Raw genomic sequence first — 72,089 nt, 5'->3', positions numbered from 1 at the left:
CTGAGGAAATAGTACATAGGAGTATGCAGCAGTGGACTGACTGTGATGAGCAGGATCATGCCCAGGTTCCCCACTGCTGTCACCACATAGATGCCCAGGAACAGAATGAAGAGGGGCAGCAGGAGTTCAGGCTGCTGTGTTAATCCCACCAAGACAAACACAACTGTTACAGAATGATTCCCAGTGCCCATTCTTTGAAAGTTTCTGGAGAAATAGAAAATACATATTTTATGTATTAATATGTATTTAGTTTAATATCATACTAATATGATATTAGTTTATATATCATATTAGTTTAATATCATACTACAATGAAGATGCCTGATCTCACATAAAAACTAAATATTTCTTTTTAGAAGACCTGTACTTCTCTTCCAAATGAAACTAAAAGTTAAAACAGAAGTTACAAAATTACCAATTTATTATTTTCATTTCCTGTCAAAGGCCTACATATATCTCCTTTAAATTTCTAGCTTGTGAATTTTTATCATAAAATAAAGTGCTTTCTTACTGAATTTGAAAGATTCCTCTCCTGTATGTAGAAGCAAAATAAATTTTGTCCCAAGAAGAGAAAGAAGCATGTGAAGGCACATGAAGAGCAAAACTTCTGAGTGTGTTTTCTTCCCAATTTAAACCACAACTCAAGGAGCTGAGACAGGATTGATGTGGCTTTGACAGCAGTTATGGCCTTATACATTATATTATCACTCCTGGTTCCATTGTTAGACCCCCGTCTCAAAAACAACACAAGCTATATGAACATATCCAATAAAATTTCAATGAAATAAATCAAGAAAGTAAAAAGAGGAATAGACTATGGAAGATTCTAGAACTGTTTCTCCAGTTTCTTTACATAGAGTTATATTCAAAATACCTACAAACAAAGAAATGTTAAAGCATCAACTCCACTGCACTGAAAATACTTTTTTTCTTCAGTCTCCATCTGGAGTGAAGGTGGAGATGTACATACGGAAAAAGCATTTAGTCACTACAAGAAGGAAACTGCCTCTCACTTAACAACCTCTGGATCCCTACAATGTTTATGAATGTTTATAAATAGCTGTTTCTATAGTTCATTGTGATGAAACTTTGCCTCCTGTTCTACACTTGCTTATATGAAGTTTCACAAGTATTTTTTCCATCTCAACTATTCTCAAAAGTGTCACCTGTGTAGCACGCTAATCATAAGCTAAAAAGCCATCACTCATAAAACACCAAAATCCAAAGGATAATCATTACAAGAAAAGAGCATTTTCTTCAGAGCATGCTAAAAAAAATGTTGAAAATATACTTGACTCTTCTATTAACTAATGTCCACAGTGGTTTTGACCCTAGATCTAAACATATAAAGGCATGTGATACATTTCTTTCCTCAAGAAACAATCAAAGGGGTCAATCGTTTTCTCTGTGAAATACTCTTGTCATGGAGCCACTTTTTAATGACAGTGCATGTTGTTAGAGTACAGTTACATCTTTTATTTTGACGGAGATAATGGTTACCCTCCTCCCTTCCCCTGTTCTTCCTCTCCCTCCCTTCCTATCTGTCCTTTTACACACATTGTATGTTCATTTCATGTGCTTTACATACATACATTATGACACTGAATTCTTTAAAAACCCTTGAAGGTATTTCTAATTTAGACATGTAGGTTAGGACAATATGAGAGTAGATTTGGAACTAGAGTCAAGGCTATGTGATAATACATTCTCTGGTTTTATGTAAGAGGTGTTGATATTTCATTGACATTTGTCACCTAACTAACCACAAACTTAAGAGGAAGAGATATTGCCAATGAGAACTATTTTAGATTTCAAAGGATGATCCAGATTTCAAAGCTTCTAGATGATATACAAGAGGAGGGACTTGTGGTCTCATTGAAGTGAAAAACTGAAGCATGGAGCTCATTCACAACAGGATTAAACAAGAGAGTAATCTCAGCAAAGAGTACATTATTTCAGAATTTTATATAATTTCTAGAAAATTGGGTTTGAGAAAACCATAGAAAAGGGAAAATAGATATTTCTGGCTTCAAAAGATTTTATCAAAAGGAATATTATATATTTGGAAAAACATGAAAGAATGTTCTTCCAAAGCACTCTTTAAAGAAAAGAAGCCCATGTGTGTACCTATATTTCTTAAGACAAAGAACACAATCCACAAATAAATGGTACTAATGAATTCAAATGAGTGTTTTAAAAATAGTCTCATAGTCATTGAGAGTTTGCATGAGTGTATGGAAATCAACTAGTACTCCCGATGTAAATGAAGCTGTAAAACTTCCTTCCTAACCTCAGGATTTTATATGTATTTTGCAAGAAAAATAAATTAAAAGTTGAAATTTTTGATAGTCTCAGAAGCAATGAGGGTTTCATTTCAGAGGCTGTCTTTATTGTCGAAAAGTTTGACACTTTGGACAAGTCATTTAGTGAGTTTTAATGTGAATCAAGAATGAGAACACAACTTTGTAAGAATTACTTTGACTAACCAAATTATGACACTAATCAATAGGTAATAAACATTTAAAAACTTGAATATTGTCATATAATACAGAGATATGAAAATATACAAGCTTAGAATAAGAAGTATAGATTTGTGCATTTCCTTTTCATCCCAACCACTTCATCTTTGCAGATGAAAATATATTAACATTGAAGAATATATGCCTTTTATACATTTGCTAACTTCTGAATTTTGAAGTGAAGTTAAATGTACCAAGCATTATTCTGGAGTCTGAAAGAAATTGTGGCATTGACACTGTCTCGTAGAGTTAATTCTGTCTAGTGCTTCTAAGGCCAGGAGGAAACTGAGAAGATTAATGATCTACCTCTAAAATAATTCCTTCAAAATAAATAAGAAAGCAGGAATTTCAGTTTAACAAGGAATGATATTTTTAAGGTCATTGTTTTTCTGCTCTCTTTCTTTCTGTGTCTTTCAGCTAATGTGCAAGACACAGAGTCCTATTAAATACATCCTACAGAAAAGCTTTTGGAAATAAAATACTTCAGAGTCATCGATTCCTAGTGAGGTTTTCTGTACCGCAGCTGGTTAAATTTGGACTATAAACCATTCTTTCATATTGTACGACCCAGTCATAAATAAATAACATCAAATGATGGTAGAAAAATAGACATGGGCTGTTAGCTACTGGAGAGAATACTGAAACAAATAATACATGTAAAATGCCATGAGATGTTACGTGGGCATGAACATGATGGTTATCCCAACTGTTCCTCTATGAAATACCATATTGTTGTCATAAATGACACTGGGCACTTACCTAGGTACTGCACATAAAACGAAGTTCTTATAAATTGCTTGGTTTCTCTTTTATATAACAGACTATTATTATTATAGTCAAGAAAATATCTCCTGATTTCTTTCACACATGTGTCAAACACTGTATTAAAAATTTTTTGCTCAAGTTAATTACCAATATTCACCTAATAGAGCAAATACAATGTCCTAAAGCAGATCACGTCTAGGTTCTAAGGACCTATAACCATGAGTATATTGTGATATAGCTTTTTATGTGATGCTCTTGAGACTTGAGATTTACTATGAGTACAAAAGAGTAATAAATTTACAATTCCCTATAGTCCCCAGCATTTAATAGCAGCGAAAAGGAATGACTTTGGGGCCTCATGTTTCCATCTGTCCCAGGAGTAACGATGATGGTTGGAAAGAAAGTACTTATTTCGTATTTACAAATCATCTATCAGGACACAAATTAAGTTATATATCAGTTCCTTTTTTAAACTAAGTTTATTGATTTCCTTTTACAGAAAATAATTTATTTTGCTTGTCTTTAGGCAACTTAAAATTCAAAAAGAAAATAAAGAATTATTTATACTTTCTTTGGGGCCTTTGAGAGAGGTGCTAAGTTTAAGAAGAGAAACTAAACAAGGTAAAGTACTCAAGATATCATCACCATGTGGCTGAGACAAACATGTGCATGAACCAGACACGATGCTTTTGAAAAATTTCCTTCACTAATATATTCAGAGATTTGGACCCCACTATTAGATACAGAATTCCTCTCATGGTTTGTTGTTGTTGTTGTTGCCCTTCTGTTTTATATTGAGGTACAACCTTGCAAAGGAGTCCATAGACTCAAATATGCTATTTTCTTAACTCAGCATACAAGTGCTTAGATCACCCATGATCTAAATGCTTTGTTTTTTTTAATTATTCCTTTATTGAAAATATATTTTCACACATATTATATTCATACTATGCTTTCCTCTTCTACTGATCCTCCTCAACTTCCCTCCTACCTGAATTCAAAACCTTCCTATCTCCCATTAGAAAACAAACAAGCTTCTAAGGGATAATAACAAAAATAAAGTAAAATAAGATAAGATAAAAATAACATATCAGAATAGGGCAAAACAAATAGAAGAAAATAACCTAAGAGAAGGCACAAGAAACAGGCAGAGATAGATATTTGTTTGCAATTTCAAGGATCCCATAAAAACTCTAAACAGGAAGCCACAGTATATATGCAAAGAATATATACATATATATATATTCCATTTAGTATATTCCATTTAGGGACATTAAGAGAGGAAGATTTCTCTCAAAGATACCTCTGTGTTTGTTTCCATTGGCAATCTATACCTAGCCATGCAGTCTGCTCTTAATTGTAGTTTATTTACCCATAGAGACTTTCTTGGAGAAAACCAATTTTCATTTGCAACTTGTTACCAATAGCAGAGAGTTCTGGGTTAGAGACAGGCCATGTGTCTACTTTTCCTTTCACCTATACGACATCTGTTGCAGATTCCAGATGGCCTTATGAATGCTGCCTCAATTTCTGTTCACATGTAAGCCAATACCATTGATGTTGTCCCTTGAAGTTCTCTATCCCCTCTGGATTTTATACCCTTTATGATTCTTCTTCTACTTCCAGGATATTTCCCTAATAAAGTCTTATGCAATATAAATAGACATATTACAGATATGGTTTTCTAAGTTATGTACCTAAATATCACTCTTAAATATTTTTTAATTGTTAGAAAACTGATTAAATTTAGCCATATTTTACATATACTTTTAAAATTTATTTTCTTTTTTGTTATTAATTAATTAAAATCTCAAATGTTGCTTTCACTCCCAGTCCCTCTCTCATGGATTGCTTTTCACAGTATCACTATTTTTCACTGTGTTAATACTACCAATCCATGCATATAGAAGACTTTTTCATTTTCTGAATTCTTCCATTTCTTTCTTCAGGGACTTGAAGTGCTAATATGAGATTTCTCTAATATCATTATGAAAATATTTAGTGCTATGAACTTTCCTCTTAGCACTGATTTCATTTTGTCCCATAAGTTGGGGTATGTTGTCCCTTCACTTTCATTGAATTCTTGGAAGTCTTTAATTTCTTTCTTAATTCTTCTCTGAACAAATTATCATTGAGTAGAGAATTGTTCAGTTTCCATGAGTATGTGGTCTTTCTGTTGTTTCTGTTGAAGTCCAGCCTTAGTTTGTGGTAATCAGAAACAAAAAAAAAAAAAAACTATACAATGAATCAATAAAACCAGGAGCTGGTTCTTTGAGATATTCAACAAGATAGATAAACCCTTAGCCAACCTAACCAGAGGCCACAGAGGAAGTATCCAAATTTACAAAATCAGGAATAAAAAAGGAAATAAAACAACAGACATTGAGGAAATTTAAAAAATCATCAGATCCTACTACAAAAGACTATATTCAACACAACTGAAAAATGTGGAAGAAATGGACAATTTTCTAGGCAGATACAAAATACCAAAGTTAAATCAGTATCAAATAAACCATTTAAACATTTCCATAACCCCTAAAAACATAGAAGCTGTCATTATTAGTCTCCCAACCAAAAACAATCCAGGACCAGATGGGTTTAGTGCAGAATTCTATCAGACATTCAAATAAGTCCTAATATCAATAGTATTCAAACTATTCCATAAAATAAAAACAGAAGGAATACTACCCAATTAGTTCTATGGATCCACAGTTATGCTGATACTGAAACCTCACAAAGATTCAACAAAGAAAGAGAACTTCAGACCAATCTCCCATATGAATATTAATGGGAAAATACTCAATAAAATTCTCAACAATTCAATCCAAGAACACAACAAAATGATCATTCACCACAATCAAGTAGCCTTCATCCCAGGGATTCAGGGATGGTTCAATATATGGAAATCCATCAATGTAATCCACTATATAAACGAACTCAAAGGAAGAAAAAAAAACACATGTACTTTTCATTAAATGCTGACAAAATCCAACACTCCTTCATGTTAAAATTCTTGGAAAGATCAGGAATTCAAGGCCCATACCTAAATATAGTAAAAGCATTATACAGCAAACCAGTATCCAACCTCAAACTAAATGGAGAGAAAATTGAAGCAAACCCACTAAAATCAGGCACTCAACAAGGCTTCCTCTCTCTCCCTATCTATTCATGTAGTACTTGAAGTTCTAGCTAGAGCAATTAGACAACAAATGGAGGTCAAAGGGATACAAAGTGGAAAGGAAGAAGTCAAAATATCACTATTTGCAGATGATATGATAGTAGACTTAAGTGACCCCAAAAACTCCACCAGAGAACTCCTAAACCTGATAAATTTAGCCAAGTAGCTGGATATAAAATTAATTCAAACAAATCAGTTGCCTTCCTATACTCAAAGGATAAACAGGCTGAGAAAGAGATTAGGGATATGACACCCTTCACAATCATCACAATCAATATATTGGTATCTTGGTGTGACTCTAACCAAACAAGTGAAAGATCTGTATGACAAGATCTTCAAGTCTCCAAAGACAGAAATCGAAGACCTCCGAAGATGGAAAGATCTCCCATGCTTATGGATTGGCAGGACCTATGTAGTAAAAATGGCCATCTTGATGAAAGAAGTTGACAGTTGCAATGCAATTCCCATCAAAATTTCAACTCAGTTCTTTATAGAGCTAGAAAGAAATTCTCAAATTCATTTGGAATGACAAAAACCCAGGATATTGAAAACTCTTTTCAACAATAAAAGAATTTCTGGGGTGACCCGTCCAGCAGGTCCAGTTATTCATGGGTCTCGAGGGGACTCCTTGAAAACCAAATGGGGAGGGGGGGGTGAGAGAGAAACGGAGACCAAGCACAGAAACGACATGGAGCCAAATATGAATCTTGTCAAGGTCTCATTGTATTCAGCAAAACTTGTAGTTTTTATACAAAAAGATCAAAGGGGAAATAACCCTTACGCAGAAGGGCAGGGGAGGGGGCAATGGTAATTTTCTTTGGTGACTACAAGTGGAGGTGTGATATCTAAAAGTACATCTCGTGGTTCTGACATCTGCTGTTTGCGTCAGTCAGGTCTGGAGTCATCTTGTGGTAATTCTGAAACAGTCCGTTGATTACCTTCATCTGGACTTAGTCGACTTGGGGAGGAGGTCCAGCTGGGAACAGTCCATTGGTGACCTTCATCTAGACTTAGTCAGCTTGGGAAGGAGGTCCAACTTTATGTCTTAAGACATGGTAGTTCACTTGGATTATTATAAAGAATTTGGTTTTGGCTCCCAACATCTTCCCCATCTGTATTAATTTAGTAAGGCCAAGTTCACTCAGGGTGATAGAATAGTTTGTTCATCTTCTGATGAACGGGCTTTAACCATGGCTGGGGGAGCATTGACCTGATTCCTCCCGTGGGTGCAGTCATGACCCACACTTGTGGCTCTTGGTACCTTTTGGGGAGGCGGGGCAGAGCCATGGGAATTTAGAACTACCGTTGTGTCGGCACAGAGGACCAGATCACAACCAAGTTTACATACAAACCCCTTTTTAATCAGGTATGACTCTCAGGGAATTCAGAACTGGTCAAATTGGACCTTCCCTTGTGGTGCTTAGCCTCACACCCAGCTGGTGCCTATGCTGTATTCTTGTCATTATGAACCAGCATGCACAGTTCTGAGTTCTGTGCAACCCCTAAAGGGGGGTCCTCATCAACTCTAGAGTTTAGTTAGGCCTGGAGGTAAAAACGCTAAAAGCCAAATCAAGGGGAGAGGGGTCTTAAGGTCAGCTCGAATTATTTTAAGAGGTTATGGAATTTGAGCCTCTCTCCCCAAGGTGAGGGCTCACATGATATGGTCACAGCTGGAGGTTCTTTGTCTGTCTTGGTGTCTAGACAATGTTAACGAACTGAAACAGATTTACTGGAAAGAGCAGAATCTATCTGTGATTTAACAAGATGAGTTAATCATTAAAAGCCCAAGGACCAAAAGAAATTAATAGTAGGAATCCCACAAGGGGTCCCAAAATGGAAAGCAATAAGGTGGATAGCCAGGATGAGGTGGAGAACCAATTTTGATACCAAGACTTTTGTTGTTCTCGTTCTCGTTTTCTTCTTTTAAGGCTAGCCTTTACCTTGGTAAGGCTATCTTTCACTAATCCTGTCTTGTCCACATATACACAACACTCTTCTCTGAGAGCTGCGCACAATCCTCCCTGCTGTAAAAGGAGTAAATCTAGTCCCCTTCTATTTTGTAACACTACTTCAGAAAGGGATGCCAAAGAATCTGTTAACTGATCTATACCTTCTCTTAAATCTTCTAAATCTTGACTAATAGTTGCATTAAGCTCATGATAGTTCTGCACATTTTGCTGGGAAGTAACTAAGGAAGCAATGCCAGTGCCTGTCCCTGTAGACCCCAATCCCAAGAGGACCTCAAGGATCACCACAGTGACAGGCTCTCTTTTGCTCCTGCGGGACAATTCTGTGCCCTTTTCCAAAACCGTAACGAATCATCTGAATCATGAATTCGAAGATTGGGAAACAATTGGACCAAAATACAGTAATCTTTTCTCTTTATAAAATCTTCATTGACTAAATATCAGGTTAAGCCCGAGGAACATGCTAAAAAAGTATCATTAGGTGCCAATAGATATTTATAGGTATTATTTACCACAATGGTATCATTGCATATATTTTGAAGTTGGAGGGGCGGGATCATATGAGGCCCCACAACACAACTTCCAATTCCAGAAACTTCAGTTAGGATAATTTCATGGGCTCAAAGAGTAATTGTTCTGCATCATTAAGAAGGGTAAAATTATTGAACAGAGCTATTCTCTCATAGAAGGGAGGGGTGGCAGAGAAACACATCCAACACTCCTCAAAATCAGGGGAACCATCCTCCTGTTTTTTTATCTATTAGGGCAAAGGCTGAGGCATTTAAAATGGAAAGCAATAATTCAGTAGATGGCTTAGGGCCAGGAAGCATGGTAGGCTGATAAGGAATGCTCATCTGAACATGCGGGGTAATTGATTCCACTGTGGAGGGGGGGCAACTTAGCTGTTGGTTGCGGCTTGGCTGGGGAGTGATGTAGCTGGGGATTGGGACCTATGGAAGCCTTACGGGTATTTGGAATCTCTCTGAGGAGCTGAAGTTTAAAAATGACTCCTCTGTAACTCCTTCCATGGGTGTTTTGTTCCCATTTCTAAGAAGGGGCAAAGTATCCACACTTTGGTCTTCGTTCTTCTTGAATTTCATGTGTTTAGCAAATTGTATCTTATATCTTGGGAAAGGACCCAGATATAGCTGTCTCTTGTGAGACTATGCCGGGGCCTAGCAAACACAGAAGTGGATGATCACAGTCAGCTAGTGGATGGATCACACGGCCCCCAATGGAGGAGCTAGAGAAAGTACCCAAGGAGCTAAAGGGAACTGCAACCCTATAGGTGGAACAACAATATGAACTAACCAGTACCCCAGAGCTCTTGTCTCTAGCTGCATATGTATCAAAAGATGGCCTAGTCGGCCATCACTGGGAAGAGAGGCCCATTGGACTTGCAAACTTTATATGCCCCAGTACAAGGGAACCCCAGGGCCAAAAAAGGGGGAGTGGGTGGGTAGGGGATTGGGGGTGGGTATGGGGGACTTTTGGGATAGCATTGAAAATATAAACGAGGAAAATACCTAATTAAAAAAAAATGACTCCTGAGTCCCATCTCTCTTTATAAAGGTGCAGCCCCCAGCTGAGGGGACGCTTGGCGTCTTGCCAGGAAAACTGCTTTCCCTTTTCAGTAAACCTGATGATAATAGGGTTACACCAACTCTTTGAGGGGCCACTAGGGGAGAACAATTCATCATTTGTAGAATAAGTGCCATTATTTTTAACAGTAATCAGGTCCCAGGAGGAGGAGGGATGCCAAGAGGCATCTCCTGTGGTTTCACATGACCAACTGGCACAATAAAAGTCACACTCAAATCCGCACATGTGGTTTAGGGAACGGTCATGATGGGAGGGCCCTGGGTAAATATAAAGCCCCTGTGGCCGGCCATTTTGGGAGAACATCTGATCCTTGAGTGTGGCTCGCTAGGCCGAGTTTTCACATTTTCCTTCCACATTAAACGCCACCCCTGAACCCTGGGGGGCTTGATCTTGTGACCAGAATATGTTAGGAACCCCCCAATATGGGTCGGCTCCTAGCGCAAGTTTACAAACATCAGTCAATATGGAGTCCCAGTTAGGGGCACTCCCAATATGGGACCGGGAAAAAAACTATGTCTCCAGCCTGGATCTGGAGTATCCAGGTGTAATTAAAAACGTGATAGGCGTTGGTCCGGGACCCGCCGAACTTAGGAAATTAGTCTGAACAGGTGAGAGGGTGCGCCAGAGAACCTGACAGCTTCTGGAACAGGCAGAAGCACAGAGGCGCTGAGGCAGCACCCTGTGTGGGCCGGGGACAGCCGGCCACCTTCCGGACCAGAGGACAGGTGCCCGCCCAGCTGGGGAGGCGGCCTAAGCCACAGAAGCAGCGGTCGCCATCTTGGTCCAGGACCCGCCGAACTTAGGAAATTAATCTGAACAGGTGAGAGGGTGCGCCAGAGAACCTGACAGCCTCTGGAACAGGCAGAAGCACAGAGGGGCTGAGGCAGCACCCTGTGTGGGCCGGGGACAGCCGGCCACCTTCCGGACCGGAGGACAGGTGCCCGCCCGGCTGGGGAGGCGACCTAAGCCACAGCAGCAGCGGTCGCCATCTTGGTCCGGGACCCGCCGAACTTAGGAAATTAGTCTGAACAGGTGAGAGGGTGCGCCAGAGAACCTGACAGCTTCTGGAACAGGCGGAAGCACAGAGGCGCTGAGGCAGCACCCTTTGTGGGCCGGGGACAGCCGGCCACCTTCCGAACCGGAGGACAGGTGCCCGCCCGGCTGGGGAGGCGGCCTAAGCCACAGCAGCAGCGGTCACCATCTTGGTCCCGGGACTCCAAGGAACTTAGGAATTTAGTCTGCTTAGGTGAGAGTCTGTACCACCTGGGAACTGCCAAAGCAACACAGTGTCTGAGAAAGGTCCTGTTTTGGGCCTTCTTCTTCGGCCAGGAGGAGGTCCAAATACAAGATATCTGCGCACCTTCCCTGTAAGAGAGCTTGCCAGCAGAGAGTGCTCTGAGCACTGAAACTCAGAGGAGAGAATCTGTCTCCCAGGTCTGCTGATAGACGGTAACAGAATCACCAGAAGAACAATCTCTAAACAGAGTCAACTATAACTACTAACTCCAGAGATTACCAGATGGCGAAAGGTAAACGGAGGAATCTTACTAACAGGAACCAAGACCACTCACCATCACCAGAACCCAGCACACCCACTTCGCCCAGTCCAGGGAACCCCAACACACCTGAGAACCTAGACCTAGATTTAAAAGCATATCTCATGATGATGGTAGAGGACATCAAGAAGGACTTTAATAAATCACTTAAAGAAATACAGGAGAACACTGCTAAAGAGTTACAATTCCTTAAAGAAAAACAGGAAAACACAATCAAACAGGTAGAAGTCCTTACAGAAAAAGAGGAAAAAACATACAAACAGGTGATGGAAATGAACAAAACCATACTAGACCTAAAAAGGGAAGTAGACACAATAAAGAAAACTCAAAGCGAGGCAACACTAGAGATAGAAACCCTAGGAAAGAAATCTGGAACCATAGATTTGAGCATCAGCAACAGAATACAAGAGATGGAAGAGAGAATCTCAGGTGCAGAAGATTCCATAGAGAACATCGGCACAACAGTCAAAAAAAATGGAAAATGCAAAAAGATCCTAACTCAAAATATCCAGGAAATCCAGGACACAATAAGAAGACCAAACGTACGGATAATAGGAGTGGATGAGAATGAAGATTTTCAACTCAAAGGTCCAGTAAACATCTACAACAAAATTATTGAAGAAAACTTCCCAAATCTAAAGAATGAGATGCATATGAACATACAAGAAGCCTACAGAACTCCAAATAGACTGGACCAGAAAAGAAATTCCTCCCGACACATAATAATCAGAACATCAAATGCACTAAATAAAGATAGAATACTAAAAGCAGTAAGGGAAAAAGGTCAAGTAACATATAAAGGCAAGCCTATCAGAATTACACCAGATTTTTCACCAGAGACTATGAAAGCCAGAAGAGCCTGGACAGATGTTATACAGACACTAAGAGAACACAAACTGCAGCCCAGGCTACTATACCCAGCCAAACTCTCAATTATCATAGAGGGAGAAACCAAAGTATTCCACGACAAAACCAAATTCACGCATTATCTCTCCACGAATCCAGCCCTTCAAAGGATAATAACAGAAAAAAACCAATACAAGAACGGGAACAACGCCCTAGAAAAAACAAGAAGGTAATCCCTCAACAAACCTAAAAGAAGACAGCCACAAGAACAGAATGCCACCTTTAACAACTAAAATAACAGGAAGCAACAATTACTTTTCCTTAATATCTCTTAACATCAATGGTCTCAACTCGCCAATAAAAAGACATAGACTAACAAACTGGCTACACAAACAAGACCCAACATTTTGCTGCTTACAGGAAACTCATCTCAGAGAAAAAGATAGACACTACCTCAGAATGAAAGGCTGGAAAACAATTTTCCAAGCAAATGGTATGAAGAAACAAGCAGGAGTAGCCATCCTAATATCTGATAAGATTGACTTCCAACCCAAAGTCATCAAAAAAGACAAGGAGGGACACTTCATTCTCATCAAAGGTAAAATCCTCCAAGAGGAACTCTCAATTCTGAATATCTATGCTCCAAATACAAGAGCAGCCACATTCACTAAAGAAACTTTAGTAAAGCTCAAAGCACACATTGCGCCTCACACAATAATAGTGGGAGACTTCAACACACCACTTTCACCAATGGACAGATCATGGAAACAGAAACTAAACAGGGACACACTGAAACTAACAGAAGTGATGAAACAAATGGATCTGACAGATATCTACAGAACATTTTTCCCTAAAACAAAAGGATATACCTTCTTCTCAGCACCTCATGGTACCTTCTCCAAAATTGACCACATAATAGGTCACAAATCAGGCCTCAACAGATTCAAAAATATTGAAATTGTCCCATGTATCCTATCAGATCACCATGCACTAAGGCTGATCTTCAATAACAAAATAAATAACAGAAAGCCAACATTCACATGGAAACTGAACAACACTCTTCTCAATGATACCTTGGTCAAGGAAGGAATAAAGAAAGAAATTAAAGACTTTTTAGAGTTTAATGAAAATGAAGCCACAACGTACCCAAACCTTTGGGACACAATGAAAGCATTTCTAAGAGGGAAACTCATAGCTATGAGTGCCTTCAAGAAAAAACGGGAGAGAGCACATACTAGCAGCTTGACAACACATCTAAAAGCTCTAGAAAAAAAGGAAGCAAATTCACCAAAGAGGAGTAGACGGCAGGAAATAATCAAACTCAGGGGTGAAATCAACCAAGTGGAAACAAGAAGAACTATTCAAAGAATTAACCAAACGAGGAGTTGGTTCTTTGAGAAAATCAACAAGATAGATAAACCCTTAGCTAGACTCACTAAAGGGCACAGGGACAAAATCCTAATTAACAAAATCAGAAATGAAAAGGGAGACATAACAACAGATCCTGAAGAAATCCAAAACACTATCAGATCCTTCTACAAAAGGCTATACTCAACAAAACTGGAAAACCTGGACGAAATGGACAAATTTCTGGACAGATACCAGGTACCAAAGTTGAATCAGGATCAAGTTGACCTTCTAAACAGTCCCATATCCCCTAAAGAAATAGAAGCAGTTATTAATAGTCTCCCAGCCAAAAAAAGCCCAGGACCAGACGGGTTTAGTGCAGAGTTCTATCAGACCTTCAAAGAAGATCTAACTCCAGTTCTGCACAAACTTTTTCACAAGATAGAAGTAGAAGGTATTCTACCCAACTCATTTTATGAAGCCACTATTACTCTGATACCTAAACCACAGAAAGATCCAACAAAGATAGAGAACTTCAGACCAATTTCTCTTATGAACATCGATGCAAAAATTCTTAATAAAATTCTCGCTAACCCGAATCCAAGAACACATTAAAGCAATCATCCATCCTGACCAAGTAGGTTTTATTCCAGGGATGCAGGGATGGTTTAATATACGAAAATCCATCAATGTAATCCATTATATAAACAAACTCAAAGACAAAAACCACATGATCATCTCGTTAGATGCAGAAAAAGCATTTGACAAGATCCAACACCCATTCATGATAAAAGTTCTGGAAAGATCAGGAATTCAAGGCCAATACCTAAACATGATAAAAGCAATCTACAGCAAACCAGTAGCCAACATCAAAGTAAATGGAGAGAAGCTGGAAGCAATCCCACTAAAATCAGGGACTAGACAAGGCTGCCCACTTTCTCCCTACCTTTTCAACATAGTACTTGAAGTATTAGCCAGAGCAATTCGACAACAAAAGGAGATCAAGGGGATACAAATTGGAAAAGAGGAAGTCAAAATATCACTTTTTGCAGATGATATGATAGTATATATAAGTGACCCTAAAAATTCCAACAGAGAACTCCTAAACCTGATAAACAGCTTCGGTGAAGTAGCTGGATATAAAATTAACTCAAACAAGTCAATGGCCTTTCTCTACACACAGAATAAACAGGCTGAGAAAGAAATTAGGGAAACAACACCCTTCTCAATAGCCACAAATAATATAAAATATCTCGGCGTGACTCTAACGAAGGAAGTGAAAGATCTGTATGATAAAAACTTCAAGTCCCTGAAGAAAGAAATTAAAGAAGATCTCAGAAGATGGAAAGATCTCCCATGCTCATGGATTGGCAGGACCAACATTGTAAAAATGGCTATCTTGCCAAAAGCAATCTACAGATTCAATGCAATCCCCATTAAAATTCCAACTCAATTCTTCAACGAACTTGAAGGAGCAATTTGCAAATTCATCTGGAATAACAAAAAACCGAGGATAGCAAAAACTCTTCTCAAGGATAAAAGAACCTCTGGTGGAATCACCATGCCTGACCTAAAGCTTTACTACAGAGCAATTGTGATAAAAACTGCATGGTACTGGTATAGAGACAGACAAGTGGACCAATGGAATAGAATTGAAGACCCAGAAATGAACCCACACACCTATGGTCACTTGATCTTCGACAAGGGAGCCAAAACCATCCAGTGGAAGAAAGACAGCATTTTCAACAATTGGTGCTGGCACAACTGGTTGTTATCATGTAGAAGAATGCGAATCGATCCATACTTATCTCCTTGTACTAAGGTCAAATCTAAGTGGATCAAGGAACTTCACATAAAACCAGAGACACTGAAACTTATAGAGGAGAAAGTGGGGAAAAGCCTTGAAGATATGGGCACAGGGGAAAAATTCCTGAACAGAACAGCAATGGCTTGTGCTGTAAGATCGAGAATTGACAAATGGGACCTAATGAAACTCCAAAGTTTCTGCAAGGCAAAAGACACTGTCTATAAGACAAAAAGACCACCAACAGACTGGGAAAGGATCTTTACCTATCCTAAATCAGATAGGGGACTAATATCCAACATATATAAAGAACTCAAGAAGGTGGACCTCAGAAAATCAAATAACCCCCTTAAAAAATGGGGCTCAGAACTGAACAAAGAATTCTCACCTGAGGAATACCGAATGGCAGAGAAGCACCTGAAAAAATGTTCAACATCCTTAATCATCAGGGAAATGCAAATCAAAACAACCCTGAGATTCCACCTCACACCAGTGAGAATGGCTAAGATCAAAAATTCAGGTGACAGCAGATGCTGGCGAGGATGTGGAGAAAGAGGAACACTCCTCCATTGTTGGTGGGATTGCAGGCTTGTACAACCACTCTGGAAATCAGTCTGGCGGTTCCTCAGAAAATTGGACATAGTACTACCGGAGGATCCAGCAATACCTCTCCTGGGCATATATCCAGAAGAAGCCCCAACTGGTAAGAAGGACACATGCTCCACTATGTTCATAGCAGCCTTATTTATAATAGCCAGAAACTGGAAAGAACCCAGATGCCCCTCAACAGAGGAATGGATACAGAAAATGTGGTACATCTACACAATGGAGTACTACTCAGCTATTAAAAAGAATGAATTTATGAAATTCCTAGCCAAATGGATGGACCTGGAGAGCATCATCCTGAGTGAGGTAACACAATCACAAAGGAACTCACACAATATGTACTCACTGATAAGTGGATACTAGCCCAAAACCTAGGATACCCACGATATAAGATACAATTTCCTAAACACATGAAACTCAAGAAAAATGAAGACTGAAGTGTGGACACTATGCCCCTCCTTAGAAGTGGGAACAAAACACCCATGGAAGGAGTTACAGAAACAAAGTATGGAGCTGAGATGAAAGGATGGACCATGTAGAGACTGCCATATCCAGGGATCCACCCCATAATCAGCTTCCAAATGCTGACACCATTGCATACACTAGCAAGATTTTACTGAAAGGACCCAGATGTAGCTGTCTCTTGTGAGACTATGCCGGGGCCTAGCAAACACAGAAGTGGATGCTCACAGTCAGCTAATGGATGGATCACAGGGCTCCCAATGGAGGAGCTAGAGAAAGTACCCAAGGAGCTAAAGGGATCTTCAACCCTATAGGTGGAACAACATTATGAACTAACCAGTACCCCTGAGCTCTTGACTCTAGCTGCATATGTATCAAAAGATGGCCTAGTCGGCCATCACTGGAAAGAGAGGCCCATTGGACACGCAGACTTTGTGTGCCCCGGTACAGGGGAACGCCAGGGCCAAAGGGGGGGAGTGGGTGGGTAGGGGAGTGGGGGTGGGTGGGTAAGGGGGTCTTTTGGTATAGCATTGGAAATGTAAATGAGCTAAATACCTAATAAAAAATGGAAAAAAAAAAAAAAAAAAAAAAAACGTGATAGGCCTGATTATTGGTGGTCTTCACGATGGAGAATGGGAATAGTATCCAGGCCAGAATCATCAGGTTCATCATGGTCATGGTCTGATACTTCCTCCTGTAAGAGAAAATAATTCTTTCTCAGACATTACCCTGGAATTTATTATAAGGTTTTATTAATCTTTCAGGGAGCCATCTCGCTCCCCCTTCTTTTGTATTATAGATACAAGCTGAGCCCTTAGCCCAGATAATAACTGGATCCGGTCCATTCCACGGGAGTTAAGGGATCTTTCCACAAAACTTGAACATAGCTTGAACTTGTCTTAGGGTGCCACAAGCGATCAGCTGTGGAGTGCCCTGACATATCAAGGGTCAAGAAATTTAGCACAAAGAGTGCATGAGACAATAACAATTTTGAATTTCCTTTAAAGGAATAGATAGTTTCCTGAGTAGCCAGCTTGATTAAGGTATTTTTTTAAAGTCTTATGTGCTCTTTCGACAATTCCTTTTCCTTGAGGATTATAAGGAATGCCTGTAATATGGTTGATGTGCAATTGTGAGCAAAATTGTTTAAACTTTTGGCTGGTATATCCAGGACCATTGTCAGTTTTAATCATCTTTGGCTGTCTCATTCTGAAAATACATACAATAAATGATTGATGACATCTTTATTGGCCTCTCCCATATGTACAGCGGCACAAATAAAACCACTGAAGGTATCGACAGTAACGTGTACAAATCTTAACTTTCCAAAGGATGGGACATGTGTAACATCCATCTCCCACAATTCACCAGGTATAATTCCCCTGGGGTTGACACCCAGATGAGGTTCTGGAAGAAGTGTAAGGCAGTTCTTACATTGTTTTACAATTTGTCTGGCTTGCTCTCTAGTTATCTTATATCTGAGTCTTAACGTATGAGCATTAAGGTGATGGAGGGCATGGGCTGTCTGTGCTTCTGTGAGGGGATCAGAGAGGGAAGAAAGGCACGTCAGCCAAGTAGCTAGATCAGCTAAATCATTTCCTTCTGTTAATGGGCCAGGTAGACCAGAGTGTGCTTGAATATGACCTACAAAAAGGGGATGAGCCCTAATAAGCATCCGAATCTTAAAAAACATCTGAAAAGTAGCAGCTGAGGGTTGGATACTAGGGACCACCTCCAAAACTTGAAAGGCCTTAACCACATAGTGGCTATCTGAATAAAGATTAAATAGTAATGCAAGAAGCGCAAACACCTTTAACACTCCACAAAGTTCAACTAATTGTGCAGAGGTATGGATAGTATCAACGACTTGAATTTGCCCATGAATGACCACAGTGTCTTTTCCATTTTTTGACTCATCTATAAACACAGTTAATGCCTCTGAAATAGGGTCTGAATGAGTAACTTTGGGAAACACAAAAGGAGTCACCTGTAAAAATTGTAACAACCTGTTACCGGGGAGATGGGTATCAAAAGTCCATTGGTAGATGGACAGCAATATGGCCCAATCATTAAATCGGGACTATAACCAAGCAAGGTGCTTGGAGGAATAAAGAGAAATAATTACATCAGGATCTCGGCCAAAATGGCGGGTGGCCATTTTCAAACCTAAAAATATCACCTGGCACACCAAGAATGGAAAGGTAGGGAGGACCTTAGAGGGGGTGGCTGGTAAATGGATCCAGAAGAGGGGGCTGGTTTTTTTTTTTTTTTTTTTTTTTTTTTTGCCAGAGAAGGCCTGTGGGTGTAAAAGTGGTTGAAAAGATGATCAGGAATAAATAAAGGCTGTGTGGGGTCAAAATAACCCATAACCTGTTGACTAATGGCCTGTTCAACTCGGGCCAGTGATCTTTGTGCTTCTATGGTCAGACTTTGGGGGGAGGTGGGATCAGAATCACCCCGCAAGACATCAAACAAGGGCTTTAATTCTCCTGTTGTTAACTTTAAGTATGGACGTAGCAAATTATTATCTCCCAATAGTTTTTGAAAATCATTTAAGGTCTTCAGATGAGACATTCAAATGGCCAATTTTTGTGAGTGAACAGTTGCAGGTTCTAGTTGGAAGCCCAAGAACATGAAAGGGTATTGAACCTGTATTTCTTCTGGGGCTATTACAAAACCTCTCTTTTGTAGGGCAGCAACTTCTATTTGGGCAATCTCATGGGTTTGTTGTAAATCTTTGGTGGCTATTAGTAAATTGTCCATGTAATGCACAATATAGGCAGTGGGAAAGTGCCCTCTTATTGGATCAATGATCTAGGCCACATATTTTTGGCACAAGGTGGGGCTATTAGCCATTCCTTGTGGCAAAACCCACCACTGGAAGCGAGGATTTGGTCCCACATGATTTATAATTGGAATGGAAAAGGCAAAGCGGACACAATCTTGAAGATGAAGGGGAATAGAGAAAAAATAATCTTTAATATCTATAACAATTTTGAAATAGCCCTTCGGTATGGCAATGGGAGAGGGTAGACCAGGCTGTAGGGCACCCATTGGCACCATAGTCTTATTAACAGGTCTGAGTTCTTGTAATAACCTCCAAGTCCCATTTTTCTTTTTTATAACAAATATAGGTGTATTCCACGGGGAGGTGGACGGTTCAAGGTACAATAGCCTCAATTGTTCCTGCACTAACTGTAAGGCTGCCTGAACCTTCTCTGGAGGCATAGATCACTGGTCGACCCACACTGGATCATTAGTTTTCCAAGATATTTTATCTGCCTGGAGTGCAGGAGGAGCAGTGGTCTCTAGGAAAAAAGGTCTGCTCCCAGACCCTTTTTGTCTCTTTTGGGTAGAGTGACAAAGGGATGAGCAATCCCTTGTTCATTTTTCCCTTTGCCTTTTCCAGGGAGATGCCCTGTTTTTAGCATTAAATTTGTGACAGTCTCATTGGGACTGTACATTATAACTCCCATTTGAGAGAGTATGTCTCTTCCCCATAAATTAACAGGAAGGCCCTTGACTACAAAGGGCCGGACAGTTCCAGTATTGTTTTCCTTATCTGACCATGTTAACAATTTTGAACTTTTAAAGTATCCTGAGTTCGGCCTATCCCCTTTAAGAGGGTAGCAGTAGGTTCTAAAGGCCAAGCAGTGGGCCAGTGCGATGAAGAAATTACTGTTGCTTCTGCCCCAGTATCTAGAAGTCCCTGAAATTGTTTGCCATCTAAAAACAGGCTCAGCATGGGTCGGGAGTCAGTTAATTTTTGTACCTAATAAACATCTGAAGACCCTGGGGAGGACGGCCCCCGATTATTTCTAATAAGTGGAAATTGTCCAATTAACGGGAGTGGCAGCACTTGGGCAATGCACTCTCCTGCTCTCAATGTAAGGGTCCCTCATGTGGCTGTAACCAGAATTTTTATTTCTCCTTGGTAGTCAGCATCGACCACATTGGGGGTTACCACGAGTCCCTGTAGGGAACCTGATGCTCGGCCAATAATAAGAAAAAACATATTTTGGGGTGGGGGTCCGAATTCCCATGTCTCAATACCTAATGTCCCTTCCTTTGGAGTTATAATCCTGGTGGTGGAGGAACACAAGTCCAATCCTGTGCTCGCTGCTGTAGCCCTGCACAATCCCCGTTGGGGAGTCTGGAGGGAATCAGTGATGGATTGTTTGGGGGTGCTATTAGGGGGAACGGGCCCCGAGCAGGGGTCCCCTGGTAGTTTCCCTGGACCGCAGTAAGGAGGCAGCCATTTACATCAGTTTTGGATCTGCAATTTGGCCCAGTGGCGACTTCTCTTACATTTGGGACAGAGGCCAGGAGGCATGGCTCCCTGTGTAACTTGGCCTGTGCCTGGTGTGATGGCAGACTTGCCTCGTCTGGTGGACGGGCATTCACGGGCAAAACGTCCCAGGAGTCCACATCTGAAACATACTCTCTGTTGAGGCTGGCTTGTTCTACCAGCTTTTTGGAAGACTGCTCCAATGGCCAGGTTAATAGATTTTGAGACTTGATATGAAAATGCATCTACCTCACTGCAGAGCTTTATCATTCCTGTGAGGTCTAAGCCTCTAGTCTTAACCCTCAAGGCAGCCTGGCAAGCAGAATTAGCATTCTCCAAGGCATGTTGTCTGACTCAAAGCCCTTCATTTTCATGGGGGCCGAGAATTCTTTCAGCGGCTTCTTGTAGTCTAGCAACAAATTGGGCATAGGAGTCTTGGGAGCCCTGAATAATTTTTGTCAACGGGGTGGTAAGGGCTCCTGTGGCTGGTACGGCTCTCCAGGCTGCTTGGGCCGCCTGGGCGGTATACGCAAGAACCCCAGGAGAAAGCCCCAATTCTTTATCAGAGGCAAACGGACCTTTACCACATATTTTATCAGAGGTCCAAGAATAAGCTTCATTGAGGGGGTTTTTCCTGTTAATAGCAGCTTGGGTTTCAGCTCTATTCACAAATTCAGATTTCCAAGTTAAATACTGCCCTCTAGTGAGGACTGACTGTACCACTTTACTCCATTCATTGGGCATTAGGTAACTGTCTCCTGCTAGTCCCTCTAAGATTAACACAGTAAAAGGGGCATTAACCCCATAATTTTTAACAGCCAGATGCAATTCTTTAATATGTTTTATCTTTAATTTCTTATAAACAGGCTGTGAAGCCTTATAATCACTTTCATCTTTTATCGCCTCTTCTTCCTCAGAGTCAGAGGCTAATTGTGCAAGTTCGTCACCACTTTCATTTTCCTATTCTCCCTTTGCCTGCCCTGAGGTATCTGGCACTCTTTCATCATTAGCTGGCTCAGGGTCATAATTTATCTGTTTGGAGCGTGCCTGAGTCAGGACTGGGAAGGCCAATTTTTTATATGCCTTGTCCTTGGCTGAATATTTATGTTTAATCTTCTCCATGGAGACTGAAGGAAAAACCTCCTTTATGGCTTTAGGGTGCTGCGACTGTTTCTTTACAACTGGGGCTCCAGAGAGGGCCCCTGTAAGTTTTGGATTTCTAAAGTGAGGTCTCCTAATTATTTTTGTAAGTATAAAACCTCTTTTAGACCAGAAATGTGAGCCACCAGAACATCCTTTGTGTGAAGCAGATGGCGAACAGTCATCTCTGGTAAGGGAGCAGGAGGCGGCAGGCTGAGGGAGAGATAGAGATGCAGAGAGGGAAAGGGAGGGGGTGCACTCGGGAGCCAGGACCATATCTCTCCTCCTCATATTTGGCAGCCTCCTCCTCTAGTTCTGCCTTAGAGGATGGGTCAAGGGGAGCAATACAGTCTTTAAGACTCTATGCAAGACTGGATAAATATTCTTTGGTCTAACAATTTTCTCTGATTCATCCAGGGGCCCTTTCAGGCTTTGTGGGGAGAGGGGAGCTGGCAAACTACTTGTAGGATCTGGCATGTTTATGATGATTGAAGAGGAGCTTAAGTCCTTTTAGTTTCACCTTTTACCCGATGGTGAGCGAGAAGCCGCAAAAAAATCCTCAGTGAGTGCCAGCAGTCTGGCTCCTTCTCCTCCTTGTTCTGCATCTTTAAGGAGGTCTCTAATAATTCCATAATAAGTGAATAAAGGTTCAGGGATATTTTCACCCTTCTTTATTAAATCATTAATATTTTTACCAACCTTATTCCACATAAGTGGATGAATCTCAGGTCCACTCAAAACTAACCATGGACATTTAGTGTCCACAAAGCAAAAAAAAAAAAAAAAAAAAAAAAAAAATTATCAAATCTTTTTTTCTTGACTCTTATTCCTCTCTCCCTAAGTAAACCCTTTATCTCTTTTATAAACATTGTTTCCTTTGAAAGCGCTTTCCCCATGGCGAATGGGACAACCTTGTAGCATCTAGACTTACTTTAAGATTCCCAGTGTTGCATGAGCAATGAGGTCCTGGGAAGTCTCTACCCTGGCTGGCGGTACCTTAATCTTATCGTCGTCCAGAGGGTGGTTGTACCTCGAGCTCCACGTGTGGGCGCCACTATGACCTGTCCAGCAGGTCCATTTCTTCGTGGGTCTCGAGGGGACTCCTCCTGAAACCAAATGGGGAGTGAGAGAGAAACGGAGACCAAGCACAGAAACAACATGGAGCCAAATCTGAATCTTGTCAAGGTCTCATTGTATTCAGCAAAACTTGTAGTTTTTATACAAAAAGATCAAAGGGGAAATAACCCTTACGCAGAAGGGCACGGGAGGGGGCAGTGGTAATTTTCCTTGGTGACTACAAGGGAAGTTGTGATATCTAAAAATACATCTGTGGTTCTGACATCTGCTGTTTGCATCAGTCGGGTCTTGGAGTCATCTTGCAGTAATTCTGAAACAGTCCGTTGGTGACCTTCATCTGGACTTAGTCAGCTTGGGGAGGAGGTCCAACTTTATGTCTTAAGACTTGGTAGTTCACTTGGATTATTATAAAGAATTTAGTTTTGGCTCCCAACTCTGGGGAAATTAGCATCCTTGACTTCAAGCTGTACCACAGAGCAATAGTGATAAAAACCTACCTGGTATTGATACAATTACAGGCAGGTAGATCAATAGCATATATTGAAGATTCAGAAATGAAAACAGACGAAAATGGTCACTTGATGTTTGACAAAGGAGCTGAAACCATCCAGTGAAAAAAGGACAGCATTTTCAACAAAGGGTGCTGATTCAACTGGAGATCAGCATGTATAAGAGTTACGAATTGATCCATTCTTATCTCCATGTACAAAGCTCAAGTCCAAGTGGATCAAGGACTACATAAAACTAGATACAGTGAACCTTTTAGAAGAGAAAGTGGGAATTTTGGTCTTTTCATTGTGTCCTGAATTTCCTAGATGTTTTGGATTAGAAGTTTTTTATGCTTTAAACTTTCTTTGACAGTTGTGTCAACCTCTTCTATTAAATCTTCTACACCTAAGATTCTTTCTTCTATCTCTTATATTCTGTTGGTGATACTTAACATTTGTAATTCATGGCCTTTCCTAGGTTTTCCATTTCCAGGTTTGCCTCCATTTGTGTTTTCTTAATTTTCTCTACTTCCACATGTATATCTTGAACTGCTTTATTCAATTCTTTGCCTTTTTGATTTTGTTTTCCTGTATTTCTTTAAGGGATTTATCTGTTTCCATTTTAATGGTTTCTACCTGTTTACCTGTGTTTTCCTGTATTTCTTTCGGCGAGTTATTTATATTCTTCTGAAAGGACTCTATTGTCTTCATGAGATAGGATTTTAGGTCAGCTTCCTGATTTTCTGGTGTGTTGTTGTATTCAGGGTTTGCTGTGGTGGGAGAACTGGGTTGTGATGATGCCCTCGTATTTTGTCTTCTGTTGCTTATGGTTTTGTGCTTGCCTCTCACTATCTGGCTATCCCTAGTGTTTTCTAGTCTGGGTGACTCTGTCTGGAGTTTGACTCTTTTGTCCCTGGGTTGCTTCAAGTCTCCCAGTAGGCCTGCCTGCCACCCCTACCCCCCACCGCCCCCACTCCACCCACCACCACCACCCCGCCCACCCCCTCCCCAGCTGCAGCAGAACCCCTGTGGAGCCTTCCTACTGGGGGCATTTCAGAGGGAAAGAGAAGTTTCTTACATGTTGCCCTGGCTGCAGTAAATCTCCTGTGAGGCCTGTTGGACTCCTGTCAGACTGTTGGGTCTACAGAGGAGCAGTAAAGCTGTTGCGAAGACATTCTCCAGGGTGGCCTACAGACTGTGGTTTCTGTTCCCTGTGTACAGCAGAATTCCCAGAAGCCTTTCATTCTGTCATGTCAGTTGCTCTGCATGCCTCAGAGTCCCCAGGAGGTCTTCTGACTGTGGTGTCTGTTGCCTAGTTGCCCTGGGTACAGAGGAGCTCCTGGGATTCCTTTAAACTGTGGTGTCTTTGGGGGAGCAGACAAACTGATGATCAGTTGCCCTTTATGTAGCAGATCTCCTCAGATGCCTCAGTCTGTGTGTCAGTTGCCCTATTGCTCTGAGTGCAGAGGATCTTCTGTGTGACTGCTCTGGTGCAGCATATGGTGTCAACTGCTCTGAGTGCAGCAGATCCTCTACGATGCCTCAGAATATGTTGTCTTCATGCGAGCAGATCAACTAGGGGTCTGCTCCAGCAGAAAGGACCAGGCAAAAGGGCCAAAGGGGAGTGGTATTTGGGAGGTGGGGATTTTGGTGGGTGATTGGTCTCAAGTCCACTGGGCTCCAGAGCAGCTCTCTGACTTGGGGTGGGGGAGGCAGGGGGAGGGGGGAGGGGATCGTACCAACTGCTCTGAGTGCCACAGATCCTCTAGGCTTGCTCAGGATTTGATGTCTTTGGGAGCAAACCATCTAACAGTCTGCCCCAGCAGAAAGGACTAGGTGGAAGAGGCTCGATGGTACCTTCTGTGTCTGAAAATCTCTTCCATATCTTGTATTCTGTTGTTGATGCTTGTGTTTGTAGTTCCTGTTCTCTTTCCTAGGTTTTCCATCTTCAGAATTGTATCCACTTGTGATTTCTTTATTGCTTCTATTTACATTTTTTAGGTCTTGGACCAAAATTTTCTCTCACCTGCTTAATTATATTTTCCTCCATTACTTTAAGGGATTTGTTTCCTCTTTAAGTGCTTCTACCTGTTTGATTATATTTTCCTGTATTCCTTGACGATAGTTATTTATATTCTTCTTAAAGGTCTCTATCTTCTTTATGATATGGAATTGAAGGTCACCGCCTTGCTCTTCAGGTGTATCAGGGTATCTTGGGCATGCTGTCCTGGGTAAGCTGGCTTCTGATATTGCTGTATTGTACTGGTTTCTGTTGATTATGTTCTTATTCTTGTCTTTTGCCATCTGGCTTTCTCTTCTGTTGCTTTGCCTGCCCCACTCCTGGACACCAGGCTCCTGACAGGAGGCCTCGGCTCTCCATAATTCTTTGGCTACCAGTCACATAGGTCAATGTCCCAAGCCCCTCCACAGATAGAGGACCTGAATACAGATCACATAGGCTCAAGACAAAACTCCATTAGAATGAGTTACCTAAACACCTGAAAGGCTTAGCCAATTAAGCTGTTCTTCCCAGACACTCTTCCCTGCAAAATGTATTTAACCTGAAAAAGGGGGTACAGTTTCACTCATCACAATTCTCCACGACGTCAATAAATGCCTTAAACCCATGTACTGTTTCTTCTCTTTTCTCATCAGGAGCCGCTGCGGGAAACAATGAAGCAGGTCTTCCTCTAAAGAGCCAGACCTAATCTCCTGCATGAGGCCTTCCTGTGTTCTCAGCTACGGTTTGCACCAAGTCAAGCAGCCCATCTGAGCAAGCCAAGAACTCTCATACCAGTGAGAACCAGCTGGAGCTCTCTTCTCCAATTCTTGACCAGCACCTGGGACCCCAGACTGTGCTTCCCCATCCCTGGAGCGGGATCCTGTGGCTTTTCACAGCCTGGTGCCCACCCAGCTGCGTCATGGAGTGTGTGCAGTTAAACTTCCCGAATCCCTACTTGCCCAGCTGCCTGAGTCCTGGGCCAGACACGGGACACCACTATAACCCACAGTACAACATTGTCATATAGGTGATATGGACAGCCATCCCAAAGAAGCCCAGTGAGTATAACACAGCAATCATTATGGAACAGACCCTGTGGGACATGGTAATGTTATAAAGCAGTGGGCTACAGATGGCAACATACTGGTCATATGTTAGAGACAGCATACCATTACAAGGACTGCCCACAGCAGGCCTATAGAGATGTCTCAGAAGCCTGTGGCAACTCTTTGTAAAAGAAGTTGTTCCTCATTTCTGTTGTGGTAAATCTCTTCCCAAATATGCGTAGGCAATGAAAACACAACACAATTAATATGATTACATGCTGTGTGCCTAGATTGGGTTACACTACCATCTTCCACAGTTTATGAGACCCCTTAGAACTTGCAGTTTCCTTTTGGTATAGCATTGGAAATGTAAATGAGTTAAATACCTAATAAAAAATGGAAAAAAAAAAAGATTATAAACCTCAAAAAAATTAAAAAAGAACTTGCAGTTTCTCCAGTCCATGTGCTTCTGCTCTGCTTTTCTCCGTCTTCCTCCTCCTCTTCACCCTCTCCCTCTTCCATTTTCTTCTTCTCTCTCTCACCTTCTGTTCCACCTTCCATTTTATCTGCCCAATCATCAGCTCTCATTTATTTTACAAATTAAGGTGGGAAGCAGATTTACAGGAAATCACCTGGGTGTTGACTCATTCCTTGTTCACAACCCCTCACTGGAGAACAGATTTAGCATCAAATATAATTAGCCTCAGGGCTACCCACAACACATTTCTCCCTACCTTAGCCATGGACAATGGCTGAGTGGATTTCATTTGTGTGTGACTGTTTTTCAATTGGCTTTGGTGTACATAATTATTCTACTATATCTGACTTTCCTATTTCTTTCTCTTTCTGCTCTGGTGAATTCTGTGAAAGTAAATGTTCCTTGATGTAATAATTCTTAAACAATCCAAAACTGAGGCATAGGGGCACAGCAAAGTCCTAATGGCCCAGGTGCATGCTGTGCACTTTTATTTTGGAAACAATGTAATAACTGTACAATGGTAGTTTCAAATTAATGTATGGTTTGCAAAGAGAGTTTGAAGATAGTATGTTTAGAAATAAATCAAGAAAATGAAGCAGAGCCAATATTGGGACCCCGAGAAAGGATAGAGCCATCGAAGTTATGAAATGAGTTTTGCACAGTGTTTGAGAGAGGTTCTTGATCTCCTTTGGAAATGCAAGAATAAGCAAGTATAGACTACATAAAATCTTATACTAGTAAAATTAAGTCAAAACACTGAGACTCTTAAGAGAGTCATGGTGCGTAATGTGCAGAAGCAGAATTGCTGAATTAAGAGTTAACATGATTCTTTCTGTCCACTGCCTGGCAGTTTTGCCTATGTCATTTATCATTAAGGGTTCACAGGAAAATGTATGTAGCTGACCTTGGAGCTCTGAGTTCTGAAGTATAATAAGGCAAAAGTTAAAATAACAATGAATTATTATTATTATTATTAATTATTTTGGCTAAAGGCCTGGGAATAGGGGGAGCTTGAAAATTTGGAGAATAGTTATAATTCATAATTCTTTGTGATAATGTGGTTATTCTTTTGAATTTGATTTAGGAATGGTTATTCAAGGTCCTTTTGTCTGCCTGCTTTTGGAGTAACAATAAAAGACTGTGGCAAGTCAAAAAGGCAAGAGGAATATGGAGTGTGTGAGAAAGAGTACAAGAAGAGAGTGAGTGTGAGGGGTGTGTCTATGTGAGTGAAAGAACACATGAGAGGAATGTGTGTGAGGTGTGTGTAAATAGTATATGTGTGAGTGAAAGGTGAGTACACAGAGGTGTGTAGAAACATGGGAGTTTGAGAAAAGCAAAGTGCAGAAGAGAAAAGCAAAGTGTGCAGGAGAGTGAAGAGTATGTGCAGACAGAGACAGAGACAGAAGAGAGAGACAGAGATAGAGACAAAGAGACACAGAGAGATGAAGAGCAACCTCAAGCCTCGAAACTTGCCTGAGAGATTGTTCCTGAAAAAGGTGTCTATGTGTGTTTGTTATGCGTCTTCCAGGTATCCCTGCTTCCAGTTTAGAACTCTGATCCTGTGCAGAGGCTGGACCCTGGCAGTCATAGGTTGTGGCTGTCAGCAGGGAGCCTCCTGCAATGACAAAAATGATGAAGTACAGCTGAATCATACACTCCAAAAAGATCATGTCCTTCTCACATACAAGTTCACCAACATCTTAGGGATAATGACAGATGAATAGCAGAAGTTAATGAAGGATAAATGACTGAGAGAATACACTGGAGAGTGAAGCTGGGAACTGATGGTGATTATAAAACTTTTACTTATAATATTTTATTTTACTAGAATCAGCAGAACCACTTGTTATTAACAATAGTTAAACTGATTTTCTATTAGCTCAAAAAATTGATTTCATATCATTATTAGGTTTTCCAATCCACAAACATAGCCTTCCCTCCATTTTCATATAACCACTTTAATTCTTTTTGTTCAATATTTTCTTTAATATATGCTCATCCTGCACATATTTTCACTTATTTGTTAAACATAGATTCTTTTCTCATAAAATGTAACCTGAACACATGTATCCCTCTGTTTCTTCCAATTTCTCCATATAACCTCTCCCACGACAATCTACTTTCTTTCTGTCTCTCAGTCAGAGTAACTTTAGAGAAGCAAGGAGATTGCTCAGCAAAACGCCTAAGCTCTGGAATATTAAAAAGCCTCTGTGTCATTTTTATATATTGCTGGTGAGTCTAAGACATTTCGGCTATATTTTATTTTGAGATTGGAATAAAATTAGACTACAATGTTCTCTTTCTTTTTCCCCTAAATTCTTAAATATATTCTCTATCAGCTCTTTGGAAAACTCATTTTTAGTTATTATATAAATATATCCCTAAATATAAAACATTTGATCTGTATAAAGTCACTTCTTTGTTTTCATGTTTAGCTATTAGATAAACAGTTGTTCTGCTCTGCCTTATGGAAGACAGTTCCTCCCATTTATATCCTAGTTATGGAACAACCACCCACTAGCAAATTCTCAGACTTATACATTTATGTAATCTACAACAGGAAACAAGAGAACAAAGAGGAAGTAAGAAGCAGAATCTCTCTTGTGAATGGGATATTCCTTGGTAGTTTATGTATTTTTCCATGTCTTCGTCCATTTGCTTAACAAAATTTTCAATAAAATGAGATATTTTTCTGCTTAAAATCTTAATTATAAATTTTAGCAAATCATGGTTGATATAAATAAACTCCACATCAAGGTTGGACTTTGGGCCAAGTTGGCAAAAATTGAGGCTAAAGTCCTTAATTATACTAATATATTGTTGTTGTCTTTTTTTTTCTCAATATACAACTGCTCCTATAACACAGGTCATTCATTAAAAATAAAATAAACATATACACGAGAAAAATCCTTGATTTGACTTCAATGTCCATGACTTGGAATACGGTTTTCTGGTTTGAAGTCAGCTCTTTTGAAAGCTATGAGAAATCTCTCAGTGTGGACTCAGGTTATCCTGCTAAGCATCTTAAACATAGAGGATCTGAAGACCTTGCTCTTTGTTATGCTATTTTTCTTTCTATATCTTCCCTCTAGTGGGGATGTTGCTTATACTCCTCAGAGTTATCTCTCCTCCAGTAGGCTTCATACACTCATGTACTTCTTCTCTCTGGGGTGGCTTTCAGTGTTTGAAATATTTTTCAAGTCTGTGAGCTCTTCCAGGATGTTCTTCTACCTCTCTGGAAACAGGCAAACCATCTCCTATGAAGGCTCTATGTGCAAGCTCTTTTTCAACATTTCTTGGTAATACTATTTTAAACAGTGATGGCCAATGGTTGCTTTATTGCCATATGATTCCTTCTAATGTACTTAATAATCATGACCCACACAGTGTGCGGCATCTTGGCTATTGGACATAATTTTTGACTGTACTCAGAATACTTTTCTGACCATTCTTACATTCCAATTGCTTCTATGTTGTTTCCATATGGGTATACAAAATTTACAAATATTTCTGTCATATCCCTGCAATACAATGAATGAATATACAACAATAAATGAAAACTGAGGCCATGAAATAGATACAGAACAGGGAGAGTTATATGGGACTATTTGGGAAGAGGAAAAGGAAGGCAGAAATAATGAAATTGTAATATAAACTCAAAAAGGTAAAATAGTCTGGTCAGGGCCAGCCCCAACACCTTCTACCTGAACCCAGTGGAGGCTACCAAGAACCCCAGAGGATTCTTCACACCTCAGGACCTCGGGATCACCTTGGATCATTGTTGAGTTGAACATAACATCAGCTCCAAAGAATCACAGAGGGTCTTGTGCCAGCATAACAGGAACAAAGGAACCCTGCCTAACCAGAGGCTGGGATCCATTCTGGTCAGAGCCAGCACCACCATCTTCTGCCTGAACATGGCAGAGGCTGCCAAAGGCTCCAGAGGACTCTCCACACTGCAGAACCTCTAGCACTTGCAGGACCTCGAGATCACTGGAGAGAACATGGGCAACAGAAGCAACAGAGCTTTTTGGTCAGGTTTTTATCCTCAGCCAGGAGGCAGACCTGAGACCCAGACCCCTGGGGACCTTCCTTGCCAGAGGAGAATTGGCCTACAGGGAGGGCTCTGACCCCAGGACTCAGGAGGTAGATCAGAGACACCTGCCCTTCAAGAGGAGAGCTTGCCTGCAGAGAGTGCTCTGACCACTGGGACTCAGGTGAGAGTTGGACTCCCCAGAGTGCTGATAGAGGCTAAGAGAATTACAGCAAAATCAAGCTCCAGCCAGAGAAGCTAGAACATTAACACCAGATTACCAGATGGCGAAAGGCAAACATAAGATTCTTACTAACAGAAACCAAGAACACTGGGCATCATCAGAACACAGTACACCCACCTCAGCAAGTCCTAAATATCCCAACACACCTGAAAATCAAGAATCTGATTTAAAACCATGTCTCATGATGGTGAAGATTTTAAGAAGGGCATTAATAACTCACTTTAAAAAATACAGGAGAACACTGCTAAACAAGTAAAAGCCCTTAAAGAAGAAGCACAAAAATCCCTCAAGGATATACAGGAAAACAATGCTAAACAGGTAGAAGCCCTTAAGAGGAAACACAAAAATCCCTTAAAGAACTACAGGAAAACATAACCAAACAGGTGAAGTAATTGAACAACACTATCCAAGATCTAAAAATGGAAGTAGAAACAATGAAGAAAACCCAAAGGAAGACAATGCTGGAGAGAGAAAACCTAGGAAAGAAATCAAGAACTATAGATGTGATCATCAGCAACATAATACAAAAGATGGAAGAGAGAATCTCAGGTGCAGAAGATTCCATAGAGAACATGGACACAACAATCAAAGAAAATGCAAAATGCAAAAAGATCCTAAATCAAAACATCCAGGAAATCCAGGACAAAATGAGAAGACCAAACCTACAGATAATAGGAGTTGATGAGAATGAAGATCTTCAACTTAAAGGGCCAGGAAATATCGTCAACAAAATTATAGAAGAAAACTTCCCAAACCTAAAGAAAGACATGCCCATGAACATACAAGAAGCCTACAGAAATCCAAATAGACTGGACCAGAGAAAAATTCCTCCTGACACATAGTAATCAGAACAACAAATGCACTAAATAAAGACAGAATATTAAAAGCAATAAGGGGAAAAGGTCAAGGAACATATAAGTTAGGCCTATTAGAATTACTACAGACTTCTCACCAGAGACTATGAAAGCCAGAAGATCCTGGCCAGATGTTATACAGACACTAAGAGAACACAAATGCCAGCCCAGGCTACTATACCCAGCAAAACTCTCAATTACTATAGATGAAGAAATCAAAGTATTCCATGACAAAACAAAATTCACACAATATCTTATCAAGAATCAAGCCCTTCAAAGGATAATAAAGGGAAAACACCAACAAAAAGATCGAAACTACATCCTAGAAAAAGCAAGATGGTAATCCTTCAACAAACCAAAAAGAAGAATGCACAAGAACAGAATCTCAACTTTAACAAAAAAATAACAGGAAGCAACAATTACTTTTCTTTAATTTCTCTTAACATCAATGGACTCAATTCCCCAATAAAAAGACATAGACTGGCTACATAAACAGGACCAAACATTTTGTTGCTTACAGGAAACCCACCTCAGGGAAAAAGACAGACACTACTTGGAGTGAAAGGCTGTAAAACAATTTTCCAAGCAAATGGTCAGAAGAAACGAGCTGGAGTAGCCATTCTAATATAGAATAAAATTGACTTCCAACACAAAGTTAACAAAAAAGACAATGAGGGACACTTCATACTCATCAAAGGTAAAATATACCAAGATGAACTCTCAATTTTAATATCTATGCTCCAAATGCAAGAATAGCCACATTCATTAAAGAAACTTTAATAAAGTTCAAAACACACATTGCAACTCACACAATATTAGTGGGAAACTTCAACACCCCACTCTCATCAATGGACAGATCCTGGAAGCAGAAACTAAACAGAGACACATGGACACTAACAGGAGTTAAGAAACAAATGGGTTTAACAGATATCTACACAACATTTTATCCTAAAACAAAAGAATATACCTTCTTCTCAGCACCTCATGGAACCTCCTCCAAAACTGATCAAAAATCGGTCACAAAATAGGCCTCAAGAGATACTAAAATATTGAAATTACCCCATGTATCCTATCAGATCACCATGGACTAAGGATGATCTTCAATACCAGCATAAATATTAGAAAGCCAACATTCATGCGGAAACTGGACAACACTCTACTCAATGATACCTTGGTCAAGGAAGAAATAAAGAAAGAAATTAAAGACTTTTTAGAGTTTAATGAAAATGAAGCCACAACATACCCAAACTTATGGAACACAATGAAAGAAGTCCTAAGAGGAAAACTCAATAGCCCTGAGCATCTCCAAAAAGAAACTAGAAGGATAATACACTAGCAGCCTGACAGCACATCTAGAACGAAAGGAAGCCAATTCACCCAAGAGAGGCAGACAACAGGAAATAATAAAACTTAGGGCAGAAATCAACGAAGTGGGGGAAAAAAAGAACTATTCAAAGAATCAACCAAAATAGGAGCTGGTTCTTTGAGAAAATCAACAAGATAGATTAACCCTTACCCACACTAACCAGAGGGCACAGGGGCAGTATCCTAATTAACGAAATCAGAAATGAAAAAGGAGGCATAACAACAGAACTTGAGGAAATCCAAAACATTATCAGATCCAACTACAAAAGGCTATACTCAACAAAACTGGAAAACCTGGATGAAATGGGTAACTTCCTAGACAGATACCAGGTACGAAAGTTAAATCAGGATCAGATTAATGATCTTAACAGTCAGTCCCGTTTCCTCTAAAGAAATAGAAGCAGTCATCAATAGTCTCCTAACCAAATAAAAAGCCCAGGACCAGATTGGTTTAGTGCAGAGTTCTATCAGACCTTCAAAGAAGATGTAATTCTAACTCTCCTCAAACTATTCCACAAAATAGAAACAGAAGGTACTTTACCCAATTCTTTCTATGAAGCAACAATTACTCTGATACCTAAACCACATAAAGACTCAACAAAGATAAAGAACTTCAGACCAATTTCCCTTCTGAATATCGATGCAAAAATACTCAATAAAATCCTTGCAAACATAATCCAAAAACACATAAAAATGATGATCAAAATGATCGTCATGACCAAGTAGGCTTCATCCTAGAGATGCAGGGTTGGTTTAGTATACAGAAATCCATCAATTTAATCCACTATATAAACAAACTCAAAGACAAAAACAACATGATCATTGAGCTAGATGCTGAGAAAGCATTTGACAAAATCCAACATCCCTTCATGATAAAAGTCATGGAAAGATCAGGAATTCAAGGCTCATAGCTAAACGTAATAAAAGCAATATACAGCAAACCAGTAGCCATTATCAAACTAAATGGAGAGAAACTTGAAGCAATCCCACTAAAATCAAGGACTAGACAAGGCTGCCCACTTTATCCCTACCTATTCAATATAGTACTTGAAGTCCTAGCCAGAGCAATTAGACAACAAAAGGAGATCAAGGGGATAAAAATTGTAAAGGAAGAAGTCAAAATATCACTATTTGCAGATGATATGATTGTATATATAAGTGACCCTAAAAATTCCACCAGAGAACTCCTAAACCTGATAAACAGCTTCAGTGCAGTTGCTGGATATAAAATTAACTGAAACAAATCAGTGGCCTTACTCTACACAAAGGATAAACTGGCTGAGAAAGAAATTAGGGAAACAACACCCTTTACAATAGTCACAAAAAATATAATATACCTTGGTGTGACTCTAACTAAGGAAGTGAAATTTCTGTATTACAAGAACTACAAGTCTCTGAGGAAAGAAGTTGAAGAAGATCTCAGAAGATGGAAAGATCTCCCATGCTCATGACTGGCAGGATTAATATAGTAAAAATGGCTATCCTCCAGAAATCAATCTACAGATTCAATGCAATACCCATCAAAATTCCATCTCAATTCTTTACTTAGTTAGAAAGGAAAATTTGCATATTCATCTGGAATAACAAAAAACGTAGAATAGCAAAAACTATTCTGAACTATAAAAGAACCTCTGGTGGAATCTCCATGCCTGACCTCAATCAGTACTACAGAGCAATTGTGATAAGAACTGCGTGGCACTGGTACAGTGATAGACAGGTAGATCAATGGAATAGAATTGAAGACCAAGAAATGAACCCACACACCTATGGTCACTTAATCTTTGACAATGGAGCTAAAACCATCCAGTGGAAATAAAGACAGCATTTTCAAAACTTGGCGCTGGCACAACTGGTGGCTATCATGTAGAAGAATGTGAATTGATCCAACTTATCTCCTTGTACAAAGCTCAAGTTTAAGTGGATCAAGGAACTCCACATAAAACCAGAGACACTGAACTTTATAGAGGAGAAAGTGGGGAAAAGCCTAGAAGATATGGGCACAGGGGAAAATATTTCTAAACAGAACAGCAATGCCTTGTGCTTAAGATCAAGAATCGACAAATGAGACCTTATAAAATTGCAAAGCTTCAGGGAAAGCAGAATCTATACCTCTGTCCAAGGTAGCAACTGAAGAACTGCTGGAAACAATCTTTCTGGACTTGGCGCTGGTGGAGGGAGTGCTTACAGGAGGTTGGCCTGATGCAGTTTGCACCATGGGGACGCTGCTGTGCGTGGAAGCTTTGAACCAGAAGAAAAGATGTTTGGTTTTCACAAGCCAAAGATGTACTGAAGTATAGAGGGCTGCTGTATTTGCAGAGCCAAGTCCTCCAGCTCCCAGTTTATGGACAGTAAACGTTACGAAAAGGACTTCCAGAGCTGTTTTGGGTTGCATGAGACTTGCTCAGGAGACATCTGTAATGCCTGTGTGCTCCTTGTGAAAAGATGGAAGAAGTTGTCCACAGGATCAAAAAAAAAAAAAAAAAAAAGCCCTGGAATCAAGTGGTAGGTGGCAAGCGCAGGCCCTAGTCTAAAGACAACATTGAATCCAAAGAAAGTGAAAACTCTATTTGGAAACAGGATGAAAAGCAACCAGATCAGTAAACTGCAGAAGGAATTTAAACGCCACAACTCTGATGCTCACAGCACCACCTCAAGTGCCTCTCCAGCCCAGTCTCCATACTACAGTAACCAGTCAGATGAGGGCTCAGATACAGAGATGGCTTCCAGCTCTAATAGAACTCCGGTTTTTTCCTTCTTAGATCTTCCCTACTGGAAAAGACAGAAAATATGTTTTGGGATCATCTATAAGGGCCGTTTTGGGGAAGTCCTCATCGACACTCATCTCTTCAAGCCTTGCTGCAGCCGTAAGAAAGCAGCTGCCAAGAAGCCCTAGGAGCAGGGGCCAGCTCCTCTGCCCATCTCCACTTAGGAGTGGTGACTGAGGTTCATTTAGAAGGGAGCAAAGAGCGTTTTAAACTTTGAAAAGACCACAAAACAAACTGATCCTCCTATTTTTAACTTGGGTATCTGCTATTCTGCCAAATGACATTTTCTAGAATAGTTTTTAATGGATTACTCTCCTTAACCTTCATCCAACAAACTCTGAAGCCAGTCTCTAGCTTACTGCAAGAAAAAGAAGTGTACATAATATTTAAGATGTTGAGTATTTCATAGAAAAGCTGAATGCTGCTGTAAAGTGCTCTTTAAGTTTTTTTTAATCCCCTCTAATGAATGGAATTAGGGGAATTTCAGGGGACAGAGATGGGGTTTGTTGTGTGATAAACCATATGTAGTTTAGTCTTTCTGTGGAGAGGCAGTGGTTGGGGCATTTTTAAATGGCTGGCTACACTTGTTTTCCCTCATGATAATTTGTCATAACTCAGTAGCATGACCTGCGCCTACAATGTAGTTAAAATTTGTAAATGCTAAGGCGTTGCCAGGTCCTGATGAGTCAAGCCTGTGCTACTGATTATTAAGCAGGACAGACTGAGCTTTCTGCAAATAGCTTGAAGGAGGAAACAATTTCTGAACACAGAAGTAGCACCGTGTCTCCTCACTTTATCTTCATATTGATAAAAGACTTTATGTGGATCTTGTAAAACAGAACCGGATCTCCTTCTCGGGAAGGCCTTGCCTCTAGGATGGGCAAGGTCACCTCGGGATAGTCTCAAAGCATCACCACAAAGTAGAGAGCACGCATGTGGTTAGAAACCACTTCATCAGAATGTGTGAGTCCTGGGGATGCATGGGGCACAGCTGATGCTGCTTGGGACATGTTTCTTAGAGGGCTTACAGTATGTAAATAATTGATATTGGTGTTAACACGACTGTCTGGGATTCACTGAAATCCACACAGCTCACTTCTAGCTCTGGGTTACCTCAGTTGAGCTTTGTGGAGGTTTTATCTATAGAGTAATTCTTTGCCCTGTCACAGACCTTATTAGGGTTTGGGCTTTTGTTCTTTCGTTGTTTTCTTCCCACTATTTAAAGTTGATTCTAAGAGAAGAGTTGTGTGTTGAGGCTAAGTTGGTGGGTTGGGTTGGCTTCTTAACATCAAGAAACTGAATGGAGCTCCACACCTCTAGATCTCAATGATTCGGTTGGCTTCTCAGTGTAACCCAACTGAAGTTGTCTAATTGCCTCTTCTCAGAGTTCAGGAAAAACAGTAATGCCACTTGGGAGCTCGTAGAGGAGGTGTATGTGGCTGCCTTAGTATTCTGTTCATCATGGTTATTTTAGAAACTGGATTTTTAAAAGTCTTTTAGAATTTCACAACAAGGAGAAGCCACAGTTTGTGGCATCCTATAGTTTTACATTGTGTATTTCTTCCTTTTAGGAAAAACCTACCTAATACAAGCTACCACGTGCACAGACAGCCCAATGAGGGGGCCATTTCTCTACAACCCTGGTGTAATACAGAATCCAGCCATTACCATTCTCTTGTGTTACTTTGACATGGGATTTTTTTTTTATTGGTGGTAGAATATACTTTGATGGATCATCTCTACTTCTGTGTTTGTTTGTTTGTTTGTTTATTACTAGACCTCAACCACAGCCTTCTCCCCCTCCACTCTCTGCCTGTAGGATGTACTGTACTTAGTCATGCACTTTGTATTAATATATTAGAACTCTAAAGATCTGTTTTGTACTTTTTATACTGTTGGATACTTATAATCAAAACTTTAAGGTATTGAATAAATTTAGTCTTATTAGGAAAATAAAAGCTGTCTTTTGGCTTTGAAAAAAATTGCAAAGCTTCTGTAAGGCAAAAGATACTCTCAATAAGACAAAAAGGCCTCCAAGAGATTAGAAAAAGATTTTTACCAATCTTAAATCTAATAGGGGACTAATATCCAATATATACAATGAACTTAAGAAGCTGGACCCCAGAAAGTCAAATAACCCCATTAAAAAATTTGGTACAGAGCTAAAGAAAGGATACTCAACTGAGGAAAACCGAAGGGATGAGAAGCATCTGAAAAAATGTTCAACATCCTAAATCATCAGGGAAATGCAAGTCAAAACAACCTTGAGATTCCACCTCACACCAGTCAGAATCACTAAGATCAAAAATTCAGGTGACTGCAGATTCTGGCAAGGATGTGGAGAAAGAGAAACACTCCTCCATTGCTGGTGAGTTTCCAAGTTTGTACAACCACTCTGGAAATCAGTCTGTGGTTTCCTCGGAAAATTGGACATAATACTACCAGAAGAAGATATCATCCTTAGTGAGGTAACCCAATAGCAAAAGAAGTCACTAGATATGCACCCACTGACAAGTGGATATTAGCCCAGAAACTTAAAATACCCAAAATACAATTTGCAAAACACAAGAAAATCAAGAAGAAGGAAGACCAACGTGTGGGTACTTCATTCTTCCTTAGAATAGGGAACAAAATACCCATGGAAAGAGTTACAGAGACAAAGATTGGAGCTAAGACAAAAGGATGGACCATCCAGAGACTACCCAACCCGGGGATCCATCCCATAATCAGCCACCAAACATAAACATTATTGCATATGCCAGCAAGACTTTGCTGAAGGGACCCTGATATAACTGTCTCAAATGAGGCTATACCAGTGCCTGGCAAATACAGAAGTGGTTGCTCACAGTCATCTATAGGATGGAACACAGGGCCCCCAATGGAGAAGCTAGAGAAAGTACCCAAGAAGCTGAAGGGGTCTGCAACCCTATAGGTGGAACAACAATATGAACTAAGAGTACTCACAGAGCTCATGTCTCTAGCTGCATATGTAGCAGAAGATGGTCTAGTTGGCCATCATTGGGAAGAGGGACCCCTTGGTCTTGCAAACTTTATATGCCCAAGTACAGGGGAATGCCAGGGCCAAGAAGTGGGAGTGGGTAGGGAGGGGAGCAGGGCATGGGGAGAGTATAGGGGACTTTTGGGATAGCATTTGAAATGTAATTAAAGAAAATATCTAATAAAATAAAATTTAAAAATATTTATTCTCCTAGACTATCAATAAATGTACTACAAATAACAGTGATGACTTTGTTATGTTATATAGATGTGTTATTATTCAGATAAAATTTTGTGAAAAAAACAACAAAAAATAATTTACATTTATTTTATTGGTTATTTTATTGATTTAGTAACATTTCAAATATATTCCCCCTTCCCAGTTGCTACTCCACAATCCCCATTTCTCCTCCCCCTTGACATGCCTCTAAACAGTGTTCCCTCACTTTTCCACCCACTCCTGCCTCAGTGCCCTAATATTCCCCTACACTGGGGCATTCTTTTTTTTTTCATTTTGCATTTTCTTTGATTGTTGTGTCCACGTTCTCTATGGAATCTTTTGCACCTGAGATTCTCTCTTTCATCTCTTGTATTCTGTTGCTGATGCTCGTATCTATGGTTCCTGATTTCTTTCGTAGGGTTTCTATCTCCAGAGTTGTCTCACTTTGGGTTTTCTTTATTTTTTCTACTACCCTTTTTAGGTCTTGGATTGTTTTGTTCAATTCCATCACCTGTTTGGTTGTGTTTTCCTGTAATTCTTTAAGGACTTCTACTTCTTTAGCAGTGTTCTCCTATATTTCTTTAAGTGAGTTATTAATGCTCTTCTTAAAGTCCTCTACCAGCATCATGAGATATGATTTTAAATCGAAGTCTTGCTTTTCAGGTGTGTTGGGTATCCAGGACTGGCTGAGATGGGAGTGCTGGGTTCTGATGATGGTGAGTGGTCTTGGTTTCTGTTACTAAGATTCTTATGTTTGCCTTTTGCGATCTGGTAATCTCTGGTGTTAGTGTTATAGTTCTCTGGCTAGTGTTTGTTCCTCCTGTGATTCTGTTGGCCCCTGTTCATCAGTCCTGGGAGTCCAGCTCTCTCCTGAGTCTCAGTGGTCAGAGTACTTTCTGAAGGCAAGCTCTCCTTTTGCAGGAAAGGTGCACAGAAGTCTGGCATTCAGACCTGCCTCCTGGATGAAGATGAAGGTCCGAAGCAGGACCTGTTCCAGATGATGTGTTGCCTCTGCAGTCTGCATGCTCACCTGCACAGACTGGTCTCCGAGGGACCTGGGACACAAGATGGGTCTCTCATCTGCTCTGGCGGTCAGAGCCCTCCCAGGCAGACATCTCTCCTCTGGAGGGGAAAGATGCCCAGATTTTTGGAGACCCAAACGTGATCTGTCCTAGAAGCTGTGTATCTTCTGCCTGTCCCAGAAGCTGTGTCGCTTCTGCAGTCCACACTCTCACCTGTGCAGACTGGTCTCTGAGGGACCCAGGGCACAAGATGGCTCCATTGCTTGCTTCAGCAGTGAGAGCCCTCCAGGGTGAACACCTCTCCTTTGTTGGGGAATGTGCCTGGATGTCTGGAACCCGAAATGGGGTCTGTCCCAGAAGCTGTGTCGCTTCTGCAGACTGCTCCCTCACCCTCTGTAGTTCACGAGCTGACCTGTGCAGACTGATCTCCGAGGGACCCAGGATACAAGATGGCTCCCTCACCTGCTCTGGCAGTCAGAGCCTTACCAGGTGGACACCTCTCCTCTGGCAGGAAAGGTGCCCAGATGTCTGGAGCCTGAAAAGGGGGTTATGTCCCAGAAGCTGTGTCACTTCTGCAGACCACTTGCTCACCCTACACAGTCTGCTAGCTGACCTGCGCAGACTGGTCTCCGAGGGACCCAGAACACGAGTTGGCTCCCTCTGAGAATAAATCTTAATCAACCTTAATTATAAGAAGTCTTCAATAGCCGCATACGAGACAGCTATATCAAGGTCCCTTCAGCAAAATCTTACTAGCATATGCAATAGTGTCTGGGATTGGTGGCTGATTATGGGATGGATCCCCTGGCGGGGTCTTGCAAATACAGAAGTGGATGCTCACAGTCATCTATACTATGGAACACAGAGCCCCCAAAGGAGAAGCTAAAGAAAGCACCCAAGGAGCTGAAGGGGTCTGCAACCCTATAGGTTGAACAACAATATGAACTAACCAGTACCCCCAAAGCTCGTGGCTCTAGCTGCATATGTAGCAGAAGATGGCCTAGTCAGCCATCATTGGGAAGAGAGGCCCCTTGGTCTTGCAAGCTTTATATGCCCCAGTACAGGGGCATGCCAGGGCCAAGAAGTGGGAGTGAGTGGGTAGGGTGCAGGGCGAGGGGGAGGGTATAGAGAACTTTCAGGATAGCATTTGAAATGTAAATAAAGAAAATATCTAATATCTAATATATATATATGTATATATATATATTCCATATCACTCTTCAAAAAAAAAAAAAAAGAAGAAGTCATCAATAGACAATGGTTCAGCTGATATCAGTGGGGTCTAGTAAGTGAACACTTTCCTGATTTTATTCTTAATCAGTGCTATCTACAGGATATCTACATCCTACAATTGTAGGATGAAATGTGAACACTAAGTACATGAAAACACATTTATTTTTATCTTTTATCACTGAGGAAAGCAAACTAAAAGACATAAAATATGAATACATTAAAATTAGTAAAGCTAAAATAAACATGAAATCATCTTTCAGCATTAAAAGTAAACCAATTTAACTCTCATTCATGCTCAAAATTAATCTCACTCAGAAACAGGTTGTCAGATTGGTGAATATATAAGAACTCTCTTCACAGAATTTACAAGTATTGCAGTTAGATTTTTTTATCTATCTATCTACCTACCTACCTACCTATCTATCTATCTATCTATCTATCTATCGATCGATCGATCGATCTATCTATCTATCTATCTATCTACCTATCTATCTATCATCTATACAGAATGGAACTGATAGCAACTCTCTTTGTAACAATTAAAACACCCTGAGTGATTACTAATTATTAAGTAAATATATTGCCAAAAGTCCATAAAACAGTATTCTAAACAATAAATTGGATGTATTGATAAACATTTAAATGATTATTCAGAATAGAGAGAAGATAAGCACATATTAATAAAATGTCTACTTATATGAAATGATAGAAATGCTAATTGCCAGTTCACTGTGACACTGTGGAAATCAACTACTATAGATGTGCAGACTTCAAAAGAAGATTTACAAGATACAATCAAATATTTGTGGTTTTCTCTGCAGCAACCATTATTTAATTTATGTGTCAACAGTAATCTTTGTTTTTTCTTAAATCTGTGAAGCTTCATGTATTTCAACTTCCATGAATAAATTTGTTTATGAATGCTTCCCTAAAGTAAAAAATGAATGCCTAGAACCAGAAAGACTAATATGGGGTTTTTGTTAGTGTTTTTTCAAATTTATAAACTAATTGGAAAAAATTACTATTATTTCTAAATATTGAGTCATTCTATACAAGTACAAAGTTTTCACAAGTTCAAGTTTGGGGAATTTTAAACAGTTTCTCCCATAAAAATTCTTTATTCCTCATTTTCAATGCATCTACATGTATTTTCTTATCTCCTCATTGCTTTGCAGTGGAATTTCTGCTTTGTAGCTTCTCATATTTCCTTCTGAATTCTGCCAATTAGTTTATCTCTCTATAACTTACTCAAGTCTTAGGCTTGTTTTGTCATTTATTATCTAGGGATTTGGGGATAAGCTATTATGTCATCTGCAATTAAAACTAAGTGTTTCCTTTCTTTAATCATTTTTACACTCCCAGGGCATTTCTTATTTCATAGCTAATTCAATAAAAATGTATACTTATAGTAAAGCATGTTGGGCTGTATACAAGCTTCCTTTAACCTGTCTTAGCATAAGGAGTTATTGACTCAGGAGAGTCAGGACCAGGTGGAAATCAGGGATCTTCAATATTTTGAAGAGGAAAATAGAAAATTAAGTCATACTGCAGACTGAAGAAACTGCCAATCTTTTCTGCAACTGTTATGTTCTGATTTTCTTTTGATTTTCTTGTGCATTATTCCTGTCACAGATGAATGAATGGATCCACAACCCAGTTCCATGTTTATAAACAATACGCATTAGTGAGCAAACCACCTCTTCTCACATTACAAGTTTTCCTTTGAGAAAAAAAAATTGTACTTTGACAGTTTCATACATGTGTATCATGCACTTTGGTTGTTCTTAAATTCAGACCCTTTCATCTTCCCCCTTCTTTGGTGCTTCCTCTGTTCTTTCCTTTTCATCATTATCCATGTTAATCTCTTTTTTATACTCTCTACTATACATGTCTTTGTCCCTGATTTTGGCCAGGAATATCTGTCTCTTATGGGTTAGAACTATGTGTTGGAGACTTGTGAGCACTGTGGTGACACAGATGAAGATAGTTGTTCTCCTCCTTCAGATTCCATCAATAGTCTATAGATAATTCTGTGATGGGAATTACTCCTGTTGATTATCTGAGTGAACAAACATCCAAACTACATTATAAATACTTGTTAACATCCTTGGTCAAAAGCTAATCTCAACACTAAAGAAAAGCTTCCATTTACACTTAACAATGGTCAATAGAGACTCGGGGGCTACCTATGATGCTGAGAATAAATGATAGAAAAAGTCTTATGTCTAAACAACTCATTTGTACTACCATCCCCTCTAAGGCCTAAGAAACATTGCAGATGATGAGAAAAAAGAAAGAAATATAAGAGCTAGAAGATAGGGAAAAGGTGGTAAAATTATATCTTTCAAATATGAAATAGTCATTGTAATCATGAATCAAAAGATGTGCCTACTTCTCCTGAGCAAGGCACAGACCCACTCACAGTTATTCGTGTATCATGGAAAGGTTTATTTGACCACAACCCTTCCTACAGTCATAGAACTATGGATATAGAGAGGGTTCAATATGTAACTATTGGATATTAGGAAGAGAAAATAAAGGCTAGAGAAAAATCTGAATTATTATTTTATTTATATAACAGAGAAACACCAATTTTCCTATCAAAGCTCTAATACCTGTTTATAAAATTATTTTCCATTTTACTCGAAAAAAATCAATGATACATGATAAAGCACTGCATTAAAAAAAATGAATGCTAAATGTTGCCCCATGGTATAAGGATTGTGCAAAATGCAGGGTGCTTTGAGATTAAACCTAGCACCCTAAATATATATACCCTGTATATTGCAAGAGATCAAAGTATATAGATTATAGTTTCATTAGCACTATTCACTTCTACTTTGTAATATTTGCAAAAAGTAAGACTTATCTTCTTACAGAGAATCTGCCCAGTGCTTTCTTCACATCTTTGTTCCTCAAACTGTATATTAATGGGTTCAGCATGGGGATCACTGTGGTGTAGAACACAGAAGACACCTTCTCTTGCTCCAGAGAGTTACTTGAAGAAGGCTTTAAATACATGAAAGTGATAGACCCAAAGAAGATCCCCACAGCCATGAGATGAGAGCTGCAGGTTCCAAAGGCTTTGGACCTGCTCTTTGATGACTTGATGTGACGGATGCTGCAGAAGATGAAGACATAGGAAATGGCAACAGCTAGGGTGGGCACCAAGGTGTTGATCCCTCCAATAATAAATATGAGAAGCTCATTGAGATGTGTGTTAGAGCAGGAAAGTTTGAGGAGAGGAAGAGCATCACAGAAGTAATGACTTATGATGTAGGTTTTACAGAAGTTCAGACTCATCATAGCACTTGTGTGTACTACAGCAGAAAAAAGGCCTAGGGTGAAGGCAACTAGCACTAACAGTAAGCAGTGTTTAGAGGACATCATCACATTATACAGCAATGGTCTGCAGATGGCCACGTAGTGATCATACGCCATAACAGTCAGGAGGTAACCCTCAGTGACCACAAAGACCGCAAAGAAAAAGAACTGAGCCATGCACTCCGAATAAGTGATGAAATTTTTCTTCCCAAGAAAGTTCACCAGCATTTTGGGTGTAATGACAGTGGAATAGGAGAGATCAACAAAGGATAAGCTGCTGAGGAAATAGTACATGGGAGTATGCAGCAGTGGGCTGACTGTGATGAGCAGGATCATGCCCAGGTTCCCCACTGCTGTCACCACATAGATGCCCAGGAACAGAATGAAGAGGGGCAGCAGGAGCTCAGGCTGCTGTGTTAATCCCACCAAAACAAACACAACTGCTGCAGAATGATTCCCAGTGGCCATTACTTGAAGATTTCTGGAGAAATAGAAATTAAACATTTTGTTTAATATCATACCACCATGAATATGCCTCCTTTCATGTGCAACTAAAGATTACATTTTGGAAGAGTTTTACTTCACTTCCAAATAAAATTACATCTTCAAAAAGAGATTATTAGCAAAATGTCAATGTACTATTTTCATTCTCTGGTTCCTGAGCTTCTAATGTATCACCTTTAAATTTGTTTCCAAGTTGGGTGTGAACTCGGATCACAAAATAAAATGCTTTCTTACTGATTTAAAATGACTTACCTCCTGTATTCAGAAGCCAAATTAATTTTTCACTAAGGAAGCAGGTTATTTTTTTCCCCAACAGAGTCAATTTTTCCTAAAAGATGAAGAGTACAAATTCTTTGTGTGTTTGCTTATGCATTTACCCACACAACTCAAGGAGCTGAGACATGATTGTTGTGGCTTGAAGCCAATTTTAGCTACCTAGGATATAGTATCAAACTGTTTCCATAGTTTAACCCTCTATCAAAAATGCAAAAGAAGCTTTGTGACCCAACTAAACAACATTTCAATGAAAGAAACCCAGCAATTGCAGAAATGGGAAACAATTGTGGAAGTTACTAGCAGAGTTTCTCCAGAATCTTTACATACCACAAAGAAGGAAGGGTGAATCTTCAGACCCACTGCACTTAAAATGGTTTTGTTTTTGTTTTGTTTTTAATCTTCAGCAGGAGGGGAGGTAGACATATACTTATCTAAAAAGCATTGAGTCAAAAAAAAAAATCTGTTCCTAACCAAGAATACTCACCTAACACCTCTTGCATGCTTACTATGTTGAAAAAAGGCTGAGACACAGCTATTTCCCTCACTGTGCCCTGATAAAACACAGCCTTCTGTGCTACAGTTGCTTAGCCCAATGTTCACAAGGGGTGTTTCCTCTCACTTAACCATTCTCAAAAGTGTCAGTTGCTTAGTACCGTAATCATAATTATAACCCAGGTCTTATGAAACACCTAAATACAATGGGCAATTGTTACAAGACAAGAACCTTTGCTCATGAACATACAAGAAAAAATGATGTAACTGAATATCTAACCATTCTATAAGTAAAACCCCATGGTGGTTTTAATCCTGGATCTGAAAAATAAAAGCATGTGCTGCATTTCCTCCCTCAAGATGTATCACAATCTTGTGGGTACCCTCTTTTTCAGTGTGAAATGTTTTTCTCATGAAACCATGTTAGATAACAGTGTGTATTGTCAGGTTATAGATTTCTCTTCCATTTTGATGGAGATAATTTTTATTGTCTTCCCTTCTTTGATTCTTCCTCTTCCTCTTTCCTACCTAGTCGTTCCCCACATATTACATATTGATTTCATGTGGTTTACCTACATCATGACATTGAGTTCTTTAGACCACTTGGAAGGGTAGAAATCTAAGTTAGAAGATTTAAAGAATAGACTCAGAACTTGAGTTCAGGGTATATGGTTTCAGAACAACACTTCACTGGTTTTACCTAAGTGATAGTTGGTATTTTACTGACACTTGTCATCTGACTAAACACAAACCTGAGAGTATGATAGATTCCCAATGTGAATTATTTTAGATGTCAAAGGATGGACCAGATTTCTAAGCTTCCTTAAATGGCCAAAATCTAAATGATGTACAAGAGGAGGGTCATGGGATCTCCTTGCAGTTGACAACATGAGCATAAAGGTCATCTTAGACAAACTTAAAGCAGCAAGAGACCAAATCGAGCAAAGAGTACTTTATCTCATAATTTTATTTACTTTGGTTAGGGGAAAAAAGAAAAGGTAAAATAGATGTTCCTGGGTTTAACAGAGATATCAAAGGGGATACTAAATATTTAGGGAAAATTAAGAGAATCTGTTCCCAAGCCATCCTTCAAGAAAGAAAAACCCATCTGTGAAAAGCTTTGACCTATATTTCACATACTTTGGCCTCAATTGACCCTTAAAGGCAAAGAACCAAACCAATGAACCAAATCAATGTTTATGATTTCAACTGAATGTTTACATTGTACTCTCATTGACATTCAGAGTGAACCTGTGTGTTTTGAAATCACTGAAGAAACCACCTGTAAATAAACTTCTCAGTATTCCCCATATCTTTGGGCAACAAAAAGACACATTATACTAAGAGAATGAAATATTGGATAGATGCAGCATCAAGAAAGGCTCAATTTTAAAGGCCAATTCATTGCTAATTGGTTTGTGACTTTCAGCAAGTTATTTTTGTGAGTTTTTACATGAACAAAGAATGAGAATATAACATTTTCAGAATCTCTATGATGAACAGAAGTCATGAGTGTCAATATTCAGTATATAAAACAGTAATCAATATATATTTAAAACATAACATGGTCACACAGTGTGATTATGTGAAAATATTCCAGCTTAAATGAAGTATTGAGTTTTGTGTATTTCTTTATCTCAAACTCTTCATATAGGTGTGGGTGATGAAAACATATTAACATTTAAGAATAGTTGGCTTATACACAGGTTCAAATTATGGAGGTTCAGAGTGAGGCTAAAAGTACCAAGCACTATTCTGGAGGCCTGAGAGAAATTTTGATATATACTCTTTACCTTGTATGGTATACTCTGGCTAGTGCTTTGGGGACAAAGGAAACATTAAGAAGTGGTGCATGCAGTAAATATGATCAATCTTCTCATGCTCTGAGATGATTCCTTCAAGGTAAAGTCAAAAGCAGGAATTTCAATATACACAAAGGTGATATATTTAGTGTTGATTTTTCATTTACTTTCTCTCTTTTGGATATGTGTAAGTTAATATGCAAGATACAGAGTCCTAGTAAAAACATCCTACCGAAATGTTTTCAGAAATGCTTCAGTCATAGATTCCCAGTAAGCGGGAGCATACTGGTTAAATTTGAATTGGAATCATTCTGTCAGATTCTGAGACCCCCATCATAGTAAAGCAACAGTGAAGAATGATAGGAAAAGAGACAGGAGATATTCACTACTAGAGAAAATACTCAAACCAATACTCCCAGGTAAAACTAGGATGTTTCATGTACATAAAAATGATCGTCAAATCAACTGCTCCTCTACAAGATATTATACTGTTGTCATGAATGACTTTAAGAACTTACCTAGGTCAGGCACAGAAAACAAAGTTCTTATAAATTGCTTGGTTTCTTTTTCATGTAACAGATAATTATGCTGATGTTTAAGGAAATGTCCCCTGCTTTCTTACACATGTTGTGTTAAGTGCTAAAATATATATTTTTCCAAACTTAATTATTAATATTCATCTAATAGAACAATCTATCAATATCATAAAGAAGATCACCACTAGCTTCCCAGAACCAATGAGTGTGCTGTGACCTATGAGTATGCTATGAGCCTTTATGTGATGCTCCCGAGACTTGGGATTTGTTACGAATTCAGAACACTTATAAGTTCAAATATTCCCTATAGTCTAGACCATTTAAGAAGAGCATCCAAGAATGACTTCTGAGCCTAATGCTAACCTCTGTCCCAAGAGTAATGGTGATAGTTCCAAAGAAAGTTCTTATATAGTTACAAGTCATCTATCAAGATGCAAAATTAAGTTAGATGCCATTTTTTACTGAGTTTTTACTGATTTGTTAAATACAGAAAACTTCTTTCGTTTAGGCTCAGGTAACTCAAAAACATTAAAAAACAAAACAAACAAAATACTGTTTACACTGTAAGTGGAAGCCTTGAGAAAGGTGCTATATTTATGAGGAGGAAATAAGCAAGGTATCAGACACTCTCGAACTCATCACCATGTGGCTGTGTCAGACATGTGCATGTTCTCCCCAAATTCAAGCCCAGATACCCTGTGCTCTTGAAGATGTTTCTTCAGCAATGTGTTCAGGGATTTGTAACCCCACAATTAGATACAAAATTTCTCTGATTTTCTTATTCCTTCATGTTTTGTTTTGTTTTTGTTGTTTTCTTTCTTTTTTGTTTGTTTGTTTGTTTGCTTGTTCATGAGGTAGAATCTTGTTATGCAGTCCAAGGACTCAAATGTACAATTCTCTTAACTCAGTGTATTTGGATCACACATGGCCCAGCTGCTTTGGATCATTTTTAAAAAATTTAATTTACTGAAAATGTATTTTTCTCATATAATATATCATGAAAATGAATTACCCTCCCTCTGTTCCTCTAAGTTCCTCTTTATAACCTGTCCCATCTCTATCCAATCCCTTTCTGTCTCTCATTAGAAAACAATCAAGCTTATAAGGAACAATGATGATACAAACTATGATAGAAAAAACATAACACATCACATGAGAATATGACAAAATAAAGAAAAGGAGGAAAAGGCATGAGAAAGAGATGCATACACATAGATCCACTCAATTTTACACTTAGAATTCAGGAAAAATATCACTAAACTGGAAGACATAATATATATGGAAAGGAAGTATAGGGTAAATATATTATTGATTTTTTAAATTTATTTTTTACACTCCATATTTTATCCCCCAGCCTTATCCACCCTCTGACTGCTTCACATCCCATACCTCCTCCCCACCCACCTGTCTTCACATGGATGCTCCAACCCCACCTAACCTCTAAACTCCATGGAGCGTCCAGTTTCTTGAGGGCTAGGTGCATCATCTCTTACTGAACACAGACCTGACAGTCCTCTACTGTATGTGTGTTGGGGCTTCATATCAGCTGGTATATATTGCCTTCTTGGTGGTAAAGTCTTTGAGAGAACTTGGGGGTCTCGATTAATTAACACTGCTGGTCCTCCTACAGAATCACAATTTTCTTCAGCTTCTTTCAGCCTTCCCTAATTCAACAACAGGGGTCAGCAGCTTCTGTCCATTGGTTGGGTGCAAAGTCATGATACAACATGATAAGACAAGAATTTCACAAATTTCTTACTGATTTTTTCTGTTGACCATCTACTACTGCATGCCGTCTACCCTAAAGAGTAGATTCCCTTAGAGGGGGGTGGGCAATTTTCATTTACAAGTAGTTATCAAATATAGCTTCTGAATTAAGTATGGAGACATATGTCCACTTCTCCATTGAGCCCTAGGACAGAATCTATTGCAGACACCTACAGGTCCTGTGCATGCTACTTCAATCTCTGTGAGTCCACATGTGAGTTGATCTCACTTATTTAGGGGGCTCTGTCTCCATAGAGTTCTCTGGTTTATGTAATCTTATTGTGTAATATTCCACTTCCAATATATTCTAACAGGAAATTTTATGTGCTGTAAACAGATATTTTACAGATATAGTTGTCTTAGGTAGGTTGGGAAATCTTAAGTCATAAATATCATTTTGTTTGCAAGAATACTGATTAAATTTAACTAAACTGTATGTGTACTTTCATTTTAAACACAATTAGATGACTTGTCAAAATGCAGACTACATGAGTCAAATAAAACCTGAAAAAAACAGAGAGCAGAAAACGAGAAGAAATTTTAAAGTATGCATTTTAGTGGATAATATTAGTTTTCCTCAATGTAAGAGGTGTTTGTGTCAAGGGTCTTTTTATTTTGTGGACATTTTGATATTTTTTCCATATTTACCATTTCAATGTCATTATGTCATATAATCAGTGATGTGTCCTCAATCATTACAGCTTTTATTGCCAAATGAAAGCACATACCTATGGTCACTTCTTCTTTGACAAAGGAGCTAAAACCATCTGATGGAAAGAAGGCAGTATTTTCAACAAATAGTGCTGGTTCAACTGATGGTCAACAGGCAGAAGAATGCAAAATGATCCATTCTTATCTCCCTGTACAAAGATCAAGTGGGTCAAGGACCTCCACCTAAAACCAGATACACTGAATCTAATAGAAGAGAAAGTGGGGGAAAGCCTCAAATACATGGGCACATATGAAAATTTCCTGAACAGAATACCAATGGCTTATGTGCTAAGATCAAAAATGGACAAATGGAACCTCATAAAATTGCAAACCTTCTGTAAGGCAAAGGACACTGTCAATAGAACAAAACGACAACCAACATATTGAGAAAAGATCTTTAACAATCCCACATCTTATAGAAGGCTAATATCCAATGTCTACAAAGAATTCAAGAAGTTAGATTTCAAATCACTAAATAACCCTATTTAAAAAATAGGGGAACAGACCTAAATAGAGAATTGTCAACTGAGGAAACTCAAATGGCAGAGAAGAAACTAAAGAAGTATTCAACTTCCTTAGTCATCAGGGAAATGCAAATCAAAACAAACTCAAGATTCCACCTCACACCAGTCTGAAGAGCTAAGATCAGAAACTCAAGTGACAGCAGATGTGGGAGAGGATGTGAAGAAAGAGGAACACTCCTCCATTGTTGGTGGGATTGCAAGCTTGTACAACCACTCTGGTAATCAGTCTGGTGGTTCCTTAGAAAATTGGACATAGTACTACCAGAAGATAGAGCAATATCTCTCCTGAGTATATACCCAAAAGATGTTCCAACTGGTAATAAGGACACATGCTCCACTATGTTCATAGCAGCCTTATTTATAATAGCCAGAAGCTGGAAAGAACCCAGATGTCCCTCAACAGAGATATGGATACAGAAAATGTGGTACATTTACACAATGAAGTACTACTCAGTCAGTAACTGAAGAATGGTTCATAGTAGTCATTTTTTATAAAATGTTATATATAAGGAAAGGGGAGATAAAAGGTTAAAGATGACTATTATATTTTAATTCTCTTTTGGTGTATTCCAACTCTGATAACCTCCTTTGCCGTGCCTTTCTGACATCCAAAGACCTTTATAAAAATTACTTTTTATCTTTTGAATTTATAATATAATGACATTGTTTCTCTTTCCCTTTCCTCCACCAAAGTCCTTGCAGATAATTCCCCTTGCTCTATTTCAAATTCTTAAACCCCCTTTCATTGATTATTATGCATGAATGTATTTGTGTGTGAATACATATATAGTCCTTATTGCAGACTGTTCAGTTTGTATCATGTTACTTGTATGCATGTTTTCAGGGATGACCATTTGGTATTGAATAAGAAATCACTGTTCTCTTCCCTAGGTAAGATGGTGTCTCCTGCTTTCAAAATTTCTTAGTTTCCTGATCCTTTGTACAGATTTGAGGCCTCATAGGTCTTGAAAACCTATAGACAAATAATTTAGCAGGTTTGTTTGCATCCCACCTTATTAGCTGTTCCTTCTCTAACCTTTGTCTTGCCATTGTGTTCATTAAACTTTGTTTTGTTTTTTTTTTCTTTTCTTTTTTTTTTCTTTCTTTCTTTCTTTTTTTTGGCTTATTATTTATTTGCAGTTTTATTTTATATATATTTTTTTTCTTTTTTTTATTAGGTATTTTCCTCGTTTACATTTCCAATGCTACCCCAAAAGTCCCCCATATCCACCCCCCCAATCCCCTACCCACCCACTCCCCCTTTTTGGCCCTGGCTTTCCCCTTTACTTGGGCATATAAAGTTTGAAAGTCCAAAGGGTCTCTCTTTCCAGTGATGGCTGACTAGGCCATCTTTTGATACATATGCAGCTAGAGACAAGAGCTCCAGGGTACTGGTTAGTTCATATTATTATTCCACCTATTGGGTTGCAGTTCCCTTTAGCTCCTTGGGTACTTTCTCTAGCTCCTCCATTGGGGGCCCTGTGACCCAACCAGTAGCTGACTGTGAGCATCCACTTCTGTGTTTGCTAGGCCCCGGCATGGTCTCACAAGAGACAGCTATATCTGGGTCCTTTCAGCAAAATCTTGCTAGTGTATGCAATGGTGTCAGCGTTTGGAAGCTGATTATGGGATGGATCCCTGGATATGGCAATCACTAGATGGTCCATCCTTTCGTCACAGCTCCAAATTTGTCTCTGTAAGTCCTTCCATGGGTGTTTTGTTCCCATTTCTAAGAAGGGGCAAAGTGTCCACACTTTGGCCTTCGTTCTTCTTGAGTTTCATGCATTTAGCAAATTGAATCTTATATCTTGGATATCCTAAGTTTCTGGGCTAATATCCACTTATCAGTGAGTACATATTGTGTGAGTTCCTTTATGATTGGGTTACCTCACTCAGGATGATGCCCTCCAGGTCCATCCATTTGCTTAGGAATTTCATAAATTCATTCTTTTTAATAGCTAAGTAGTACTCCATTGTGTAAATGTACCACATTTTCAGTATGCATTCATCTGTTGAAGGGCATCTGGGTTCTTTCCAGCTTTTGGCTATTATAAATAAGGCTGCTATGAACATAGTGGAGCATGCGACCTCTTAACGGTTGGGACATCTTCTGGATACATGTCCAGGAGAGGTATTGCGGGATCCTCCGGTAGTACTATGTCCAATTTTCTAAGGAACCGCCAGACTGATTTCCAAAGTGATTATACAAGCTTGCAATCCCACCAAAAATGGAGGAGTGTTCCTCTTTCTTCACATCCTTGCCAGCATCTGCTGTCACCTGAATTTTTGATCTTAGCCATTCTGACTGGTGTGAGGTGGAATCTCGGGGTTGTTTTGATTTGCATTTCCCTGATGATTAAGGATGTTGAACATTTTTTCAGGTGCTTCTCTGCCATTCGGTATTCCTCAGGTGAGAATTCTTTGTTCAGCTCTGAGCCCCATTTTTTAATGGGGTTATTTGATTTTCTTTAGTCCACCTTCTTGAGTTCTTTATATATATTGGATATTAGCCCCCTATCAGATATGGAATAGGTAAAGATCCTTTCCCAATCTATTGGTGATCTTTTTGTCTTATTGACAGTGTCTTTTGCCTTGCAGAAGCTTTGCAATTTTACGAGGTCCCATTTATCAATTCTCAATCTTACAGCACAAGCCATTGAGGTTCTATTAAGGAATTTTCCCCCTGTACCCATATCTTCGAGGCTTTTCCCTACTTTCTCCTCTATAAGTTTCAGTGTCTCTAGTTTTATGTGGAGTTCCTTGATCTACTTAGATTTGACCTAAGTACAAGGAGATAGGAATGGATCAATTCTCATTCTTCTACATGTTAACAACCACTTGTGCCAGCACCAATTGTTGAAAATGCTGTCTTTCTTCACCTGGATGGTTTTAGCTCCCTTGTCGAAGATCAAGTGACCATAGGTGTGTGGGTTCATTTCTGGGTCTTCAATTCTATTCCATTGGTGTACTTGTCTATCATTATACCAGTACCATGCAGTTTTTATCACAATTGCTCTGTAGTAAAGCTTTAGGTCAGGCATGGTGATTCCACCAGAGGTTCTTTTATCCTTGAGAAGAGTTTTTGCTATCCTAGGTTTTTTTGTTATTCCAGATGAATCTGCTGATTGCCCTTTCTAATTTGTTGGAGAATTGAGTGGGAATTTTGATGGGGATTGCATTGAATCTGTAGATTGCTTTTGGCAAGATAGCCATTGATACAAGATTGATCCTGCCAATCCATGAGCATGGGAGATCTTTCCATCTTCTGAGATCTTCTTCAATTTCTTTCTTCAGAGACTTGAAGTTCTTATCATACAGATCTTTCACTTCCTTAGTTAGAGTCAAGCCAAGGTATTTTATATTATTTGTGACTATTGAGAAGGGTGTTGTTTCCCTAATATCTTTCTCAGCCTATTTATACTTTGTGTACAGAAAGGCCATTGACTTGTTTGAGTTAATTTTATATCCAGCTACTTCATTGAAGCTGTTTATCAGGCTTAGGAGTTCTCTGGTGGAATTTTTAGGGTCACATATATATACTATCATATCATCTGCAAAAAGTGATATTTGACTTCTTCCTTTCCAATTTGTATCCCCTTGATCTCCTTTTGTTGTGTAATTGCTCTGGCTAGGACTTCAAGTACAATGTTGAATAGGTAGGGAGAGAGTGGACAGCCTTGTCTAGTCCCTGATTTTAGTGGGATTGCTTCCAGCTTCTCACCAATTACTTTGATGTTGGCTACTGGTTTGCTGTAGATTGCTTTTATCATGTTTAGGTATGGGCCTTGAATTCCTGATCTTTCCAAGACTTTTATCATGAATGGGTGTTGGATTTTGTCAAATGCTTTCTCGGCATCTAACGAGATGATCATGTTGTTTTTGTCTTTGAGTTTGTTTATATACTGGATTACGTTGATGGATTTCTGTATATTGAACCATCCCTGCATCCCTGGGATGAAACCTACTTGGTCAGGATGGATGATTGTTTCGATGTGTTCTTGGATTCGGTTAGCAAAAACTTTATTGAGGATCTTTGCATCGATATTCATAAGGGAAATTGGTTGAAGTTCTCTATCTTTGTTGGGTCTTTTTGTGGTTTAGGTATCAGAGTAATTGTGGCTTCACAGAATGAGTTGGGTAGAGTACCTTCCTTTTCTATTTTGTGGAATAGTTTGTGAAGAACTGGGATTAGATCTTCTTTAAAGGTCTGATAGAACTCTGCACTAAACCCATCTGATCCTGGGCTTTTTTTGGTTGGGAGACTATTAATGACTGCTTCTATTTCTTTAGGGGATATAGGACTGTTTAGATTATTAACCTGATATTGATTTAACTTTGGTACCTGGTATCTGTCTAGAAACTTGTCCATTTTATCCAGGTTTTCCAGTTTTGTTGAGTATAGCCTTTTGTAGAAGGATCTGATGGTGTTATGGATTTCTTCAGGATCTGTTGTTATGTCTCCCTTTTCATTTCTGATTTTGTTCATTAGGATGCTTTCCCTGTGTCCTCTAGTGAGTCTGGCTAAGGGTTTATCTATCTTGTTGATTTTCTTAAAGAACCAGCTCCTCGATTGGTTGATTCTTTGAATAGTTCTTCTTGTTTCCACTTGGTCGATATCACCCCTGAGTTTGATTATTTCCTGCCTTCTACTCCTCTTGGGTGAATTTGCTTCCTTTTGTTCTAGATCTTTTAGGTGTGTTGTCAGGCTGCTAATGTGTGCTCTCTCTAGTTTCTTTTTGGAGGCACTCAGAGCTATGAGTTTTCCTCTTAGAAATACTTTCATTGTGTCCCATAAGCTTGGGTATGTTGTGGCTTCATTTTCATTAAACTCTAAAAAGTCTTTAATTTCTTTCTTTATTCCTTCCTTGACCAAGGTATCATTGAGAACTGTGTTGGTCATTTTCCACGTGAATGTTGGTTTTCCATTATTTATGTTGTAATTGAAGATCAGCCTTAGTCCATGGTGGTCTGATAGGATGCATGGGACAATTTCAATATTTTTGTATATGTTGAGGCTTGTTTTGTGACCAATTATGTGGTCAATTTTGAAGAAGGTCCCGTGAGGTGCTGAGAAGAAGGTATATCCTTTTGTTTTAGGATAAAATGTTCTGTAGATATCTGTTAAGTCAATTTCTTTCATCACTTCTGTTAGTTTCACTGTGTCCCTGTTTAGTTTCTGTTTCCATGATCTGTCCATTGGTGAAAGTGGTGTGTTGAAATCTCCCTCTATTATTGTGTGAGGTGCAATGTGTGCTTTGAGCTTTACTAAAGTTTCTTTAATGAATGTGGCTGCCCTTGTATTTTGAGCATAGATATTCAGAATTGAGAGTTCGTCTTGGGAGATTTTAACTTTGATGAGTATGAAGTGCCCCTCCTTGTCTTTTTTGATTACTTTGGGTTGGAAGTCGATTTTGTTAGATATTAGAATGGCTACTCTAGCTTTTTTCTTCACACCATTTGCTTGGTAAATTATTTTCCAGCCTTTTACTCTGAGGTAGTGTCTGTCTTTTTTTCCCTGAGATGAGTTTCCTGTATGCAGCAAAATGTTGGGTCTTGTTTGTGTAGCCAGTTTGTTAGTCTATATCTTTTTATTTTGGAGTTGAGTCCATGGATATTCAGAGATATTAAGGAAAAGTAATTGTTGCTTCCCGTTATTTTTGTTGTTAAAGTTGGCATTCTGTTCTTGTGGCTGTCTTCTTTCAGGTTTGTTGAGGGATTATCTTCTTGCTTTTTCTAGGGCGTGGTTTCTGTCCTTGTATTTTTTTTTTCTGTTATTATCCTTTGAAGGGCTGGATTCGTGGAAAGGTAATGTGTGAATTTGGTTTTGTCTTGGAATACTTTGGTTTCTCCATCTATGGTAATTGAGAGTTTGGCTGGGTATAGTAGCCTGGAGTGGAATTTGTTTTCTCTTAGTGTCTGTATAACATATGTCCAGGCTCTTCGGGCTTTCAAAGCCTCTGGTGAAAAATCTGGTGTAATTCTGATAGGATTGCCTTTATATGTTACTTGACCTTTTTCCCTTATTGCTTTTAGTATTCTATCTTTATTTAGTGCATTTGTTTTTCTGATTATTATGTGTCGGGAGGAATTTCTTTTCTAGTCCAGTCTATTTGGAGTTCTGTAGGCTTCTTGTATGTTCATGGGCATCTCTTTCTTTAGATTTGGGAAGTTTTCTTCTATAATATTGTTGAAGATGTTTGCTGGTCCTTTGAGTTGAAAAATTTCATTCTCATCCACTCCTATTATCCGTAGGTTTGGTCTTCTCATTGCGTCCTGGATTTCCTGGTGTTTTGAGTTAGGATCTTTTTGCATTTTCCATTTTCTTTGATTGTTGTGCCGATGTTCTCTATGGAATCTTCTGCACCTGAGATTCTCTTTTCCATCTCTTGTATTCTATTGCTGATGCTCGCATCTATGGTTCCAGATTTCTTTCCTAGGGTTTCTATCTCCAGCGTTGCCTCACTTTGCATATTCTTTATTGTGTCTACTTCCCTTTTTATGTCTTGGATGGTTTTATTCAATTCCATCACCTGTTTGGTTGTGTTTTCCTGCAATTCTTTAAGGGATTTTTGTGCTTCCTCTTTAATGTATTCTACCTGTTTGGTTGTGTTTCCTGCAATTCATTAAGGGATTTTTGTGCTTCCTCTTTAATGTCTTCTACCTGTTTAGCAGTATTCTCCTGGATTTCTTTAAGGGAGTTATTTAAGTCCTTCTTGATGTCCTCTACCATCATCATGAGATATGATTTTAAATCCAGGTCTAGCTTTTCTGGTGTGTTGGGATGCCCTGGACTGGGTGAAGTGGGAGTGCTGGGTTCTGGTGATGGTGTGTGGTCCTGGTTTCTGTTAGTAAGATTCTTACGTTTACCTTTTGCCATCTGGTAATCTCTGGCGTTAGTTGTTATAGTTGTCTCTGTTTAGAGATTGTTCCTCTAGTGATTTTGTTACCCTCTATCAGCAGACCTGGGAGAATAGCTCTCTCCTCTGAGTTTCAGTGGTCAGAGCAGTCTCTGCAGGCAAGCTCTCCTCTTTTAGGGAAGGTGCACAGTTATCTGGCATTTGGACCTCCTCCTGTCCAAAGATGAAGGCCCAAAACAGGATCTTTCCCAGAAGCTGTGTTGCTTTGGCCTGTCACAGAAGCCGTTGTTTCAATAGTCCACACTCTCACCTGTGTAGACTACTTTCTTCGGAGTCCTGGAACCAAGATGGCTCTCGCAGATCCTGAGGCAAAGGCCTCCCGGGATGGGTGGACACCTGTCCTCTGGCCAGGAAGTTGGCTGGTTGTCTGGAGCCAAAAATGGCGCCACCTCAGAAGCTCTGTGTCTCTTGCCTGTCCCAGAAGCTGCTAGCCTCTGTCTCATTAAACTTTGTAAGTGCATTAAATTAAGAATAATGCAAACTCAGACCTAAGTTTTAGGTTTTCATAATTAAGATGAGACAACTAATCATGTACACCTGAGTACATACCAATGGAGCCATCAGATTTATAAAACTGTCACATGTAATATAGCTCAGATAATCTAAAAAGTAATTATCTAAAAACCACTCATTTTTTAATTATTTTTATTAGGTATTTTCTTCATTTACATTTCCAATGCTATCCCAAAAGTCCCCCACACCCTCCCCCACCCACCCACTCCCACTTCTTGGCCCTGGCATTCCCCTGTACTGAGGCATATAAAGTTTGCACGACCAATGGGCCTCTCTTTCCACTGATGGCCGACTAGGCCATCTTCTGATACATATGCAGCTAGAGACACGAGCTCTGGGGGTTACTGGTTAGTTCATATTGTTGTTCCACCTATAGGGTTGCAGATACCCCCAGCTCCTTTGGTACTTTCTCTAGCTCCTCCAGTGGGGGCCCTGTGATCCATCCAATAGCTGACTGTGAGCATCCACTTCTGTGTTTGCTAGGCCCCGGCATATTCTCACAAGAGACAGCTATATCTGGGTCCTTTCAGCAAAATCTTGCTGGTGTATGCAGTGGTGTCTGCATTTGGAGGCTGATTATGGGATGGATCCCCGGATATGGCAGTCTCTAGATTGTCCATCCTTTTGTCTCAGCTCCAAACTTTGTCTCTGTAATTCCTTCCATGGGTGATTTGTTCCCAATTCTGAGAAGGGGCAACGTAAACACACTTTGATCTTCGTTCTTCTTGAAAGCTACTCCTGTTCACAGATATAATAAAAGAGATACTGTGTATAAAAGAAAAGAGTATAGAAAAAGCTTTTTCTATCCCAGACTTGCAGTTTTTCATGACTCATATCAGAACATATGAATGATTAGGACATTCTCCATCTTGGTGTAGATGTAAAACGAGAAATACATTGCTACAGTACATAAAGTATAGCTAAGGCCAGGGATGTAGAAATAGCAAAGTAGAGCTTACTTCTAGCTGTACTATCTGAAACACCAATAAATCAGTGTTCTTTTAGGACTTTCATGCATCATTTGAAGCCAAAATCTCACTGACATTTCTTTCAACGTCATGAATATCTTCTGCAAACCTTAAATAGTACATGAGGGTAAGGTGCCTAAGAAGTGTGACTGAGCCATCGTTAGAACACTGTGGAAAATTCCATGGTAGATCAGATTACTTATATCTGTAATTCCAGTATTTATCGGAAATATTGTGTGTAGATCAGCAGGGAGGGTTCTACCCTGAATTCGAACCTAACACATTGGCGATGTAGCTTAGTGCTAAGTATTTGTCTAGTATGTCAAAGACACTTTCAAAGATACCGAGGAACAAAATTGTTGTTCCTCAATTTTGGAGAAAAAAAATACCTTCATCCTTTATTTTTATTTATTTCACTTTCCTTGACATCTTTTATACTTTAAGGTGCTGTCATCTAAAAGAAGAAAGTTTGTACATTTTCAAGTTCGTGAAGATTTTTATTTTCTGAGAATTTTCAAATGAAGAGAATTAGAAACTCATTTTCTTAGGCATGTTTTTTGATGTCAAAATAAATGCAGCTCAGTGATAAAGCTTTCGACTCACATGTAAGGGGATCAAGGTTTAAGATCTAGTACTCCTCCACCAGCAGATTAAATTATAGATGCTCTTATTTAAATCCATGGAAGTGGTGGTCTACTGTCAGTGAAGTTGCCTTTCTCACTTTGTAGTTTATCTCATCATAGCTGGTGCTCAGTGATATCTAATTATGGTTTCATTTGTACTTCTATGGTAAGGACAATGAATGCCTTCTACAATATTTATTCACTTTCATGTACCTTACTTGAAAAAACATACTTTCAAAGAATTTTCCATTTTTTCATGAAGCTGAATAATTATGTGATTTTTATCGAGTTTAAAAACATTTATATTTTTCTTTTTGAATATGTAATTTGTTTATTTTACTCAGTATGATTTTTTCAAAAATTTATTATAAGCAGACATTATATAACCTTTGATGTTTTAACTTTTAATTTGGGATCAATTTTAGGCATAAAGTTCCAAATATGATATATTTTACAAATAAACAGTAGCACAATTCTCTTAGTGATATATGAAATGTATTATACATTTTAACTTTTATTTAAAGTTAAGTAATTAGTATTGTTGCATTTGTTATTGTCCAGTATCCTGATTTTTATTTCATGGGTTTGAAAATTACTCTTCTATTTTTGTGCCAGAAGCCTCCATGTTTATTCCATTACATGTTATTAGGTTATTTTTATTATTTTTTAAATTCACTTTACTTGCAGAACACAGATCCCTCTTCCTCCTCTCCTCCTAGTCTCATCCTTACATGCCCTTCCCCCTAGTGCCTCCTCCCTCTTTTCTGTAAGAAGGGGATGCCCATCATGGCTACTAACATATGCTAGCACACCAAATCACAGCAGGACTAAGTTCATCCTCTCCTTTTGAGGCCAGACAAGGCAGCCCAACTAGGGGAAGGGGATCCAAGGGCAGGTAACTGAGTCATAGAGAACCCCTGTTTCAATTGTTAGGGAACCCACATGAAGAGCAAGCTGTGCATCCACGACAAATGTGGGGAGATTTAGGTTCAGTTCTAGACCACTGGTTGGTTGTTTAGTCTCTTAGTCCGGTTTAGTCTACTCTGTAGGTCTTACTGTGGTGTCCTTCACCCCTCGGTTTCCTTCAATCATTCCCCCAACTCTTCCACAAAATTCACAATTCTGCCTATTGTTTAGCTATAGAAATCTGTGTCTGTTTCCATCAGCTGCTGGATGAAGCCTCTCAGAAGATAGTTTTGCTAGTCTTCTGTCAGTAAGCATAGTAGAATATCATTAATAAAGTCGAATTGGTACTTTCCCATGGGGTGGGTTTCAAGTTGGGCCAGTCATTTGCTATATGCTCTTTTACTACAGAGCTAATGATATTTTTAGCTAATTTGTTTGTTTTTACATTGAATAATTTTATTCACTCAGAATACTTTATATTATATTGCCTAGACTTTAAATTTATGTAAAGATTTTCTGGAATACAATGACATATGTTTGATTTTATGTTTTTATCAATGCAATTTAAATCAAACAAGCAATTTGTCTCTCAGTTTCTATAGACAATGATTCTTGATCAGTTTCAACAGTGTTAATATACTGCAATGTGTTTTTTTTTCTTCAAATATTTCATTGAGGGGCTTCCATGGGATTTAATTGATATTAGCAATCTCCAAATTTCTATAATAGCACTTTTATACCCATTACACAGTCACGATTATGCTTAGAATGATAGAGCCAGCATTGTTCCTTGTATGATCCCTTTGTCTATATGCATATGTACATATATACATACCCACATGCATACTCACAAAAGGATATGCATGCTGGAATTGTCTGTGCAACAAGGTTCTATGCAGTTATTTTTTATTTATTTTGCTTTCACATTCCCCAAACCTAATAACTTCTATTTCTAAAGCACAGCTGTGGGACAGAGGAGGGAGAAAATGAAAAGAAGAGAAGGTACTTTCCAAATGGAAAAAGAGTGAGAGAAAACAACATGATTCCTTTACACTTTAGAAAAAGGAAGCCTATACTATCAAAAGATTACATAAGTATTAGAGTGTCATTATCCTGAGGAGACATTGGCACAGTTTATATGAATGTCTTCATCTCAAAATGACCAAGAAAATTGGACATAGTACTACCGGAGGATCCTGCAATACCTCTCCTGGGCATATATCCAGAAGATGTTCCAACCGGTAAGAAGGACATATGCTCCACTATGTTCATAGCAGCCTTATTTATAATAGCCAGAAGCTGGAAAGAACCCAGGTGCCCCTCAACAGAGGAATGGATACAGAAAATGTGGTACATTTACACAATGGAGTACTACTCAGCTATTAAAAAGAATGAATTTATAAAATTCCTAGGCAAATGGATGAAACTGGAGAGCATCATCCTGAGTGAGGTAACCCAATCACAAAAGAACTCACACAATATGTACTCACTGATAAGTGGATATTAGCCCAGAAACTTAGAATACCCAAGATATAAGATACACTCTGAAACACACATGAAACTCAAGAATGAAGACAAAAGTGTGGACACTTTGCCCCTTAGAATTGGGAACAAAACACCCATGGAAGTAGTTACAGAGACAAAGTTTGGAGCTGAGACAAAAGGATGGACCATCTAGATACTGCCATATCCAGGGATCCATCCCATAATCAGCTTCCAAACGTTGACACCATTGCATACACTAGCAAGATTTTGCTGAAGGGACCCAGATATAGCTGTCTCTTGTGAGACTGTGCTGGGGCCTAGCAAACACAGAAGTGGATGCTCACAGTCAGCTACTGGATGGGTCACACGGCCCCCAATGGAGGAGCTAGAGAAAGTACCCAAGGAGCTAACGGGATCTGCAACCCTATAGGTGGAACAACAATGTGAACTAACCAGTACCCCCCAGAGCTCGTGTCTCTAGCTGCATATGTATCAGAAGATGGCCTAGTCGGCCATCAGTGGAAAGAGAGGCCCATTGGTCATGCAAACTTTATATGCCTCAGTACAAAGGAAGGCCAGGGCCAAGAAGTGGGTGTGGGTGGGTGGGGAAGTAGGTCAGGGAGCGTGTGGGGGACTTTTGGGATAGCATTGGAAATGTAAAAAAATAAATACCTAATAAAAAAAGAAATATACATTTCTATATTAACATATATAACAAATGTGCAGTGTACACAGATCAGTTAAAGATAATCCTCTGCTCTTTCTTTGATCAAGTGAAATATATCTGTCTTTCTTAAGTTAGTTTAGACTGTATAACCAAACTGCAATATAATTTCCCATACAGGACATATGAAAAAATGTCTTGAAATAATAACTCATGAGGACTCTGTAGCTAACAAGATTTATTGCCTACAAACAGATATTTAACTCTTAGCCAGTCTCAGATCTGCTGAAATGTAGACAGATCAGCATGTATATTACCTTCCAGGTTAATCCTACAAATTTCTTTCTTCCTGTCTGTAGCCAAGATCTTCATGAGTTCTCCTCTGTCAGTTTCCGAAATTTTGAATGTAAGACAAAGCTTTTCTTTTCCTCTTGGAACAAATGCAAAATCTCCTCTTCAATGCAACAAACATCCTTTTTTCAATTCTGAAATTAGAGCTTCTATAGGCAGAATGCATGTAGTATTTGTAGAATTGAAGTGAAAGAGTTGGCATGTTGCTACAGGCAAAGACTTTATTATGTGAGAAGGCAATAGAAGTTGTCTAGAAGCTTACAGTGTGAGGTTAGTCTATCAGGCAGGCTGACACACTGGAAAAGATCTTCTCATGACTATTTCCAGACTTCCATTGTTTCAATCTTGATGAGGAAAGTAATAAACTTGAATTTAAAAATTCGTTAAAGGTATATGAAAGAAATGATGGAGGGGACAATGAATGTCTTCAAGACTTCATAGCATGCACATGCCATGGACATCATTGTGCATCTCAGATTCTGGGGCAGGGACACCCTGAACTCATCTAAATACCAGAGAAAATAACTTGAGTTTCCTTTGCAGTACAGTAGAACATCCCTTGTTGTGTAATGTGGCAGGTATCTCCAGTTCCAGTGTTCTTGCAGAGATTGGGTTGGACATCACCCATAAGTTCAAGTACTGAAACACTCTCTCAGGAAACCCAGGGCCTAGGATATAGCTCAGCCACAGAGCACTAACCTGGCTAGCTCAGACACTGTGTCAAATCCTCAGTACTGGGAAAATATCCACTTGGCTTCCAGCAGAAAAAACGTTTCTGTATGTTTTTTTTTTCTTTTCTCTAACAGTATTTTACTATGTATTCACTGAATAAGTAACATCTAAAAGCAGGAAATATCTAAATAATTATTTTAAAATGTTTTATTTTCTGGAAAATAATTGTTTTAATTAAAAATAGCACAGACATATTTTCTTTATTGTTTTTTTTTCATTTTTAATTGGTTATTTTATTTTTTACATTTCAAATGTTATCCCCCTTCCCAGTTTCCCCTTCACAAGCCCTCTATCCTTTCTTCTCTTCCTGCTGCATCTATGAGAATGCTCCCCCACCATCCCACCCACTCCTGCCTCAGCAGCCTAGCATTCCCCTATTCTAGGTTATCAAGCCTCCACAGGACCAAGGGGCTCTCCTCCTAGTGTTGCCAGATAAGGCAATCCTCACCAGCTGGAGACATCAGTACCCACTGTGTATTCTTGTGTTTGTGGTTTAATCCCTGGGAGCTTTGGGCGCGTCTAGCTGTTTGATATTGTTGTTCTTCCTATGTGGTAGCAAATCTCTTCAGCTCCTCGAGTCCTTGCCCTAACTTCTTCATTGGAGTCCCCGTGCTCAGTCCAGTGGTTGGCTGTGAACAAACGCATCTGTATTGGTTCAGCTCTGGCAGAGCCTCTCAGGGGACAGTTATACCAGGCTCCTGTCAGCCAAGCACTTACTGTTATCAGCAATAGTGTCTGGGTTTGGTTTCAGCAAATGGGATGAATCCTTAAATGGGGCAGTCTCTGGGTGGCCTTTCCTTCAGTTTCTGCTCCATTCTTTGTCCCTCCATTTCGTTTTGACAGGAGGAATTCTGGATTAATATTTTTGAGGTAGATAGGTGGCACCATCCCTCAACTGGTAGCCATGCCTAGTCACCGGGTATGGTCTCTACAGGTTCTATCTCCCCTTTGTTGTGTATTTTGGCTAAACTCCTCCCTGTTGGGTCCTGGGAACATCTTGAATTCCTGACATCTGGGACTTTCATTTCCCCTCCTCCACTACTACACACCTACTTTCAAATTCCTGACCTTCTGTACAATTTGCAATAATCCATGATATACGTAAGTATATTTTTGTGTCAGTTGTTAGACATGGATTTAGATTAATTGACTTTTTATTTTTATTTTTTATATAGTGGTTCATTTATCCCAAAAGAAATATTGAAAAGGCTACTCTTTGACTACTTTCTTGTAGAGTTTGCCAAAAATAAATTATTCATGTATACAAGATTTTACATATATTTTTACATTATTTTACACTAAATTATACATATATACAATAAAATATATTGTTTTCTGAATTCTCTATTTGATCCTGTTGAGGTATGTCTCTACCTTCACCTGTGCACATGAACTCAATGAAACAATGATAAAGATTTAAATCTGTGTGATCTTTAACATTTGTTTTGTATATGAAAGGGAGAAATGATTAACTGTATTTTAACTAAATAAAAATGTCAAAATTTGCCTCTCAATTATGATTCTTTGTTTACATGCAACCTATAGAATTAACTTATTATCATTAAATATTTTAATATGTTTCAAGTGGACATTGTATTGATTATATGGTTTAGATTGAAAAAAGAACGTTCTTAGCAAATTGTGTTTTCCAATCCATGAAAATGGTATGTTTCTCCAATTATTAGTGTCTTTTCTGTATATTTTCTGCAAAAGAAATAGCTTAAAAGGTACTGAGAATATACACATTTGGCTATCATGCTTTTCTGAGCAATTTTTTTTTATTTATTCAAGCATTTTATTTGTTCTTTTTTATTTCTGCATCTATGTGTGTCTCTGGGTGTGGATATTGGAGGACAACTTGGGGGAATGGATTTTCTCTCTCTGGTATGTGGCTCCTGTGAATTGAATCTATGCCCCCAGTTTTGAAAGCAAGTGCTTTTATGACATGAGCCACCAGGCTAGTCAATCTATATACCTTAAAGGAGAGTTTCTTAACCTTCCTACTCCTACAAATTTTTAATACAGTTACTCATGCTGTGGAAATTCCCAACCATAAAATTATATCATTGCTATTACAAAACTATAATTTTGCTAGTGTTGTGAGTCATGCAAATTTCTGAGATTCAGGAGATCTCATGCGTATCCCCCATCATTGTCTTAAGGTGTGCATAATGCTTCTGCTATAACTGGAACTATTTAACGTCTTTCTTTGTTTATATAAAAAAATGCAGGGTGTCTTCTGGTGTTATTGTTCTTCTAATTCAACTATTTATTGCTAGAGGCTTTGTGTGGTATCTCTGAGACTTATTTACAAAAATACAAACTGTTTTGTTTTTCAAAATATCCTCTTGCATTTGGCTTTCTGTCCTTTGCTACAATGGCAGGAACTCCCAATATCTTATTAGGCTTATCTATTATCTAAGGATTCAGTATATTTTAATGCCAAATTTTTGTCTACTTAAGTTTTTATGTGTGTTTCTCTTGAGGAAGTCTGTCTCTCCAGTCATTTCAAATATCCACCTGCCTATAGATACCTCATGGAACATTATAATAGATGTTTCAATATTAAAATTAATATCTGTACAATCTCAGAGCTAATATCTGGGAACTGAGTGCATTTTCTTATTTGCTTGGAAATTTGTACCCAATACACTTCTTGAATAGAGTATTCTTTGTTTTTTTTTTTCCTTTTTCTGCTTCCTATGGCTTAGCAAAGTCCTTGATAAAATGACTGTTTTCTGCCTAAACTCTTAAACATAATCATTGGCAAAAAAAAAAAAAAGAGCTCAATATGAGTAAAGTACAAATCAAGGTTAAACTTTAATCCAACTCAGCCAAAACTAAAATTCTTCAATTATAACAATATTTATTGTCTTCATGTTTTTTTTTCTTGTTGTAGATCATTTCCTAAAAGGTTTGGCAAACATAAAACCAACAAACGCATCAAAGAAATCCTTTGCTTGCCATCAGTGTTTGTCTTGGAGGTCTGTGTTCTGCTTTGAAACCAGCCATTCTCAAAGTTATGAGGAATCTTTCAGTGGCGAATCAATTTATCCTACTGGGAATGGCACACAAAGAGATCTTGAAACCATGTTCTTTGTGCCAGGTCTTCTTCCACCATTTCAGAGATTACACAGTGATTGACGATGGCTGCTTTGTTGACATATGCCACCATTTAAGGTACACAATAATCATGAACCACAAAGTGTGTGTCCCACAAAGTGGGGACATTATTTTATGACTACAATCTGGCTTTCCATCTGACAAATTTCACTTTTCAGTTGCCCTACTGTGGTTTTAGTGAGGTAGACTATTACTTTTGTGGTGTCTCTTTGATTCTAAAACTGGCTTGTATAAACACATCAGCCTTGAGAATAATGGGGGCTTATCTGTGTGGGCCTGATGCCCCTCAGATGCTTCCTCTTCATTTTCACCACCTTCAACTGCAAACTTTGTACTCTTCTGCAGCGCTGCTCGGCTGAAGGGCAGCATACATCATTCTCCACCTGGAGTGCCCACATCACAGCAATCTCTTTACCTTTATGCCAGTGATCCTCATATAACTCCAGTTCATCCCAATACCTGGCTTATTGCAGTTGTTTCAGTCTTAAATAATTTGTTCACCACCATGGTGAATCCCATAATCTATGGCCTGAGAAATAAGAAAGTAAAATATTCTCTGAAAAAGGAACCATAAGTGCTGATTCTGCTCCAAAAATGATAAAGAAAGGCTTAGATCAAAGTACTATAATAATAATTTATTTTCTTTTAACAGTATGCTTTTCTGCCCAGTGGATAACACAGGTATCACCACTGCTTTGGAGATTTGAGGATAAAAAGAAAATTATTCTAGGTGAGGTAATAAATCATTTTATTATTAAGTTCTATCTCTATCCCACTGGCAAATTATCTGGAAATTTCTGTTCCTTTGCTAGGCTTAAGTTCTTTTTTTTTAATTTTTTTATTAGATATTTTCTTCATTTGCATTTCAAATGCTATCCCAAAAGTACCCTATACCCTCCCCACGCCCGGCTCCCCTACTCACTCACTATATTCCTACGATGTTTCATGTTTCATTTACTTCTTCCTTATTCTGCTTTTCTTCATTGACACATATTTGTCCATTTACCACTCTAAATGTTTGCAATAAATGAGCTCTCGTTTCAAAGTCATGAACTTTCTGATAGAAATGAAAATATTTCAAACACATGACTTTACTATCCAGTTGTGATTTCTTTTTTTTTTTTTTTTTTTTTTTTTTGTAGTTTTAATGAGATCAACTTTTTTTTTTTTCCATTTTTTATTAGGTATTTAGCTCATTTACATTTCCAATGCTATACCAAAAGTCCCCCTTACCCACCCACCCCCACTCCCCTACCCACCCACTCCCCCCCTTTGGCCCTGGCGTTCCCCTGTACCGGGGCACACAAAGTCTGCGTGTCCAATGGGCCTCTCTTTCCAGTGATGGCCGACTAGGCCATCTTTTGATACATATGCAGCTAGAGTCAAGAGCTCAGGGGTACTGGTTAGTTCATAATGTTGTTCCACCTATAGGGTTGAAGATCCCTTTAGCTCCTAACTAAGTAATGCATTGAAAACCTTACTGGCTGGGCCCCAATTATGTTCTTAGGGATGAAACAGAGTACTAATATGCTCAGCTACATATGAGCCTTTGTGTTGTTCATATACTAGGAGTGGTAAAAGAGTCTTTATACATAGTAAACAGGGAGACACTGTGAACAGGAAGTAGATTTTATTAGTTTTCATTTCTATATCTTTTAAATTTGGATTTGGAATTGTCGGCATATCTAAATGAATCATGGAAGTCCAAAATGCAGTTGATTTGTCATTTCAGTCACATTGATTGCATGTTTTCTTCTGTAGTTTTCTTTTCGTCCTGTGTGCATCAGCGATAGACAGATATAATTAAAGTTACTGTCTTATTTATTTATTTACATATACAGTATGTGTGTGTACATATATGTGTGTTTGTGTATATCTGTCCATGAGTGTGTGTTTGCCAGGGTGTGTGTGAGTATGTCCAGCGCTTTTGTAGTCCAGAAGATGATCTCAGACCTTTGGAGCTAGCGTTACAGGAATTTGTGAGATTCCTGAAGTAGATTCTGGGTTCTGAGGCACATCCTTATTTCATTATTTTTTAATTATATTTATTATTATTTTATATATTATGTTTTTATATTATATTTCACAATCATATTATATTTTAAAATTATATTTATTGTTACTTAATATATTAAATATTATTTATTATTTTAAAATTATATGTTATCATTATTTTTAAAAATATATTTATAATCTTTTCTTTCAAAGGACATTTATTTTCTGTGGGTATGAGGAAACTTTTTAAAATGTTATTAAATAATTTGGTAGTATAGGAAAGTGATAATTACAAGTTCTCTTCCAAGATCCTGGACTTCACTACCTCTATGTAAATACAAGTAATGAAAAAAAGGGGCCATTAAACAGAGGAGCACAGAATTGTTTGGGGGGGATGAAATTAAGGGGAAAATTTTGTAATTATAATATAATTTCAAAAAACTAATAATTTCAAAAGACAGTTATTAAAAGAAGAATATGACATAAACAATATTTTCTATTTTTTAACAAATAATGATTTATGAAATGCTCAGTCACTAGATAGAATAGTGAACAAGGGAAGTAAAATGCTGATTAATAAAGTGTTAGGGAACCAGTACAGATACTCAGTGTATCCTAGAGATGGCAAGGCCAAGTCTAAGGTCAACTTACACAGTTGCCTCATTTAGGCCCCGAATAAAATTGCTTAGTTTTGTATCATGTGATTTATTTTATGTTCTCTGTCACAATATATGAGCATTGCATTTTCCATTAGTACCTTGTGTATAATAACAATTTCCCTTAAAATATGTTTATTTTAAAGTTTTGTTAAAATATTTTTCTTAGAAACTTAGATGAAGACTTTTTGATGCATCAAGCCTCTAACATAGATCTCTATTTGGTGATATTCTCAAGCACCTAAATTCCCACAAATTCTGTAAAACTGACAATACCTATGAAGTATTCTTTTTTGAATAATAATGCATATTTTGTACCATAATAGAGTCATTATTGTTATGGGTACTATGTTTATATATAATATAGGAGAATAAATCTTAATTGAATTTACTCATAGCAAATCATACAGATATAAGTGGGGTTCTATGAGCAAATCCTTCCTGATTTTATTGCTAGTTTGTGTTATTTATAGAAATAAAACTGTAGGATAAAATATGAGCACAAAGTACATAAAAATACATTTTCCATATTTTATCACTGGAGAAGCAAATTTAAAAGCATAGACTAGGCATACATTAAAACTAATAAAATTAAAATCATGAAATGAAGTTTTGCCTTTAAATGCAAACCAACTGTATCTTTTATCCATAAGTGTTAAAAGTTTAAAATTTACCATATTTGGAAGTAGGTTGAAAGTTAGATGAATGACTAAGAGATCACTTAACATAATATACAAGTATTTAAACTAGATATTTGTTTAAATTATATATATATATGTATATATATATATATATATATATCACCATAACACTACGGAATAGATAGCATCTTCATTTGTAATAGACTAAAAGACCCTAATGATCACCATTACCTAAGTGAATACACTGTAAAGTCCATACATAAATTGTATTCTAAACAATAAAAATGGATTTATAGATAAACATATAACTGATTAGGTTTGATAAAGAAAAGAGAAACATATATTAATAAAATGCTTATTTAAATGAAATGATAGAACTGACAATTTCCAGTCCACTATGAAAGTGTGAATATCAGCAATTGTCTATGGGCAAAAATTAAAAAAAAAAAGAGTCATAAAATATCATCAACTATTTGTCATTTTGATGGCAATAGTTACAAAACTTATAATTGTGTCCTAAGTTATTTTTGTGCTTCTTAAATATGTGCAGTTTCATGTACTTCAACTTACCATGAATAAATTTTTATATTATATGTCTAAAAAGTTAAAAATGAATTTCTAGAACAGTAAAAATACTATAGGAATTGTGTTACTGTTTTGTCAACTTTATACACT

General features: G+C 38.7%; 2 protein-coding genes and 5 pseudogenes across 2 annotated transcripts in view; 3 read left to right on the top strand and 4 right to left on the bottom strand.

The window, feature by feature from the left end:
• Olfr933 (olfactory receptor 933) overlaps positions 1–191 on the bottom strand; it is a 927-nt gene extending 736 nt beyond the window's left edge. The window contains exon 1 of the mRNA NM_146441.1: positions 1–191. This exon is cut by the window's left edge and continues 736 nt beyond it. Coding sequence (NP_666652.1) covers positions 1–191 — 191 coding nt within the window.
• Positions 26,626–26,895, bottom strand: Olfr932-ps1 (olfactory receptor 932, pseudogene 1; annotated as a pseudogene).
• Positions 28,323–29,014, bottom strand: Olfr1545-ps1 (olfactory receptor 1545, pseudogene 1; annotated as a pseudogene).
• On the top strand, positions 30,151–30,717 carry Olfr931-ps1 (olfactory receptor 931, pseudogene 1; annotated as a pseudogene).
• Positions 35,757–38,380, top strand: Gm20953 (predicted gene, 20953; annotated as a pseudogene).
• Positions 44,770–45,696, bottom strand: Olfr930 (olfactory receptor 930). The gene has a single exon (NM_146272.1). The coding sequence runs from the start codon at positions 45,694–45,696 to the stop codon at positions 44,770–44,772; it is 927 nt and encodes a 308-aa protein (NP_666384.1).
• On the top strand, positions 67,790–68,696 carry Olfr929-ps1 (olfactory receptor 929, pseudogene 1; annotated as a pseudogene).

The sequence above is a fragment of the Mus musculus genome, chromosome 9 (genome assembly GCF_000001635.26).
Source record: "Mus musculus strain C57BL/6J chromosome 9, GRCm38.p6 C57BL/6J".
NCBI classification, from domain to species: domain Eukaryota; kingdom Metazoa; phylum Chordata; class Mammalia; order Rodentia; family Muridae; genus Mus; species Mus musculus.
The sequence above is the reverse complement of the archived record's forward strand: the minus strand, read 5'-3'. Positions and strand labels throughout refer to the sequence as shown.

Bases quoted from the DNA above. Each gene is read 5' to 3' on its own strand.
- Olfr930 (NM_146272.1), bottom strand. From the start codon at position 45,696: ATGGCCACTGGGAATCATTCTGCAGCAGTTGTGTTTGTTTTGGTGGGA.